This window comes from Acipenser ruthenus, chromosome 51 (assembly GCF_902713425.1).
Source record: "Acipenser ruthenus chromosome 51, fAciRut3.2 maternal haplotype, whole genome shotgun sequence".
Taxonomy (NCBI): Eukaryota; Metazoa; Chordata; class Actinopteri; order Acipenseriformes; family Acipenseridae; genus Acipenser; species Acipenser ruthenus.
In genome coordinates, this window is record NC_081239.1 from 5,055,771 (window position 1) to 5,127,859 (window position 72,089).

The following is a 72,089-nucleotide window of genomic DNA, read 5'->3' on the forward strand; positions in this document are numbered from 1 at the left end:
GGTACTGAAATGAAAGCGTCCCTAGCAGAAGGCGTGTCTGGGTGGATCCGCCGCGTATGATTGGCTCTTTGGTCTCCCTATGGAAGCGAGAAGGCGTGGCTGGGTGGAACCTCCGCGTATGATTGGCTCTTTGGCCTCCCTATGGAAGCGAGGGCGGGTCGAGGAGGTTCTGAAACTGGATCGCAGAGTTCTCCATGTCGGCTCTGTGAGCGCTGTGTTGGATGCGATGCTGACACTGCGCGGAATCCGACATGGAGGCAGATTCGACTGTCTCTGCTGAGAAAGTGACATCATCAGAAAGCAGAGACAGCGCAGCGAGTTAACATCCCCAAACAACATGCTTTGGACAGCACCGATTAACTTGCGTGCTGGTTCAGTACCGTGCTCCGTGCAGCCACGGGATCAGCCCCAGGTAGTGCGCTGCCTTCAGCTCCGTGCAATTGACTCGTACTGATGCAGGTGTTGTCAGAAAAGCATATTGGTAGTGTTCTTATAGCGCAGATTTCCGCAGTGCTGCACAGATACGCCTTCTTACGCCTTGTCAACGCTATATTAAATACACGGTAACCCTTTAAAATAAGCGTCTGTTCATATGTAATGCATGATGAATTGCAGACACGGAATTACATTATTAGAATTAGAAATGTATTCATCATGAATTCACATTGTATCAGCTGATAAATGTATACTGTTACAATAAAGTTAATGTTCAACAATGACATCAAACTGACTCTGTATAGTCTGAGAATCCAGAAACTAACTGCAGGACGTGTAAACATTACAATGAGGTTATAATGGACTGAAAATGAATGCAATCCGCATATGTGATACATTATGATAAATGAAACAATTCAATGTAATTACGTGTCACTATATACATCAAACATATAGAATAAGCCAGTCATTATGAAACTAGAGTATAAACAGGTGATGTTGTTGGTAAGTTTCCCAAAGGTTTGGAGAAGCAACGTGACGTCAAACAGAGAGCAGCCAGGAGCAGCAAGCAAAGCCAGGAGCAGCAACCACAGCGAGGAGCAGCAAGAACAGCAAGGAGCAGCAAGCACAGCCAGGAGCAGCAAGCACAGCCAGAAGCAGCAGGCACAGCCAGGAGCAGCAAGCGCAGCGAGGAGCAGAAAGCGCAGCCAGGAGCAGCAAGCGCAGCCAGGAGCAACAAGCGCAGCCAGGAGCAGCAAGCACAGCCAGGAGCAGCAAGCACAGCCAGGAGCAGCAGGCAAAGCCAGGAGCAGTAAGCACAGTCAGGAGCAGCAAGCACAGCCAGGAGCAACAAGCACAGCCAGCTGTGAAATACAAGAACACGACCAACCTTAAAATACACCCCAACCTTAAAATAACTCTCCTAACCCCTAAATAAATAACCTGTGTGCATTCACCTGCTTTAACGAGCTCTGTGCGCCGTAATCTGAAAAACAAACGCAAACACCTCCTCGCTTGGCTTCCTTCTGAACAAACCAACATATTTAATGAGATCCAGCTGTTCCACACTGAGACACGCCCCCTGTGAGCTCATTAATTCGGTGCGGCTCTGTCGAGCAGGTTACAATGGGCAGAGCAGTCAGTGAACTTTATGAAACCGGGCAGAACGCAGCTCTCGCTATTCCTTATCCAATGCTGCCATCGTGTGGCCATTTAGTAGAACTGTTTGTTCCAATAATTTTTTGTATCTATTTTTTATAGCTTTGGAGTGTTAAGGTTTATGGAATTAGTGGTTTAGCACAGATAAGAATATATCTTGAAATAATATGCAAAAATTATGGCTTAACAGACATTGATAGGTCATATATCTAATAAAGTGTTTACACAGACTCTGGCCTTGGAAAAAACAAGAGACTGTGGGAATTGCTTGCAAAGCACATTCCCAGAGTCAGGTACAGGTCAGAGCCTGGTCAGTGCATCTTTTAAGGGATAAATAATTGTAATGAAAACTATTACCACTTAAACTTAGTGAAACTAATTGACTTGAATATTGTATGAGACAATCTTTTGTCAAATACCCTGTTAAACAATAGTATATGGAATGAAAACTGACTCATTAACAAAATGATGAAACAATATGAGGTTAAAAGAAACACATACCTTTAATTTAGCAAAATATAATCAATTAGAAGATGATGTCACATATTAAGAACATCTCTCATATATAACACATATAAAAATAGTGTTTTGCATGCACATATAACAGTAGTGTTTTTATATTATATTATAAACCAAGATCCTGGGAACCTTGGTTCACTTGACTTTTCAGATAAAGGAGGGGCTCGGAGGAAAACAAGGAGTGAGATCATAAAGTTGGACAAATATGAAGTCTTGAATTCATTTGGTACATGACTCCAATCCCATACGGAAAATAAATATATTTCTAATATATGGAATTATATATTTCTTTAAACCTGAAATGTATTTATAATATATTTTCTTAAACATGACATGTTGCTTAAATATATTTATAATATACTATAAATGTATTTTGTAAATCAACATATTCACATTTATATATTTTATTTTTCTAAATTATATTCAAAATATATTGTAAAATATGTTGTAAATAAATATATTCACATTAATATATTTAAAAGTGTATGCAGTGTTTTCAAACAATATATTTATATATTGCATATAATGGGAGACTGTGATGGTCAGGCAGCACTAAATTTAAAACAAGGCGGCTTCATAAGTTTATCCATGTACAGCAGATAAAAACACAGACACTGTGATTTTAATTCGGTAAATAAGTTTATTCTTGACGGAACAAATACGGCCGTTAATCAATCTTTCTGCAGACACTGAAGTGTTACAGATACCTCATAAAAAATAACTGGGCTAAGCCTAGTATTTAGAAGAAAAAAAAGAGAGGTCAATAACAATATATTTAAACTGTATGCCCACCAATATGAAAAAAGAATGAAATTGTAAAAATGTATTTCCAGTTTATTAGTGTTTTTTTTTTTTTTTTTTTTTTTTTACTTTCATAGCTCTGTTTTCAGTAACAATTCCATAGCTATTAATGCATTTTTAATTGGAAGCAGCAGTTTTTTGTAACGTCTCAGTTTCAGAAGAACAATGTTAGCAGGTCTACAGAGAAGCAGCCCAAACACCTGTTGTAATGCAAACAGCCTTTTAGCATCTGTTGAAAGCTTTTCATTTTTGTACTTGAGTGTTTTATATACACTGAATTTTTACAAAATGTTGATATATTCTGTTATGTTTAAAGATAGTAGTTATTTTTAAGTGAAATTGCGGAATTCCATTCCTTTCTTATTTATTTGCTTCATATCTGTTTGGTGGAACACATGCAAAATATGGTGTGTGTCCAGGCACTTTACATTATGTAATGTATTGTGAATACATTATATAATACATGTTTAGTAAATAGATTGAATAATACATTTCTAAAAAACACATGGACAATATAATTGATATATTGTTACCTGAAATTATATTTTAAATATATTTAAAATATTTTTAAGCAAATACATTGTAAATATATTTTCCATATGATGAAAACGGGCCAATTTTGTAATATGTTAAATATATTTTATATAACGTTACATACATAATACATATATTTTTCCATATATTTTTTCATTCCCAACGACTATGAGTTTTATATGAATAAATATGATTACAAAAATATATTTAATATATATATATATATTTTTTGTATGGGTTAATTCTGAAAAGTTGGTCCGGATCTTTTGAAAACTATTATTTGTAAAAGGGATAGGAGCTGTCTCAACAGATTAATGACTGGATTTAATTGAGGCGTCCCATGTATTCCAATGAGACGAAAAATCTATATAACTCCTAATTACAATGGAGTACCACACTCATCCCAGACAGGGTAAGGTGGTCCATCTTCTGCAGACCTACACAATTGAGCTGATTGAACTCAGTTTCATTTGCCTGGTGAAGACAGTCATATTCCTTTACGATTTATATTAAAGGGTAAGCATTAATCAATTATTATTTTATCTCACATGTATTGCATGTTATTGCTATAAGGGACTCACGCTATGTTTTAGAAATGAGAGTATTTTGTTGAATGTGCTGAAATAGACCATTGGGTACTTTAGATGACGTGTTCTTGGCCTGCTTGTCGGCCTTGAATACATACAGCTCTGGAAAAAATTAAGAGACCACTGCAAAATTATCAGTTTCTCTGGTTTTACTATTTATAGGTATGTGTTTGGGTAAAATGAACATTTTTGTTTTATTCTATAAACTACTGACAACATTTCTCCCAAATTCCAAATAAAATATTGTCATTTAGAGCATTTATTTGCAGAAAATGACAACTGGTCAAAATAACAAAAGATGCAGTGTTGTCAGACCTCGAATAATGCAAAGAAAATAAGTTCATATTCATTTTTAAACAACACAATACTAATGTTTTAACTTAGGAAGAGTTCAGAAATCAATATCTGGTGGAATAACCCTGATTTTCAAGCACAGCTTTCATGCGTCTTGGCATGCTCTCCACCAGTCTTTCACATTGATGTTGGGTGACTTTATGCCACTCCTGGCGCAAAAATTCAAGCAGCTCGGCTTTGTTTGATGGCTTGTGACCATCCATCTTCCTCTTGATCACATTCCAGAGGTTTTCAATGGGGTTCAGGTCTGGAGATTGGGCTGGCCATGACAGGGTCTTGATCTGGTGGTCCTCCATCCACACCTTGATTGACCTGGCTGTGTGGCATGGAGCATTGTCCTGCTGGAAAAACCAATCCTCAGAGTTGGGGAACATTGTCAGAGCAGAAGGAAGCAAGTTAAAACATTAGTATTGTGTTGTTTAAAAATGAATATGAACTTATTTTCTTTGCATTATTCGAGGTCTGACAACACTGCATCTTTTTTGTTATTTTGACCAGTTGTAATTTTCTGCAAATAAATGCTCTAAATGACAATATTTTTATTTGGAATTTGGGAGAAATGTTGTCAGTAGTTTATAGAATAAAACAAAAATGTTCATTTTACCCAAACACGTACCTATAAATAGTAAAACCAGAGAAACTGATAATTTTGCAGTGGTCTCAATTTTTTCCAGAGCTGTATATATATATATATATATATATATATATATATATATATATATATATATATATATATTGTAACAAATCAGGAGAGTACTCCCGTACGTGACTCTCCTTTTCTTCCAACGACTGGCACAGACACAATGAAGGTTCAGGTAAGTAATTCTTTATTTACAATATTTACACCAATTATCACTTTTTCTGGGTTGAGTAAAGCCCTGTACGGGTCAGTAACTAGCTCACTTCTTCGTCCCTCACTAACTGATTCAGAAGTACCGAATCCAGCTGGCCGAGGTCTTTGCAAGTCCTTTCCCTGTGGAATGTTCCGGCTACACAGGTAAGTGTGGACCCGGTGCCCTCTGCTGGAGTCTCGGCCCCACAGTAACAATCACGCAGCCTCCCTCTGCTGGAGTCAGGCTGCAACACAGGTAAGAAGAAGGAACGCCCACTGCCGGAATGTCTCTGTAGCCCAGGTCAGGACAACGCAGACTCCCTCTGCTGGAACTGGCTAAAACACAGACAAGAACAGAGAGATCCTCCTCCCCCTGTTGGAGTATCCTTAAACACAGGTGACTGGAAAGAACAACGTGGACACCCACAGCTGGGTATCGCTGTAAGACTGGTAATAATCCACAAGAATGCAAATGGAAATTGTATCCTGGTTGTGGGGGTGAACCCCTGCAACCAATGTCTCAGTGCTTCACAGAAACACGGGGTGTCCCAGAGTTCAAACACAATATCCTTGTTTGTGTATCCCACCTGTGCAAACTGCAGTTCCTGTCTGTACCATACAAGCCACGTCCCAAAGCTCCAGGCTGTTGCCTCCGTTGTTATTATTAAAGTTCGCTAATTGTGCTGCGTCTTCTTGCGCGCTTCCCTCTGTGTCCCGAGACAAGCAAACACCCATAAACAAACGACAGCTGTGACGGTTCCCAACCGTCATGGAAACTGCGGAATTGTTTTAAATCCGTCACCGGTAAACAGCGTCTCTTGACCGGTATTTCATAAAAACAAATTAAACTTTAACAAAACAAAAGACTACCTCACAAAGAGGATAAACGCCACAGTAAAACAAAAATACCGCTTTACTCAAAACGAAACGTTCACTTTACCTTCCACTAACTCGTAATACAGTTTCAATTCTCAGAGCCCTCTTCAGCAGTACACACGGCGGTGCTTCCCCCGATCACCCCTTTCTGTACCGCTCCACTTCCCTTTATACCCAGAAACCCCGCCTTCCTTATTAAGCTAAGGTTCCTGGGTTGTATAGTTTTTCAAATGGCGTCGCCATTTCTTAAAGGCGACGCCGCTCTTTCTACATATCCTCTTCCCCAGCTCTAACCTATAAGGTTGAGCGACCTAACTAACCCCATGTACTCTCGATAGCCCGTCTGCATTCGCGTTCTGTGACCCCCGTCTGTGTTCAATTTTGAACTTATACGGCTGTAAAGCTAAAAACCAGCGAGTTACCCGAGCATTCTTCTCTTTGTTTTCTTTCATAAACTTTAGGGGTGCGTGATCTGTAACTAGGGTAAACTCCCTGCCTAATAGATAATATTTTAAAGCTTCCACTGCCCACTTCACTGCCAAACATTCCTTCTCCACCACGGCATACTTTCTTTCTCGCGGCCGCAGCTTTCGGCTAAGATATCCTATGGGATGTTCCTCCCCCCCAACGACCTGTGACAACACCGCCCCTAAGCCTACCTCGGATGCGTCCGTTTGTAATACAAAGGGCTGGGAAAAATCGGGTACTTTTAACACTGGACTGTTACACAGTATTTCCTTAATAGCCCTAAAGGCTTTATCTGTCTCGGGGCTCCACTTAACACGAACCGGGGCTGGTTTTTTTATTAAATCAGTAAGGGGTGAAGCAATAGAAGAGAACTCCGGCACAAATCGCCGATAGTAGCCGGCTAAACCTAAGAAGGCTCTAACTTGTTTCTTATCCTTTGGAATAGGCCACTTAGTGATGGCCTCTATTTTACTCATCTGGGGCTTGACTTTACCGCCCCCTACTACAAACCCTAAGTATTGAGCTTCCTGCAAACCCACAAAACATTTCTCTGGGTTTGCAGTCAGCGACGCTTCTCTTAGGGACTGTAACACCGCATTGACTTTCTCTAGATGTGTCTCCCATGACTCTGTGAATATCACTATGTCATCAATGTAAGCCGAGGCATACTGCGCATGAGGTCTTAATATAATATCCATAAGCCGTTGGAAGGTGGCGGGTGCGCCATGCAATCCAAACGGCATTACTTTGTACTGGAACAAACCCAGGGGTGTGGCAAAAGCTGTCTTTTCCCTCGACTTAGGGCTTAGGGGAATTTGCCAATACCCCTTTGTGAGGTCTAAAGTGGTTAAGTATTTCGCCGTACCCAGTCTTTCAATTAGCTCATCCACCCTAGGCATAGGATAAGAATCAAATTTCGATACCTGGTTGAGCTGACGAAAATCATTACAGAAACGCCAAGTTCCGTTGGGTTTGGCGACCATCACAATTGGGCTGTTCCACGGACTCGAGGACTCCTCGATCACGTCCATCCGTCTCATCGCTTCGACCTCTCGGACGACTTCGTCCCGTTGGGCCTCCGGGATCCTATAGGACCTCACCCGGACACACACCCCGGGAGGTGTGTGGACCTCATGTTGGAGAACTGTCGTCCGTCCTGGTACTGGGGAGAACACATCCTTATTAGCCTCTACGCACTGTTGCACTTCCTGGATTTGTTGGGGTGTAAGCAAGGGTCCTATGTTGACTGACCTACCTTCCAGTCTATTCCCGCTGTCTTTCCCCAAAGCCACTAACGCTACCAGCTCCTCCCGTTCTACCCATGGTTTGAGGAGATTGATATGGTACACTTGTTCTTTCTTTCGCTTATCCGGTTGTCTTACTTTATAATTAACTTCTCCTACTGGGGCTATTATCTCATATGGACCCTGCCATTTAGTAAACAATTTACTTTCCGGGGTTGGCACCAACACCATAACCCTATCCCCTGGGCTAAACTTACGGTGCACCGCCCTTCTGTTATACTGTCCTGCTTGGCGTGCCTGCGCTTCCTCCATATGAGCTTTTACTATGGGGGTTATTTTTGCAATTCGTTCACGAACCTGTAAAATATAATCGACCACATTACGTCCTGTGGACCTTTGGGCTTCCCATGTTTCCTTTGCTAAATCCAAGATTCCCCTTGGCTGTCTCCCATACAATAGTTCAAATGGTGAGAACCCAGTCGAGGACTGTGGTACCTCTCTAACCGCAAACATTAAATAAGGTAACAGGAGGTCCCAGTCCCTCCCGTCCTTGGAAGCTACTTTCTTTAGCATTGATTTCAGGGTCTTGTTAAACCTCTCCACAAGCCCATCCGTTTGAGGATGGTATACCGACGTTCTAATGGGGGTAACCTTCAAGGTAGTACAGAAATCCTTCATCAACTGACTCACAAAAGGGGTGCCTTGGTCCGTCAAAACTTCTTTCGGTATACCTACTCGAGAGAACAAGTGTATTAATTCCTTTGTAATTGTTTTAGACGCCGTATTCCGTAGCGGAATGGCTTCAGGATACCTGGTTGCATAGTCTAAAATGACCAAGATGTATTCATGCCCTCGAGCTGACTTATTTAAGGGCCCCACCAAATCCATTGCTATCCTTTCAAACGGCACCTCGATAATAGGTAGAGGTTGCAAGGGTGCTCGTAACCCTGGATTAGGGCTGGCCAGCTGACACTCTGGACATGACCTACAATATCGGTCCACTGCCTTTCTAACACCCAACCAATAGAACCTCCTTAATATCCGTTGCAACGTCTTTTCAGACCCCAGATGCCCCCCAAACAAGTGTGAATGGGCCAAATACAACACCTGAGGTTGAAAAGCAGGTGGAACCAACAACTGCTCTATAGGCTCTTGATTAATTAGGGTGCAGCGATACAGTAGATCATTTTTTTTGATAAAGTGTTCAAGTGGGTTTATTACAACATTCTCTACCCTAGTACCGTTTACGGATACCACCCTCTCCCGAAGATTCACCAGTGTAGGGTCCTGCTCCTGTTCTCTAGCAAAGTCTTCACTGGGAAGTTGAAGACACTCTTCCCAGGGCCCCTCCCTGGAACTTCCCATTACCACTTCCCCTGTTTCTGCTAAAATGTCCGTCTCGCTGCACTGAGTGTATACCCCCTTGCTATTGCGTTTGGTCGATAACCCCATCAGGCTTTGTGTTTTTAAATCTCGTTCTTGTCGCCGTTGTCGGCGGGACTTCCTTTCTTTCACACAATAACTCTCAACAAATAAATCTGGGTCCATAAATGGGAAAATGTCATGGGGGCTCTCAGGAGGCATACTTCCGTCCTCAGTAGTTACCTTCGGCTTATTGAATTTCACCAAGGTATCAAACCCTGGTACGTTTCTGCCAAGGATTACTTGGTGGGGAAGGTGGGGAACTACTCCAACCCTTAAGTCTACAACCTGGGTCCCTATTCCAATGGAGACTACAGCAGTTGGGTAGTGTTTAACATCCCCATGAATACAAGTAACCCCTGTTTTAAAATCATAATCTAGCACGTGGTCTGATAACAAATCAAGCGTGACTAAAGTAATTGCGCTACCTGAATCGGCGAGAGCCTCCGCCTTTTTCCCATTAAGTGTGACCCACACTAGATAAGGGTACGTCCCCACCGGGTGACGTGGAACAATAATATTTCCACAAAAGTGGTTTTCTGCTTCACTATACTTGACCACATTGCACTCCATCTTTTCCTCACTTTTACAATACTTGGCAATGTGGCCCATCTGATTACACTTAAAACACTTGAGATAGCCATACCCTGGTGTCTCGGGCCTCAACCTCCCAATTGTCCCCAGTCCCTTCACGACCTCTGGCCGCTCTTCACCCCTTTCCGGCATCGCCGGTTGCTTACCCGATTTGAATGCCCAAGCTGGTGGTTTCGGGCTCCTTGTTGCGGGGATCTGGGGCTGACGAGAAAGCTCCTCCGCGGCTAACTGCCGCTCCACTAGGTCGACGAATTCATTTATGGTACTGGGGTCTCCTTGTCCGACCCACTTCCTTAGTGGGGCCGGTAAAGACCGTAAATACCGATCCATCACTAGAACCTCTATAACTTTCTCGGCATTATTTACCTCCGGTCTGAGCCACCTAGTGGCCAAATGGATCAGGTCGAACATCTGCGACCGGGGTGGAACCCCGGGTGCATATCCCCAGGCATGATATTTCTGTGCCCGTACAGCGGAGGTCACCCCTTCCCGTGCCAGGATTTCGGCCTTTAAGTGGGGGTAACTCTCAGCTTCCTGTGGGCTCAGATCATGATATGCCTTCTGGGCTTCACCTACTAAAAACGGGGCCAGAATTCCAGCCCATTTCTCAATTGGCCATCCCTCCCGGGTGGCCGTACGTTCAAACGCCAACAAAAACGCTTCCACATCATCCTCCCGCGTCATCTTCTGTAAGACATGGGAGGGTCAAATGGTAGACACAAAAGGTGTTGGCGAAGACTGGTCCAAGCGCCCTTTTATCATGGCTATTTCCTGCCGTGTTACCTCCAGCTGTTGTGCTTGCAGCCGGTTGGTCTCCTGCTGGGCCTGGATAGCCGTCTGTTGTAGTTCTTGCATCTTCGTAGTGTTGTCCTGTTGTACTGCCGTAGCATGCAGTAGTGCTCGCATCAGTGCGTCGGTGTTTTCCATTTTGTTGCTGTTCGTGGGTCCGACTGGAGTATTTTTCCGGTCGTCAGAATCCTACTTCTGACACCAAATGTAACAAATCAGGAGAGTACTCCCGTACGTGACTCTCCTTTTCTTCCAACGACTGGCACAGACACAATGAAGGTTCAGGTAAGTAATTCTTTATTTACAATATTTACACCAATTATCACTTTTTCTGGGTTGAGTAAAGCCCTGTACGGGTCAGTAACTAGCTCACTTCTTCGTCCCTCACTAACTGATTCAGAAGTACCGAATCCAGCTGGCCGAGGTCTTTGCAAGTCCTTTCCCTGTGGAATGTTCCGGCTACACAGGTAAGTGTGGACCCGGTGCCCTCTGCTGGAGTCTCGGCCCCACAGTAACAATCACGCAGCCTCCCTCTGCTGGAGTCAGGCTGCAACACAGGTAAGAAGAAGGAACGCCCACTGCCGGAATGTCTCTGTAGCCCAGGTCAGGACAACGCAGACTCCCTCTGCTGGAACTGGCTAAAACACAGACAAGAACAGAGAGATCCTCCTCCCCCTGTTGGAGTATCCTTAAACACAGGTGACTGGAAAGAACAACGTGGACACCCACAGCTGGGTATCGCTGTAAGACTGGTAATAATCCACAAGAATGCAAATGGAAATTGTATCCTGGTTGTGGGGGTGAACCCCTGCAACCAATGTCTCAGTGCTTCACAGAAACACGGGGTGTCCCAGAGTTCAAACACAATATCCTTGTTTGTGTATCCCACCTGTGCAAACTGCAGTTCCTGTCTGTACCATACAAGCCACGTCCCAAAGCTCCAGGCTGTTGCCTCCGTTGTTATTATTAAAGTTCGCTAATTGTGCTGCGTCTTCTTGCGCGCTTCCCTCTGTGTCCCGAGACAAGCAAACACCCATAAACAAACGACAGCTGTGACGGTTCCCAACCGTCATGGAAACTGCGGAATTGTTTTAAATCCGTCACCGGTAAACAGCGTCTCTTGACCGGTATTTCATAAAAACAAATTAAACTTTAACAAAACAAAAGACTACCTCACAAAGAGGATAAACGCCACAGTAAAACAAAAATACCGCTTTACTCAAAACGAAACGTTCACTTTACCTTCCACTAACTCGTAATACAGTTTCAATTCTCAGAGCCCTCTTCAGCAGTACACACGGCGGTGCTTCCCCCGATCACCCCTTTCTGTACCGCTCCACTTCCCTTTATACCCAGAAACCCCGCCTTCCTTATTAAGCTAAGGTTCCTGGGTTGTATAGTTTTTCAAATGGCGTCGCCATTTCTTAAAGGCGACGCCGCTCTTTCTACAATATATATATATATATATATACACACACACACATGTATACATGTATTAAAGTGTTAACGTTGTTATCTGTTAAGACACTGGTCTGCCCAGTGTGTCTGTCAGCTGGGGATATGAAGTAGCCTGTAGCTACTCAATCCAATATTTAACCGTTAATAAACCGAACGAGTACTAATCATACTCCGATTCGTAAAAAAAACTTTAAATACATGAGTCTGTCAATTTCTTGGGTGCTATATTAGTCATCTGGATATATTGCAGGTCAAGAGTGTAATAAAAATACCCCACAAGGAGTAGTACCATCTCCGTCCTCCTAACGTCTTCCCTGAGATAAGAGTGTATGCTGAGCAAAATAAAGAGTACGTAAAGAAAACGGAACCCTCAGATTTAGTGACAAATTATACATTTTAAATACTCGTGCTCATTACCCACATTATATCCCGTGTACCAACTACAATACACCAACATTTACACACTACATGCAACATATAACACACAAATGCACACAGGTGTGGGGCTGTCACAAAGATGGCCGGAGTGGGTGGCGTCAGACCAGAGCCAGGAAATAAACAAACAGAGACGTGTGGTTTGATGGAGCTGAGCGAATGGTTTCGCTCAGCATTTAATAAACAGAACAGAAAATAAAAGGTTTGAAACAAAAACACAGGACACGGCACTTGCGCCAAAATAAAAAGACAAACAAAACGAACTAAACAGTGCACAGACAGACGAACAAAACACGGTGAGCAGACACGTTTAACTATTATTATTATTTTTCTTATTATTATTACCTCCGTCTCCAATCCCGTTCTCCACTCACTGAACACCTAAACCCCGACTGAGTGCTACGTGTCTCTATATATACTGTTGTGCTGGGATTCAATTACTAATTAATTATTCACTTGAATCCCAGCACGTGAATTCATTCTGTGCAACCCCGTGCTCACATATTACATTTAACCAGCACGTGAAGTGATTTGTGCTCTCCTCGTGCCTAAATACAAATCTACACTTTTTAAATACACGTGAAACACAGACCCGTTTATATCCTGTGTACCAATCTCTATACACCAACATTAACACACGCAACATACAACACATAATATGCACACAGGGACGGGGCACATTGCCACAGGGGCACATTGCCACAATACCACACTAGTTCAACTCTCTAAATCAATTTCTTGTTACAATTCAAAGGTGCTGGTGCCATTTAACATATGTTTAAGTCTTTAAATACTCTTATGGTCGGTTCCCAGGTCTGCTAGATTCCCTGGCTAAATGACCATATTAAAGAAGAGGGGAGAGTAGAGAGGGCAGGGGAAGAGACAGTACAGAGGGGAGAGGGGGAGTAGAGAGGGCAGGGAGGAAGAGAGTGACAGTAGAGGCCATGGTTGTGAGAGGGAGAGGAGAGAGGGGAGAGGAGAGCAGAAGAGAAGGAGAGTGATCTTGAGATGGAGAGAGGTGGAGGAGAAAGAAGGACAGAAACAGGGCAGGAGTAGTATAGGGGTGTAGAGAAATAGAGGAGGGGCTCAGATTAAGAGGGTGGAAGAGAGGGGATTTTTTATCATCAGCCCAGAAGAGTGCAGAGAGAGTGTCAGTGAAAGTGAAGAGGAGATTGTCTGAGCTGTTTGAATAGTTTCCTGGTTCAGACAGCAATGTGTGTTTAATCTGCAGCGCTGACAGGGTCAGGGTCAGGGGACTTCCAGCACAAGGTCTGTTTCACTGTAAGTATAAAAGAGTGGATAGAGTTTCTCATTGGGATTGAACTCCATGTCAGTGAAAGTGTAGATGTGAGATCTGGTCTCCACATTGTAAAAGGAGAGCCGTCCTTCTTCATAATCCAGATACACCCCCATCTTCTGGGGCTTCAGGCTCATGGGGAGAGGGGTCCGGGTGTCAGTGAGAGCACTGAACTCATCTCTATCTCCACTCCCCCACCACACAGCCCAGTAACCCTGCTGGGGGGTTGTGCTGAACTCCCCCTTCCTCGGGGCAGACTCTCTGCTGACTCCTAATCGCCACCATTTATTCCCCTCCACCTGCACCTGCCAGTAGCATCTCCCCGAGGTGAAGCCCTCCCTGCCAAGCACACAGGACCAGTAATCAAATCTCTCTGGTTTATGAGGGAGATCCTGCCATGTCTCTCCCCGTCTCACTCGTTTCCCATCCGCAGACAGGGTGAGCTCGGGCTGTGCTGTATCAGGGTCCAGAGTCACATCAACTGTGTAGCAGAGAGGGAGAGAGGAGTGAGAGTCGGAGCTGTGTTGTATCAGGGTCCAGAGTCACAGAAATAGGAAAGAAGAAGAAGAAGAAGAAGAAGAAGAAGAAGAAGAAGAAGAGAGCTAGAGAGCAACATGATCTGGACAGAATAGCTGCTATTGGGGAATAGGGGAGGAGGAGTTGAGGGGGAGAGGAGGGGTAGAGATTGGGAGGGGGAGGATATGAGAGGGGAAAGAGATGGTGAGGGGGGCTATGAGGGGGGCAGAGGGATAGAGATAGGCAGGGGGTGGCTATGAGAGAGGGATAAAGATGGGGAGTGGGCTATGAAGGGGACAGAGGGATAGAGATGGACAGGGGGAGGCTATGAGAGAGGGATAGAGATGGGGGGTAGGCTATGAGAGAGGGATAGGGATGGCATAAATAAATCTGTGCCAAGTGGCGTTTTCAACTACAGTTCTGTCTTGTGTCTAGTGAATTCCCACACCCTCCCACAGGGAGTATTTACCTGTCGCCTGAGAGAGAGGAAGAGAGAAAGATGGGACAGTGGAGAACGGGAGGCAGAAGAAAGAAGAGTATAGGAGAGAGAGAGAGGGGAGAGGAGAGGAGAACAGAGGGAAGGCAGGGAGGGCCAGACAGGCTCCAGATTCTATAACAAAGTTCATTATAATCAGAGAGTGAGGGAAAAAGAGGGAGGTGCAGGGGAACATGGATGAAAAGGAGAGAGAGAAGGGAGGAAGAGTGAGGGGAAGAGATGGAGAGATATAGAGGTGATAAAGAGAGAAGAGAAGGGGGTGGCACATGTACAGACACACAGGCTTCAGATTTGAATACTCTCTCTCTATATGTGAAGTGCAGCTCAGAGGCACCTCTAGTATAGACCTGTATCTATATGTGAAGTGCAGCTCAGAGACACCTCTAGTACAGACCTGTCTCTATATGTGAAGTGCAGCTCAGAGGCACCTCTAGTATAGACCTGTATCTATATGTGAAGTGCAGCTCAGAGACACCTCTAGTATAGACCTGTCTCTATATGTGAAGTGCAGCTCAGAGGCACCTCTAGTATAGACCTGTATCTATATGTGAAGTGCAGCTCAGAGACACCTCTAGTATAGACCTGTATCTATATGTGAAGTGCAGCTCAGAGACACCTCTAGTATGAACCTGTCTCTATATGTGAAGTGCAGCTCAGAGACACCTCGTGTAGACCTGTCTCTATATGTGAAGTGCAGCTCAGAGACACCTCTAGTATGAACCTGTCTCTATATGTGAAGTGCAGCTCAGAGACACCTCTAGTATAGACCTGTATCTATATGTGAAATGTAGCTCAGAGACACCTCTAGTATAGACCTGTCTCTATGTGAAGTGCAGCTCAGAGGCACCTCTAGCAGCTCAGAGACACCTCTAGTATAGACCTGTCTCTATGTGAAGTGCAGCTCAGAGGCACCTCTAGTATAGACCTGTCTCTATGTGAAGTGCAGCTCAGAGGCACCTCTAGTATAGACCTGTCTCTATGTGAAGTGCAGCTCAGAGGCACCTCTAGTATAGACCTGTCTCTATGTGAAGTGCAGCTCAGAAGCACCTCTAGTATAGACCTGTCTCTATGTGAAGTGCAGCTCAGAGGCACCTCTAGTATAGACCTGTCTCTATGTGAAGTGCAGCTCAGAGGCACCTCTAGTATAGACCTGTCTCTATGTGAAGTGCAGCTCAGAGGCACCTCTAGTATAGACCTGTCTCTATGTGAAGTGCAGCTCAGAGGCACCTCTAGTATAGACCCATCTCCTGGGTTATGCAGCCCCATTGAGGAGAACGACAAATTGCAGTTTAATTTGAACTCTTGTTTCCCTGTAGAAACAGGAGGACTTGATTCTCAAACTATTACTAATGAACTACACTAGGATCTTTAAAGTATTGAATATTTAAATTAATGAAAGATAGAGGGAGTGGATAGGCAGGAGAGATTTAAGTAGAGAGGGGAATGGAGAGAAAGAGTTTGAGAAGAGAGGGAAAAGGAAGAGGAGAGGGAGGGACAGACAGGCTCTAGATTCTGACTAGTTTGTGTTAAATAATTCCTTACCAAGTTTCATCACAATCGGACTCTTACAGTGTAACACACAGGACCTGTAGTGTATACTGTGCATGTCTCCTGGGATATGCATCCTCACTGACAATACAATCAGAGGGGAGGGGCAGGAGGAGAGTGGACCTGTAGTGTATACTGTGCATGTCTCCTGGGATATGCATCCTCACTGACAATACAATCAGAGGGGAGGGGCAGGGGGAGAGTGGACCTGTAGTGTATACTGTGCATGTCTCCTGGGATATGCATCCTCACTGACAATACAATCAGAGGGGAGGGGCAGGGGGAGAGTGGACCTGTAGTGTATACTGTGCATGTCACCTGGGATATGCATCCTCACTGACAATACAATCAGAGGAGAGGGGCAGGGGGAGAGTGGACCTGTAGTGTATACTGTGCATGTCACCTGGGATATGCAACCTCACTGACAATACAATCAGAGGGGAGGGGCAGGGGAGAGTGGACCTGTAGTGTATACTGTGCATGTCACCTGGGATATGCATCCTCACTGACAATACAATCAGAGGGGAGGGGCACGGAGAGAGTGGACCTGTAGTGTATACTGTGCATGTCACCTGGGATATGCATCCTCACTGACAATACAATCAGAGGGGAGGGGCAGGGGGAGAGTGGACCTGTAGTGTATACTGTGCATGTCACCTGGGATATGCATCCTCACTGACAATACAATCAGAGGAGAGGGGCAGGGGGAGAGTGGACCTGTAGTGTATACTGTGCATGTCACCTGGGATATGCATCCCCACTGACAATACAATCAGAGGAGAGGGGCAGGGGGAGAGTGGACCTGTAGTGTATACTGTGCATGTCACCTGGGATATGCATCCTCACTGACAATACAATCAGAGGAGAGGAGCAGGGGGAGAGTGGACCTGTAGTGTATACTGTGCATGTCACCTGGGATATGCATCCTCACTGACAATACAATCAGAGGGGAGGGGCAGGGGGAGAGTGGACCTGTAGTGTATACTGTGCATGTCACCTGGGATATGCATCCTCACTGACAATACAATCAGAGGGGAGGGGCAGGGGGAGAGCGGACCTGTAGTGTATACTGTGCATGTCACCTGGGATATGCATCCTCACTGACAATACAATCAGAGGGGAGGGGCAGGTGGAAGGAGGGGGAAGAGGGCGAGAAGGGGAAAGAGACAGGGAGGGAAGAGAAGAGAGAGATGAAGAGGAGGGGAATGGAGAGAATGAAAGGGAGGAAGAAGGAAGGGGGAGGGAGGAGTGTATCTACATGCAGACAGACAGGCTCCAGATTCTGATACTGATGATTTGTGTTAAAGAATGCTTGTACCAAGTTCCATCACAATCGGATAAGTGGTGTAACATAAAACACGAATATTATTATGCATGTCAGCAGTGATAATAGGAGAGGAGAAAAGAGAAGGAAACTGCAGGGGGAGAGAGAGAAGCAGAGATAGGGCAGGGGAGGAAGAGGGAGAGGAGAGAGGGGCGTATGAACACACACACACACACATATATATATATACACACACATTGATGAGACACATACCTGCTGAGCTGAGGATCCACTTCCATTCTAGAACACAGAAATAAAGAGAGCATTATTTTACAATCACTCCTCCTGTACTTTCTACAGTTCAGAAGATGTGTAGCACACACTAACCGGCAGGGCTGTGCTGGGGTGAGTCAGGCTGTGGATTTCCACACACTCTACATACCTGATTTAAGGACCTCTCGCTTCACATACTCTGTGAAAGAAGAGAGCTGGGTTACATTCTGAACATGGAGGTCTAAAATCATCTATTGAATAACACTGAATAATAGATCACACTGTGTATAAGCAGCTAGTCTAACTGTGACTGACATGAGATATCCTTGAGCAGGTCCAAGAAATGGTCCATATTGTACAGCTATGGGGATGTTTACTATAATGGAAATAAAAAAATCTTATTGTGATATTATTGATAATCCCAAGAAACGCTTGTTTTCCACATTACAGAGGAGGTCAGTCTCTCTTGATTTAAAGGGGAGGTCAGCCTCTCTTGATTTAAAGGGGAGGTCAGTCTCTCTTGATTTAAAGGTGAGGACAGTCTCTCTTGATTTAAAGGGGAGGTCAGTCTCTCCTGATTTGTTAACCCTGTCCATGGACTGGACAGTGGTAACCAAATCAGAGTCCAGCCTGTGCTCTGTTCAGAATCACAGCATGGGGGACATGGCAGCACGCAGCGCAGACGCTCTCCAGTTTGCACATTGCTTCAGAATTGGGGCCCTACAGTGGGGTTACCTGGCTATGAACACACTGCTCTGCTCTGCTCATAACCACTGAGGCGCTGGATACAATGTTATCATGTGTAGCATAAACACACAGGCAAGTGAACTCCACACTAGAGTACAATCAGCATAGCAAAATAACATACCCCACCCCCAGATTCCTCATGCTGACAAAACAAAGACAGATAGGAGGATAGAAAGTTTTCTGGTAATTCTGAAAATAAAGTTATACAAACAATTCTTACCAAGTTCCTTACGAAGGTACTCAGCAGCTAAAAAAATGAATAAGACAGAACAGTGTGTGGTTATTTCAGCTCCAGTACAGATTCAAATGAATCAGACAGAACAGTGTGTGGTTATTTCAGCTCCAGTGCAGATTCAAATGAATCAGACAGAACAGTGTGTGGTTATTTCAGCTCCAGTACAGATTCAAATGAATCAGACAGAACAGTGTGTGGTTATTTCAGCTCCAGCACAGATTCAAATGAATCAGACAGAACAGTGTGTGTTTATTTCAGCTCCAGTACATATTAAAATGAATCAGACAGAACAGTGTGTGGTTATTTCAGCTCCAGTACAGATTATAATGAATCACACAGAACAGTGTGTGGTTATTTCAGCTCCAGTACAGATTCAAATGAATCAGACAGAACAATGTGTGGTTATTTCAGCTCCAGTACAGATTCAAATGAATCAGACAGAACAGTGTGTGGTTATTTCAGCTCCAGTACAGATTCAAATGAATCAGACAGAACAGTGTGTGGTTATTTCAGCTCCAGTGCAGATTCAAATGAATCAGACAGAACAGTGTGTGGTTATTTCAGCTCCAGTACAGATTCAATTGCAGTATAAAAAACACAACTAGTTAAATGAACAGGATGTCCCATGTGAAAATGATTTTAAATGAAGATGAAGTTTATGAAACATAGAAACTAAAACTAAAATTGCTACAATTTTCAACATACATCCATAAAGAAAGATTTATATTGTTAAACCGTGCTGTCAAACAAAGTATATATATATATATATATATATATATATATATATATATATATATATATATATACAGTGCCTTGCATAAGTATTCACCCCCCTTGGACTTTTCCACATTTTGTAGTGTTGCAACCTGGAATTAAAATTGATTTATTTGGGATTTTTACCATTTGATGTACACAACATTCTTAACACTTTGAAGGTGCAAAATATTTTTTATTGTGACACAAAACTTAATTAAACAAAAAAAATGATATTTGTTGGTTGCATAAGTATTCACCCCCCTGAGTCAATACTTGGTAGAAGCACCTTTGGCAACAATTACAGCTGTGAGTCTTTTTGGGTAAGTCTCTACCAGCTTTGCACATTTGGATCCTACAATTTTTGCCCATTCTTCTTGGCAAAAGTACTCAAGCTCTGTCAAGTGGGATGGGGACTGTTGGTGAACAGCAATTTTCAAGTCTTGCCACAGATTCTCAATCGGATTGAGGTCTGGGCTTTGACTGGGCCATTCTACGACATTCAGGTTCTTGTTTTTAAACCACTCCAGTGTAGCTTTGGCTGTGTGTTTAGGGTCATTGTCCTGATGGAAGGTGAACCTCTGCCCCAGTCCCAAGTCTCTTGCAGACTGAAACAGGTTTTCCTCTAGAATTTCCCTTTTCCTCTAGAATTTCCCATCCATCTTGCCCTCAATCCTGACCAGTTTCCCAGTCCCTGCCGATGAAAAGCATCCCCATAACATGATGCTGCCACCACCATGCTTCACCGTGGAGATGGTGTTCTCAGGGTGATGAGCAGTGTTGGCTTTGCGCCACAAATAGCGTTCTGCGCTAAGGCCAAAAAGTTCAATTTTGGTCTCATCAGACCAGAGAACCCTTTTCCACATGTTTGCTGTGTCTCCCACATGCCTTTTGGCAAAATCCAAACAGGATTTAATATGGGTTTTTTTCAGCAATGGCTTTCTTCTCGCCACTCTTCCATAAAGCCCAGCCTCTTGGTTGCTTCTCTGACTAATGCCCTCCTTACCTGGTCAATGAGTTTTGGTGGACGGCCTTCTCTAGGCAGAGTCGTGGTTGTGCCATATTCTTTCCATTTTTTAATAATGGATTTAACGGTGCTCCGGGGGATGTTTAAAGTTTGGGATATTTTTTTATAACCCAACCCTGATTGGTGCTTCTCCAGAACTTTATCCCGGACTTGTTTTGATAGCTCCTTGTTCTTCATGATGCTGTTTGTTTAGATATGCTCTCTAACAAACTCTGGGGCCTTCCAGAAACAGGTGTATTTAATCTGAGATCATGTGACACTTGAATTGCACACAGGTGGACTCCATTCAACTAATTATGTGACTTCTGAAGGCAATTGGTTGCACCAGAGCTTATTTAGGGGTGTCACAAGCAAAGGGGGTGAATACTTATGCAATCAAGACTTTTCAGTTTTTTATTTGTAAATAATTTTGAAAAATATGTAGATTTTTTTCCCCACTTCGACATTATGGACTATTTTGTGTAGATCAGTGACAAAAAATCCTAATTAAATCCATTTTAATTCCAGGTTGTAACACTACAAAATGTGGAAAAGTCCAAGGGGGGTGAATACTTATGCAAGGCACTGTATATATATATTGTAACACAGCAGGGAGGGGGTTAAAGCGTCCCTGTGTAGGCATGTTTGTCTGTTTAATTTAACTGTTTAATTTAACTGTTTTATTGTTTAATTTTCCCCTGCACCTGGGCGGTAATTGGGAATGGGGACCAGGTGCAGAGTATAAAGGATAGACAATCAGATTATTGGGGGCTGCTGAGTAGAAGGAGGCAGAAGTGAGGTGCTCTGCTTCCGAGCAGAGCTGAGAAGAAAGAAGTAAGTGCTGTGTTAAGCCCGTGTAGTTTTTGTGTGTGTGTTGACAGGTAAAAGGCTTAGCCGTCCTGCGAGTTAGTCAGGGAATAACCTTTTTAGTTAGCGCTCCAAAACGGAGTTAAGTTTTGTTTTGTGTTTGTTTTATTTTTGTGTTTATTAAAAATATAGTGCGTCAGCGCGAGAAAATCCATTCCTGTGTGTACTGGGTCGTATTTTTAAAGCTGCACGAACCCGTGTGGCAGCGTTTCATTTACATTTGGTGGCAGAGTGGTGGGCGCCCCTAGAGACCCAAGAATGGATTTTGAAGACTACATTGCGCAGATCAACAGGAATGCCGCTGCTCAGAAGGAGCATTTGGAGAGATGGGAGAGAGAGAGATGGGGTTGGCACCGCTGAAGAGACAGAAGCGGGAGCCAACCGAATTGGAGCTGTTGCTTTTTCTTTAACCAGGAGATTTACGGGGGCTCATTTAAAGTGCATCCTGGAAAACAATAAACGGATAATTGCAATGTATAAAAAATGCAATGTACCACCAACACAATAACAACACGTGCGGCTCAAACTGAATCAGCAGCACAGAGATCAAAGAACAGAATAAATAAGACAGCTATCAGTGTGTGAATGTGGACTGAAGGAGAGGCATTGCCAGGAGGTTCTGAGCAATTCACAAACATGGTCTTTAAAACCAGAGGAAGAGTCATTTTAATACAGAGAGACAATGCACGTGTTGTTAAACTTGCAGAACATATATTTATAATGATTTGTAATGAGCTGGATTTCCGGTCCAGGGATGTCTTTATTTATGGGTGTGGTAGTTTCAGATACTGCTGCAGAAACCTGGAATGGGTTTTCAGCATCTCTTCATTAAGTGCTTTACTTACCCATAGGCTCAAGCTTTCTCTCCATGGCTAGAAGAAAAACAGAACAGTCCACATTATTGTAAATCTGTTTGACATGTTTAAAATGCACAGAGCTATATGAAATGCCTCATGATAATGATAAAGTTCATACCATCCATTCTTCTCCATTGGATCACCAGCAGAGGAATGGCTCCAATACTGAGAGCTAAAGTCAAGAAGAAAGCCACCATCCACCCAGAGACTCCTGGGAAAAAATCCCCTGGAAAACAACACAGCAGCTCAACACACTGGAGCACACCCACTCCTGCCTAAACCCAAGAGAGTCACAATGGAGGACTGCCCATTGGAGTCAGATATTGACTGGCCCACTGATTCATGAGTTTGATTCAGATATTGACTGGTCACTAGTTCATGTGTTTGATTCAGATGTTTACTGCCCCATCATTGTGACTGTAATTACCTCAGCTATGGTCAGTGTCAGTCAGGCTCAATCCACAAACATGTGATACTCACTGGATATGTGGAGTTTGGATTCCCAGTCTGGTTTGGGTGTTTTACTTCTAACCAGACAGGAGAACACGTTGGACTGCTGTTTGATTTTGATGTAGCTGCTGACACTGATGAACCCCTGACTGTCCCTCTGCACTGTTGTGCTGGACAATGATGTCAAGTCATTTCCATCCCTGTCTCTCCAGATCACTTCAGGTTCAGGGCTCCACCCCTCTGATCTGCACACCAGCCGGGTCTGTTCTCCTTGTGTAGAGTCCATAGAGATTGAGGGCTGGGTCCCCAGAGCTGTCAGGGAATAGAGACAGTGAGACACACACAGATAGACACACCAGACAGGTCTCCAGGATATGGAGGTGTTATTTCAGATGAAAACACATTGCAATTCAGCACTGACCTCTGACTATCAGTTCAGTCTTTCCTTGCCCATACCAGACTCCATCAGTGACATAGCAGGAATAGACCCCGCTATCAGTGTGCCGGAGGTTTCTCAGTGTCAGAGAGAGAATTCCACCCAGCAGCCCCAATATAGAGAGAGCAGTGCGGCCCCGATAGTCACTGTCCTGAACATCTGTGCGATCCCTTCGATCTTCATATAAATGAACTGGGATATTGAAGTTCTCTCTGTACCACCTCACGTCCAGGTCCACAGCACTGAGACTGGGGGTGATGTGACAGGGCAGGATGACATCTTCACCAGGAGAGGCAATGAGGGGCTGATCAGAGCCAACAACAGAGCTGCCATCTGAAAAACAAAACACTGGCAATTAGAAACAAACAAGCATTTACTCAAACAGTACCCTAGTAGAAGAAGAAGCACACAGCTATGAGATATGAGCTATAAGCTGTGACCCTGGGAGCTCTACACTAAACATCCAGCTATGAGATATGAGCTATAAGCTGTGACCCTGGGACTTCTACACTAAACATCCAGCTATGAGATATGAGCTATAAGCTGTGACCCTGGGACTTCTACACTAAACATCCAGCTATGAGATACGAGCTATAAGCTGTGACCCTGGGAGCTCTACACTAAACATCCAGCTATGAGATATGAGCTATAAGCTGTGACCCTGGGAGCTCTACACTAAACATCCTGCTATGAGATATGAGCTATAAGCTGTGACCCTGGGACTTCTACACTAAACATCCAGCTATGAGATATGAGCTATAAGCTGTGACCCTGGGACTTCTACACTAAACATCCAGCTATGAGATTTGAGCTATAAGCTGTGACCCTGGGACTTCTACACTAAACATCCAGCTATGAGATATGAGCTATGAGCTGTGACCCTGGGACTTCTACACTAAACATCCAGCTATGAGATATGAGCTATGAGCTGTGACCCTGGGACTTCTACACTAAACATCCAGCTATGAGATATGAGCTATGAGCTGTGACCCTGGGAGCCCTCCACTAAACACTCAGCTATGAGATATGAGCTATAAGCTGTGACCCTGGGACTTCTACACTAAACATCCAGCTATGAGATATGAGCTATGAGCTGTGACCCTGGGAGCCCTCCACTAAACACTCAGCTATGAGATATGAGCTATAAGCTGTGACCCTGGGACTTCTACACTAAACATCCAGCTATGAGATATGAGCTATAAGCTGTGACCCTGGGACTTCTACACTAAACATCCAGCTATGAGATTTGAGCTATAAGCTGTGACCCTGGGACTTCTACACTAAACATCCAGCTATGAGATTTGAGCTATAAGCTGTGACCCTGGGACTTCTACACTAAACATCCAGCTATGAGATATGAGCTATAAGCTGTGACCCTGGGACTTCTACACTAAACATCCAGCTATGAGATATGAGCTATGAGCTGTGACCCTGGGAGCTCTACACTAAACATCCAGCTATGAGATATGAGCTATAAGCTGTGACCCTGGGACTTCTACACTAAACATCCAGCTATGAGATATGAGCTATAAGCTGTGACCCTGGGACTTCTACACTAAACATCCAGCTATGAGATTTGAGCTATAAGCTGTGACCCTGGGACTTCTACACTAAACATCCAGCTATGAGATATGAGCTATAAGCTGTGACCCTGGGACTTCTACACTAAACATCCAGCTATGAGATATGAGCTATGAGCTGTGACCCTGGGAGCTCTACACTAAACATCCAGCTATGAGATATGAGCTATGAGCTGTGACCCTGGGAGCTCTACACTAAACATCCAGCTATGAGATATGAGCTATAAGCTGTGACCCTGGGACTTCTACACTAAACACTCAGCTATGAGATATGAGCTATAAGCTGTGACCCTGGGACTTCTACACTAAACATCCAGCTATGAGATATGAGCTATGAGCTGTGACCCTGGGAGCCCTCCACTAAACACTCAGCTATGAGATATGAGCTATAAGCTGTGACCCTGGGACTTCTACACTAAACATCCAGCTATGAGATATGAGCTATAAGCTGTGACCCTGGGAGCTCTACACTAAACATCCTGCTATGATATATGAGCTATAAGCTGTGACCCTGGGACTTCTACACTAAACATCCAGCTATGAGATATGAGCTATAAGCTGTGACCCTGGGACTTCTACACTAAACATCCAGCTATGAGATATGAGCTATGAGCTGTGACCCTGGGAGCCCTCCACTAAACACTCAGCTATGAGATATGAGCTATAAGCTGTGACCCTGGGACTTCTACACTAAACATCCAGCTATGATATATGAGCTATAAGCTGTGACCCTGGGACTTCTACACTAAACATCCAGCTATGAGATATGAGCTATAAGCTGTGACCCTGGGACTTCTACACTAAACATCCAGCTATGAGATATGAGCTATGAGCTGTGACCCTGGGAGCCCTCCACTAAACACTCAGCTATGAGATATGAGCTATAAGCTGTGACCCTGGGACTTCTACACTAAACATCCAGCTATGAGATATGAGCTATGAGCTGTGACCCTGGGAGCCCTCCACTAAACACTCAGCTATGAGATATGAGCTATAAGCTGTGACCCTGGGACTTCTACACTAAACATCCAGCTATGAGATATGAGCTATAAGCTGTGACCCTGGGAGCTCTACACTAAACATCCTGCTATGATATATGAGCTATAAGCTGTGACCCTGGGACTTCTACACTAAACATCCAGCTATGAGATATGAGCTATAAGCTGTGACCCTGGGACTTCTACACTAAACATCCAGCTATGAGATTTGAGCTATAAGCTGTGACCCTGGGAGCTCTACACTAAACATCCAGGTATGACATATGAGCTATAAGCTGTGACCCTGGGACTTCTACACTAAACATCCAGCTATGAGATATGAGCTATAAGCTGTGACCCTGGGACTTCTACACTAAACATCCAGCTATGAGATATGAGCTATGAGCTGTGACCCTGGGAGCCCTCCACTAAACACTCAGCTATGAGATATGAGCTATAAGCTGTGACCCTGGGACTTCTACACTAAACATCCAGCTATGAGATATGAGCTATAAGCTGTGACCCTGGGACTTCTACACTAAACATCCAGCTATGAGATTTGAGCTATAAGCTGTGACCCTGGGACTTCTACACTAAACATCCAGCTATGAGATATGAGCTATAAGCTGTGACCCTGGGAGCTCTACACTAAACATCCAGGTATGACATATGAGCTATAAGCTGTGACCCTGGGACTTCTACACTAAACATCCAGCTATGAGATATGAGCTATAAGCTGTGAACCTGGGAGCTCTACACTATACATCCAGCTATGAGATATGAGCTATAAGCTGTGACCCTGGGACTTCTACACTAAACATCCAGCTATGAGATATGAGCTATAAGCTGTGACCCTGGGACTTCTACACTAAACATCCAGCTATGAGATATGAGCTATGAGCTGTGACCCTGGGAGCCCTCCACTAAACACTCAGCTATGAGATATGAGCTATAAGCTGTGACCCTGGGAGCCCTCCACTAAACACTCAGCTATGAGATATGAGCTATAAGCTGTGACCCTGGGACTTCTACACTAAACATCCAGCTATGAGATATGAGCTATAAGCTGTGACCCTGGGAGCTCTACACTAAACATCCAGCTATGAGATATGAGCTATAAGCTGTGACCCTGGGACTTCTTCACTAAACATCCAGCTATGAGATATGAGCTATAAGCTGTGACCCTGGGAGCCCTCCACTAAACACTCAGCTATGAGATATGAGCTATAAGCTGTGACCCTGGGACTTCTACACTAAACATCCAGCTATGAGATATGAGCTATAAGCTGTGACCCTGGGAGCTCTACACTAAACATCCAGCTATGAGATATGAGCTATGAGCTGTGACCCTGGGACTTGTACACTAAACATCCAGCTATGAGATATGAGCTATAAGCTGTGACCCTGGGAGCTCTACACTAAACATCCAGCTATGAGATATGAGCTATGAGCTGTGACCCTGGGAGCTCTACACTAAACATCCAGCTATGAGATATGAGCTATAAGCTGTGACCCTGGGACTTCTACACTAAACATCCAGCTATGAGATATGAGCTATAAGCTGTGACCCTGGGAGCTCTACACTAAACATCCAGCTATGAGATATGAGCTATAAGCTGTGATCCTGGGAGCTCTACACTAAACATCCAGCTATGAGATATGAGCTATAAGCTGTGATCCTGGGACTTCTACACTAAACATCCAGCTGCGAACGCTGGTTTATTAAACGCACTGGTCCGGAACTCAACCAAAGAACCAGTGCACTGTTAGTGAGAGGTGTCTGAACAGGCAAATTGAACAACAATTCCCCTTCCCATAAACACAAGGCCAGGACATCTATGAACTTGTGATCTTGAATCTCAGTGGATATTCCTATTAAATTATCTTCATGTTAGAAATAGCAAGTTGTCTCTTCTGCGTAGAAACAGCTGGTAGGAAACTCAAGACAATGAGACCGGTCCTCCCTGGGAATCTCCTCTTCAGAACACAAGCTCTGTTAGTTGTTGCTGCGTGACACAAACAAGCCAGACCCCATGTAGACTCCTCTCATGATTGTACTGTGAAGTACTGCTCACCCACAGCCAGACTCCTGTATTCATATTCATCACAGGGCCAGACCGCTGCTCCACTGAGATAAATGTGTCAGGCTGGCTCTGCAGCTGCCAGATAAGATGGTATAACACACAACGCTCACTGCAGTAATGGAGCAGTGTTAGGACACAGACTATACTGCACACTATCCCTCTTCAATACACAGCAGAGCTGCAGAATCACACTATACTGTACACTACCCCTTCAATACACAGCAGATCTGCAGAATCACACTATACTGCACACTACCCCTTCAATACACAGCAGAACTGCAGAATCACACTATACTGTACACTACCCCTTCAACACACAGCAGAACTGCAGAATCACACTATACTGTACACTACCCCTTCAATACACAGCAGAACTGCAGAATCACACTATACTGTACACTACCCCTTCAATACACAGCAGAACTGCAGAATCACACTATACTGTACACTACCCCTTCAACACACAGCAGAACTGCAGAATCACACTATACTGTACACTACCCCTTCAACACACAGCAGAACTGCAGAATCACACTATACTGTACACTACCCCTTCAATACACAGCAGAACTGCAGAATCACACTATACTGTACACTACCCCTTCAACACACAGCAGAACTGCAGAATCACACTATACTGTACACTACCCCTTCAATACACAGCAGAACTGCAGAATCACACTATACTGTACTCTACCCCTTCAATACACAGCAGAACTGCAGAATCACACTATACTGTACACTACCCCTTCAATACACAGCAGAACTGCAGAATCACACTATACTGTACACTACCCCTTCAATACACAGCAGAACTGCAGAATCACACTATACTGTACACTACCCCTTCAACACACAGCAGAACTGCAGAATCACACTATACTGTACACTACCCCTTCAATACACAGCAGAACTGCAGAATCACACTATACTGTACTCTACCCCTTCAATACACATCAGAACGGCACAATTGCAGTGCTTCCAGGTAATGAGACAGTACTGACACAGGCTGAACACTACCCTGCTTCAAGTAATGAGACAGTACTGACACAGGGTGAACACTGCCCTGCTTCAATGAGACAGTACAGACACAGGGTGAACACTGCCCTGCTTCAATGAGACAGTACTGACACAGGCTGAACACTACCCTGCTTCAATGAGACAGTACTGACACAGGCTGAACACTACCCTGCTTCAATGAGACAGAACAGACACAGGCTGAACACTACCCTGCTTCAATGAGACAGTACTGACACAGACTGAACACTACCCTGCTTCAATGAGACAGTACTGACACAGACTGAACACTACCCTGCTTCAATGAGACAGTACTGACACAGGCTGAACACTACCCTGCTTCAATGAGACAGTACTGACACAGGATGTACACTACACTGCTTCAATGAGACAGTACTGACACAGACTGAACACTTCCCTGCTTCAATGAGACAGTACTGACACAGGCTGTACACTACCCTGCTTCAATGAGACAGTACTGACACAGGCTGTACACTACCCTGCTTCAATGAGACAGTACTGACACAGGCTGAACACTACCCTGCTTCAATGAGACAGTACTGACACAGGCTGTACACTACCCTGCTTCAATGAGACAGTACTGACACAGGCTGTACACTACCCTGCTTCAATGAGACAGTACTGACACAGGATGAACACTACCCTGCTTCAATGAGACAGTACTGACACAGAATGAACACTACCCTGCTTCAATGAGACAGTACTGACACAGTCTGTACACTACCCTGCTTCAATGAGACAGTACAGACACAGGCTGAACATTACCCTGCTTGAAGCAATGAGACAGTATGGAAACTGTTTATTTAATTTTCTGCATGAGAATTAGGCTACACTATTGTTATAAGTGTTGGTTGCACTGTTTGTGATTATATTAATATGTAATTAAGTTAATTAGTGATGTGCAGGTGGGGACAGTAATTATCTGGCCTCCATGTTGGAATAATAGATGCATACATGACCCTCCACTATGTTTAATGAGGATACTGAATTAATGAGCAAAGCTGAATTTACAGCTTCCATCAATGTGTTTGTGGAAATATAATCAATAAAACAGTGCATTACCCCTCAGGCATGTAATGAGACAGTGCATTACCCCCCAGGCATGTAATGAGACAGTGCATTACCCCCCAGGCAACACATTCATAGGTGTCAAGATGGCAAAACACAACTGAATCCTGGACCCTTGCTACTAAAATTGATGAATATGTCAAAACCACTATGAGTTTCAACAAGACTAGAAAGGATTGCAAAAATCCCTGTGAGAGACACATGGTTCCTATAAGAGGAAAGGAACGAGGGGAGGGACTGCTGTGAAACCAGCGATTTATACCAGAGGTGCAAATCAAATTGTGGTGCCATTACACATGTTTACTTATGCACATATATATACTGTGTATATATATATATTGATGATAGATGTATAGATGATGATAGTTTCTCATTGGGTCTGGACTACTCACATCACACACCCCCCTCCCACACACACACACACACACACACTCACACACTCGTCCACATACACAGGAGAGAAGGTTTGTGTCGTGTGGGAGGTTGTGAGGGGGCTTGATTAGGACGGGGTTTGACCATTCAACACCAGTAATCTCTCTGGTGCTAAACTTTCAAAACAGTTCAGCATCAATTTTCAAAACTATGTGCACCCCTGCCAGGGCTTAACCCCACCCAGAACCGTTGCTTACTAAAGATCTTGTTTATTCAAATACATGCAAAAGACTGTAATTAGAAAAGTGTGTCATAAGTACAGCTGTGCACAAAATATTACTGACAACGGAGAGTTAGGAATGTTCTGTGTGTGGTTGGCTTATCTTTCCTGCCAGCATGAAGCTAGTTAGATCACTTCTCCATAGCAACAAATGACACTGCAGCCAGCAAATATTCTAATTGGATGATTACAACTTAACAACATTACATTTCTTTCAAGCATTTGTTTTGCATACACTGTTTTGGTTTTAAACACCAGACTCTCTGTGGTTAACTTTCAAAACAGTTTATCATCAATTTAAAAACGATTTGCACCTGTGTGTATTCATAAGCCAAAAAAATATCTGAACATAACCAACTCCGAGACAACATTGACTACACCTCTGCTCCAATTAGGAGTTTAAATAGATTCCAAAATATGAGAAATTGTCTCCAAACACAGGAGTGTCTCAGATGAAACCACACCCTCGTCCCACACCCAGGTCCTTTCCTCTTAAGGGAACAAGCCTCGAACATCTGTGCCAGAACAATCAGCTCCCCTCTGCACACACAAAACACTGTCCCCCTGTAGAACAATCAGCCCCCCTCTGCACACACAAAACACTGTCCCTCTGTAGAACAATCAGCTCCCCTCTGCACACACAAAACACTGTCCCTCTGTAGAACAATCAGCTCCCCTCTGCACACACAAAACACTGTCCCTCTGTAGAACAATCAGCTCCCCTCTGCACAGACAAAACACTGTCCCTCTGTAGAACAATCAGCTCCCCTCTGCACACACAAAACACTGTCCCTCTGTAGAACAATCAGCTCCCCTCTGCACACACAAAACACTGTCCCTCTGTAGAACAATCAGCTCCCCTCTGCACACACAAAACACTGTCCCTCTGTAGAACAATCAGCTCCCCTCTGCACACACAAAACACTGTCCCTCTGTAGAACAATCAGCTCCCCTCTGCACACACAAAACACTGTCCCTCTGTAGAACAATCAGCTCCCCTCTGCACACACAAAACACTGTCCCTCTGTAGAACAATCAGCTCCCCTCTGCACACACAAAACACTGTCCCTCTGTAGAACAATCAGCTCTCCTCTGCACACACAAAACACTGTCCCTCTGTGTGAACAATCAGCTCTCCTCTGCACACACAAAACACTGTCCCTCTGTGTGAACAATCAGCTCTCCTGCACACACAAAACACTGTCCCTCTGTAGAACAATCAGCTCCCCTCTGCACAAACAAAACACTGTCCCTCTGTAGAACAATCAGCTCCCCTCTGCACACACAAAACACTGTCCCTCTGTAGAACAATCAGCTCCCCTCTGCACACACAAAACACTGTCCCTCTGTGTGAACAATCAGCTCTCCTGCAAACACAAAACACTGTCCCTCTGTAGAACAATCAGCTCCCCTCTGCACACACAAAACACTGTCCCTCTGTAGAACAATCAGCTCACCTCAGCACACACAAAACACTGTCCCTCTGTAGAACAATCTGCTCCCCTTTTTTGCTTAAATTAAACAATTTATAACAGCCCTGCAAGAGCTGAATTGAAAGTGGGAAGAAGTGGAACAGCAGTCAGCCTGGACACCTGCATGCACAATACCTGACAGCCAGCCTGAACACCTGCATGCACAATACCAGACAGCCAGCCTGGACGCCTGCATGCACAATACCAGACAGCCAGCCTGAACACCTGCATGCACAATACCAGACAGCCAGCCTGGACGCCTGCATGCACAATACCAGACAGCCAGCCTGAACACCTGCATGCACAATACCTGACAGCCAGCCTGGACGCCTGCATGCACAATACCAGACAGCCAGCCTGGACACCTGCATGCACAATACCAGACAGCCAGCCTGGACACCTGCATGCACAATACCAGACAGCCAGCCTGAACACCTGCATGCACAATACCAGACAGCCAGCCTGGACGCCTGCATGCACAATACCTGACAGCCAGCCTGGACACCTGCATGCACAATACCTGACAGCCAGCCTGGCCGCCTGCATGCACAATACCTGACAGCCAGCCTGGACACCTGCATGCACAATACCTGACAGCAGCCAGCCTGGACACCTGCATGCACAATACCTGACAGCCAGCCTGGACACCTGCATGCACAATACCTGACAGCCAGCCTGCACAATACCTGACAGCAGCCAGCCTGGACGCCTGCATGCACAATACCGGACAGCCAGCCTGGACACCTGCATGCATAATACCTGACAGCAGCCAGCCTGGACACCTGCATGCACAATACCTGACAGCCAGCCTGGCCGCCTGCATGCACAATACCTGACAGCCAGCCTGGACACCTGCATGCACAATACCTGACAGCAGCCAGCCTGGACACCTGCATGCACAATACCTGACAGCCAGCCTGGACACCTGCATGCACAATACCTGACAGCCAGCCTGCACAATACCTGACAGCAGCCAGCCTGGACGCCTGCATGCACAATACCGGACAGCCAGCCTGGACACCTACGTGCACAATACCTGACAGCAGCCAGCCTGGACGCCTGCATGCACAATACCTGACAGCCAGCCTGGACACCTGCATGCATAATACCTGACAGCAGCCAGCCTGGACACCTGCATGCACAATACCTGACAGCCAGCCTGGACACCTGCATGCACAATACCTGACAGCCAGCCTGGACACCTGCATGCACAATACCTGACAGCCAGCCTGGACACCTGCATGCACAATACCTGACAGCAGCCTCCCCACCGCAGCTCCAAGAGCAAAGCCAGACGCTGGGAAACGACTCCAGGCTTGCATAGATGGGGCACTGCAGGCCTATTTCAAATAGTTGAGAGCTATAAGCTAGAAGGGGGGCTGGTGTTACCCCTGTGAGATCTAGAAGCTCAACATTATACATTGATGCATGCCAGTGCATCTGTCCTATTGAAAGATCTTCATGTTATAAATAGCAGGTTGTCTCTTCATCAGCTTAATTTCTACAGTCCCTCTCACCTCTCTGTGTAGAAACAGCTGGTAGCAAACTCAAGACAATGAGACAGGTCCTCCCCAGGAGTCTCATCTTCATAACACAAGCTCTGTTAATTGTAGCTGTGTGACACAAACAAACCAGACCCCATGTAGACTCCTCATGATTGCACTGTGAAGTACTGCACACCCACAGCCAGACTCCTGTATTCATATTCATCACAGGGTCAGACCGCTGCTCCACTGAGATAAATGTGTCAGACTGGCTCTGGAGCTGCCAGATAAGATGGTATAACACACAACGCCCACTGTAGTAATGGAGCAGTGTTAGGATACAGACTATACTGTACACTATCCCTCTTCAATACACAGCAGAACTGCAGAATCACACTATACTGTACACTACCCCTTCAATACACAGCAGAACTGCAGAATCACACTATACTGTACACTACCCCTTCAATACACAGCAGAACTGCAGAATCACACTATACTGTACACCATCCCTCTGCAATACACAGCAGAACTGCAGAATCACACTATACTGTACACTACCCCTTCAATACACAGCAGAACTGCAGAATCACACTATACTGTACACTATCCCTTCAATACACAGCAGAACTGCAGAATCACACTATACTGTACACTACCCCTTCAATACACAGCAGAACTGCAGAATCACACTATACTGTACACTATCCCTTCAATACACAGCAGAACTGCAGAATCACACTATACTGTACACCATCCCTCTTCAATACACAGCAGAACTGCAGAATCACACTATACTGTACACTACCCCTTCAATACACAGCAGAACTGCAGAATCACACTATACTGTACACTACCCCTTCAATACACAGCAGAACTGCAGAATCACACTATACTGTACACCATCCCTCTTCAATACACAGCAGAACTGCGGAATCACACTATACTGTACACTACCCCTTCAATACACAGCAGAACTGCAGAATCACACTATACTGTACACCATCCCTCTTCAATACACAGCAGAACTGCAGAATCACACTATACTGTACACTACCCCTTCAATACACAGCAGAACTGCAGAATCACACTATACTGCACACTACCCCTTCAATACACAGCAGAACTGCAGAATCACACTATACTGTACACTACCCCTTCAATACACAGCAGAACTGCAGAATCACACTATACTGTACACTACCCCTTCAATAGACAGCAGAACTGCAGAATCACACTATACTGTACACTACCCCTTCAATACACAGCAGAACTGCAGAATCACACTATACTGCACACTACCCCTTCAATACACAGCAGAACTGCAGAATCACACTATACTGTACACTACCCCTTCAATACACAGCAGAACTGCAGAATCACACTATACTGTACTCTATGGAGCGCTCTGTAACATCTGTGTGTTAACCTTCAAATAAATAGACTTGATCTAACTCAACGCACCTCGGATTGAATTGTTTGGGGTTAGGTGAACCTCCAGAATTCGTCCCTACACAGCAATTACAAAAAAAAAAATACATCACAGTATCTAAACCTGTTTAATGATTAACTGTTACAATACCGTAGCTTGCTTCACTCACTTTGTTTTGGCTGCATTGTCGTCGGGTGAAACTGGAGGAAGCGCTGTGTAACTGCACAATATAAGACACACTGATTTGGCAGTAGAGATTTTATTATTTTTTTTTAAATGTGGATTGTGACAGATATTCAGATAAATTGTAACATTGAAGAGATGGGCTTTGTATTAGAGGCTGTGTTGTCCAGTGGTTAAAGAAAAGGGCTTGTAACTAGAAGGTCCCCAGTTCAAATCCCACCTCAGCCACTGACTCATTGTGTGACCCTGAGCAAGTCACTTAACCTCCTTGTGCTCCATCTTTCGGGTGAGATGTAATTGTGACTCTGCAGCTGATGCATAGTTCACACACCCTAGTCTCTGTAAGTCGCCTTGGATAAAGGCGTCTGCTAAATAAACAAATACTAATAATAATAATAATAATAATAATAATTAGAAAACTGGTGACAGAGTCGGAAATCGCGCGTGACGGGCAAGTGTATTAATTTGTTACATTATCTATCTCAATGGGGATTGATTTTATTCTTAATAAAAGGATGGTAAAATGCGATTGACATGTATCTGGGTAACGGATAACCGAGTGCTGACTATGTATGTGGGATATGCATTCCCATCAAGGATCACAGAAGAGAGGGAAAAAGAGAAGAGAGGGAGAGGAGAGGAAAGAGATGAAGGGAAGGATGGGGGAGAGGGGGAATGAGAAAGGAAGTAGAGGGGGAATGAGAGGAGGAGAGCGGTAGAAAGGGAGTCTGCCGTCCAGATGCTTTTAGTGAAATTCATTTGAACCTTTAGGAGATTAACACAGAGGTGACCATGGACACAGGTGTGAGGAGCCGTGACATTCCACACACTCTAGAGAAAAAAATACTCTACAGTATTTCATTTAAAAATTGGACAAAACGCATTACATTGTTTACAGTCCAGGTCGCGGATGTACCAGCTAAATCTATAGAGCACCCCGGCCCCACATTTATTTCCATTTCCACACTGTATTGTAGATTATTGTCTGCTCTGTAATGAAAGCTTCATCCATTAATCCGGGTTCATACACTTTTTCAAACATCAAAATTCCATACTTTCTTCTAGACTTCCATTTGTTTTTCCCAGACTTGTGTTTTAGTTTCTACTAGTTTTTCAATAGTTATCCACATAGGCGGGCAGCCGCAGAGCATTATAGCTTTTTGATTCAGAGCAGAAGTTGCTCCTGGTTTTCTAAAAGTATTTGTTAGAATCTGGAGGTGCATATCTAGCAAGAGACAATGCAGGTATGCAAAAGAGAAGTAAGATACAATCTAAGAAATGACCAATATTTGAGAACTACGTTGCATTATTTACAAAGAGAATATAAAAAGTTGTATACTGCAAGTATACTTATGTCAAAATAGGATATTATTATGTGACCAATAGGATACTAAAACCTGACAATTTTGGCACAAGTATACATGCAGTATATTACTTTTTTGTAAGGGATGAGATTGGATTCTGAGCCAAACTTCTTTACACCCTCTGTTAAATGTTGAACACTCTGGGAGGTGAAAAATAACAGAAATGAAATAACAAATGTGCAAGTGTGGTATATTAAACATACAAGTCAAACACTAAATACAGCACACCCTCGCTAGAACAACCCTGTTTGGGTCCAAAGCCTTTTGTTCACTATAGTAAAAGGACAATCCAAAACAAACAATATAAACTGTTTTGTTTCAATTGCAAAAGTTAATTTAAATCTTGGTTCATTATTTAAAAAAAAAAAAAATCAATGTTGCTTTGCCGTGCCGGTTGCATAGAGCTGTACGAGTGAACATCAGCAGCAGTTTGATTTTAAAATCAGTATTTAATCGTATAATGAAGGCCATATAGCGAGGATGTAAATAGTTCACTCAGCTAACGGTTTGGACCCGAGACAGTTGCTGCACTCGGTACTGTAAGTTACAAGCAAGCACCATACATTTAAAATAAAATTACCGGTACGTTTTATTAATCAAATTAAAGCAATGAAAAAAGCGATGTTAACATGCTACGTTTATACAAACCAAGGGGCTGCAGAAAGAGTTTATTTTTTTTTTTTAATCCGAGTCGGTGATAATAAGGGCCTGTTCACACTGGAGCTTTTTTTCGTACTCAGTACGGTTCGGTTCGTTTGGAGAGCAGTGTGAACATCAAAGTTCAATTGGCAAACAAACCGAACTGAACTGAACTGAGACCACTAGAAGAGATGGTCTCGGACCGTTTGGCAAAAGAACTGAGTTCGGTTCGCTTAAAAAACGTGAATGTGAACACTGGATGGTCTCGGTTCTTTTGCAAACAGGAAATGAACCCGGTAGATTTGGCTGTACAGTAGTGTACAGTTACTGCATACACAAACAGGAGGTAAAAATGTCCAGATGAGTGATATGGACAACGGGGGAAACAACGGCATTGTTAGAAATTTGATCAGAAAAAAATTAAAATAAAAATCAGACTGACAAAACCCAATGTATTTGCTGTAATATCAACATACCTGGGAATTTATTAAAATTACCGTGGCTCCGGTTGGCTGGTGCGATTGCTATAACCTCTTTTAAAAAAGAAAATCTGTTTTCTTTATTTTTGTAGAATTGTTCAAGTTCATGTTGAATGATGTGAACTGCCTCCAATCGCTTTCATGATTCATCATTGACATTGGAAAAAAAAATCACATTTGCAGAAAATACAGCTGCATGTGGATTACTGTATACGATGTTGTGCGAGGGAGTGTGCAAGCACCAACTTTATTATACAATATAGCACAGTATGCAAGTTAAACATTCCGTTTTTGGCTCGTTGTCCAGTTTTTAACAAACGTCTGTTTGTTAAAGTTATGCTTGGTGTGTACGTAAATATGTTTACCAGTGCTGCTGCTGCTGCTGCAAAAAAAAAACTAAAATACAAAGTATTATATTAAAAAAAGGACCAGATTTTTTTTCTAAATTGTTATACGTTCCTGATTTTGGTTTAGTAAACTTAAAGAAAGAAAACAATGCTCTACAGTAGGATGTCCGTCTCAGAGTTTGCCAGATAGTTCCCAGGTATGAATTAAGTGTTCTCTGTTGTCTTGCATAAATGAAATAAAACACAATTTATTTATTTATCGCTGTACACACTCTATGCTAATGTTTTACACGAGGAGCTATATCCCTAAACAATATCTGTTGTCATTATTACAATATCGTAGTATTTTTTTTCAATATACGAGGATTTTATATAAATGAAAAAAAGCAAAATGTTAAACAATATACACAGTAGCTACTGTACTGCTATTGTAATTGAATATTTACATAGTGTGAAGAAGCAATGCCAGAAAATGGAAACATCCGATGGTTATTACTAGTATTTATTTCTTAGCAGACACTCTTATCCAGGGCGACTTACAATTGTTACAAGGTATCACATTATTTTTACATAAAATTATTATAATTTTTTTTTACACATTATTTTTACATACCATTACCCATTTATACAGTTGGGTTTTTACTGGAGCAATCTAGGTAAAGTACCTTGCTCAAGGGTACAACAGCAGTGTCCCCCACTGGGGATTGAACCCACAACCCTCCTGTCAAGAGTCCAGAGCCCTAACCACTTCTCCACACTGCTGCCCTGACTATTTCAATATGAACACAAGTGAACTGAGTCCTGGGAAATCATGGAAGTGAACCACGAAAACAAGCCCCAGTTAATTTCCAAACGAACTCAGTATGTTTGTATACAAGGCAAGTGTGAACAGCTAGCACATTGATACATTGCTTCAAAACAAACAAACCGAACTGAGGATGTTTGAAATGAACCCAGTGTGAATACACCCTAACTATCGTATTCGATTTTTTTTTTTTTCCTGGGTTGGGAAATAACATTAATGATTTAATAAAGGTAACAACAAGATAACACAATGTGAATCTCGGTGAGCAGAGTACAGTAGCTTGTAATTCCAGTCTGTAACTTTGTTTAAAAAATCATAGCCTTGGCTGTCGTAGACTCCATTTTACCCTTCGTTTCACTGGAGCAGACAGAGTCATGTGACATATACCAGTGCACTGACTGGATAGGATTGCTTTTGAGTTGTCAGGGCGTTGTCAGGGGTGTTACACGGGGCAATCCTCACAGAATTTGGTCACAAGCAACATAGCTGCTACTAGTAAACTGTCTAGACAGTTACTGCTAGAGCTGCTGACCCGCTTTAGAGATCAATTATTATTAATAATAAAAGTAATCGCAGAATCATTTTCATTCTCCCGTGATGCTAGTAAAATTCCAGACTTTTTCAAGACTTTCATAACGGAGATGTGGTTTTTCAAGCATTTTCAAGCCCTGGAAATCAGTTTTGCATTTTTCCATACTTTTTCCAGTATTCCAGACTAGCGTACGAACCCTGATTAATAGTCATAGCTCAGCTACATTTTCATTGGGAATTTGTCACCAAGTGCAAGATATTACAAAAGAGCAAGAAAGAGCCAGGGATGAAACCGCTATGACTTTCTGTACCCAAGATCCGTACACATGCCTGCTGCACTGCTATTACTCGGGGCACTTTACAAAAGCAACACAAACACAAGCATGGACAATGCACACTGCAAAGCGACACGTCATGCAATATTTACTCATTCATGTCATAATACAGTCATGCAACACTATCAGTTTTCATACGTTTTTGAATCGTGATGTCTTTACAAGACACATCCTCCAGGCGGTTGCCCAGTAAGGACGCTGCAGTCTCGTCTCTGGGATGCTACATTAGGGGTCTGGATACACATTCCTGTCAATTTATTTATTTTCAAGTTAATGAAGTTCAAATGTTAAATCCTGAAACTCATTTCCACACTGAGTTATTGATTTCTCCTGACTTGTCCATCAGATGAGGTGTGGAATAGTTTCCTTTCTGCATATTCCCACTCCCAGGCACTGACAGCAGAGAAGCCTCTTGTGACGTGTCTGCGTCTCTGCCCACTTTGACAGAGAGCAAGAGAGTGGATTTGCATTTTTACAATTTAAAATGCATGCTCATAAGAGTGATACACAAAACATACATGCTGAATAAATGGACCAGAAAGAGTTAAGAGTGATACACAAATCAGTATTTAAGGTTTCTCTCCTCTGTGAATTCACTGGTGTTTTGGAAGGGCTTGTTTAAGAGACACAGTTTCTCTCCTGTGTGAGTTCGCTGGTGTGAAACAAGGCTGTCTGACCAACTGAAACTCTTCCCACAGTCAGAGCAGTGATACGGTTTCTCTCCTGTGTGAGTTCGCTGGTGTCCTTTTAGGCTTCCTAACTGACTGTAACTCTTCCCACAGTCAGAGCAGTGATACGGTTTCTCTCCTGTGTGAGTTCGCTGGTGTGAAACAAGGCTGCCTAACTGTCTGAAACTCTTCCCACAGTCAGAGCAGCGATACGGTTTCTCTCCTGTGTGAGTTCGCTGGTGTGAAACAAGGCTGCCTGACCGACTGAAATTCTTCCCACAGTCAGAACAGTGATACGGTTTCTCTCCTGTGTGAGTTCGCTGGTGTAAAACAAGGCTGTTTGACCGACTGAAACTCTTCCCACAGTCAGAGCAGTGATATGGTTTCTCTCCTGTGTGAGTTCGTTCGTGTAAAACAAGGCTGTTTGACCGACTGAAACTCTTCCCACAGTCAGAGCAGTGATACGGTTTCTCTCCTGTGTGAGTTCGCTGGTGAAAAACAAGGCTATTTGACTGACTGAAATTCTTCCCACAGTCAAAGCAGTGATATGGTTTCTCTCCTGTGTGAATTCGCTGGTGTGCAACAAGGATGTTTGACTGACTGAAACTCTTCCCACAGTCAGTGCAGCAATACGGTTTCTCGCCTGTGTGTGTTCGCTGGGTGAAACCTTTCCCACAGTCAGGATATTCTCCACCGTCTGCCCTCGCTTTAGCTGCTGGACTGGAACCTGGAAAACATGAACAGGAAAGAAAGTAAGAGGGGCTGCTTGTAGGCTTAAGGTTGGTTCATAATTCAGACTCCGACATAATTTGTGGTCGGAGTCGAGGGTCTCTGACCCTGTGTGACAGGTCACACAGACTCTTGCGACATGCGTCTTTTTTGGAAAGTCGTACAGCCTTTTCTCATGCGTCTGTGACCTGAAATCGCATGGGGTCTGCGCTGGATGTATCGCATTCATCTGCAGTGATGTATGAACCAACTCTCAGGGCATGTGCAGGGCCGGATTAACACATAGACAAACTAGATATACAGATAAAACTTGACTTCACTGACGTTCAAATCGAGGCATGCATCTCAAAATCAAATTGTCCTGAAGGGTGTTATGCAGATTTCTGTAACCCATAGGATTGTGTATCCCCTGTGCAGAGGCAGTTTCTCAAAGATCGCTGGATGTGCACGTGCGATATTTCTGTGCCCGAGCCCCACTGTGTTGTCAAGCACTGCCATGGAGTTCAACAACGGTGGAGGAGTGGATTAAAGCATATGAATTTCAGCTGTGGGGGCTTGCACTGGGTTACACCAGCTTAAAGTTAAAAACTTAGAGTAAGTAGCGGGGTTCCAAAAATATAGCGTTCCACATCCCCATGTGTTGCTACAACTGTATTTTTGTTTACGACTGTAAGTCACCTTGGATAAGGGCGTCTGCTAAGAGAAGAAGAAGAAGAAGAATGATAATAATAATACTGTTTAAATAACGTACCAGTCATTTATTTTCAATGCTAACATCATGACAACTTTTTACACATAACTTTAAAGTATGTTTCAAAGGTCTTTTCAAAATGCCCACCCTAGTGCACTGATAGCGTCAGGATTATTGCCAACATTATCAGGTAACACAGCAATAGTGACCCATGACGTGGTACGGAACAGAAAAAACAGAGCACTTAAGGTTTTTTGTTAGGGGTGGGAATTTCGAATAATAAGATATTCGAATATACCAAAAATGAAAGTTTCGACTCCTCAACCTCTAATTACTCATAACAGTGACAGGTCTTTAGAAAGTATTAGCAGCAACCACACATAGGGACGCTGTGGCAAAGTGGGTAAGTGAGTGCAGGTGAAGGTAATGCAGCAGTGCAGAAGAAAACAGACAGACAATTCTATCCAGGTGCAAGAAAACAGACAGACAATTATATCCAGGTGCAAGAAAACAGACACAATTATATCCAGGTGCAAGGGTGTGTATTGGTTTCACAATGTCCAGAGGCTGACGGCAATCAGCTGTAAATAATACTGTTGTAAAGCGATACAGTGATGTGTATCACTTCAATTAGAATCCCTGGGTTTGACCCGTAACAAAAAGTCCCGTTCTTTTAACACCCACACGTAACACAAAACACAGACACATTTCTTTAGTGAGTGATTTTAGTGCTTGTGGTGTGTAATACAATTTGTTGTGGTGAGGGAAGTGCTGGTGTCTGGGTTTGATGCTGGCCTGCGGCTACAGCTCCGGATCGTGTTAGTAGTCTTAGAAACAGACAAACTGTTTACTAGACAAACGAACAAATACAACACTCACTTTTTTTGTTAGGGGTGGGAATTTCGAATAATAAGATATTTGCAGGCGATCTGATTCAAACATTCAAAATCCTAAAAGGTATAGACAATGTTGACCCAGGGGACTTTTTTGACCTGAAAAAAGAAACAAGGACTAGGTGTCACAAATGGAGATTAGATCAAGGGACATTCAGAACAGAAAATAGGAGGCACTTTTTTACACAGAGAATTGTGAGGGTCTGGAACCAACTCCCCAGTAATGTTGTTGAAGCTGACACCCTGAGATCATTCAAGAAGCTGCTTGATGAGATTCAGGGATCAATAAGCTACTAACAACCAAACAAGCAAGATAGGCTGAATGGCCTCCTCTCATTTGTAAACTTTCTTATGTTCTTATGCACAGGGACTATAGAAAGTCTACACCCCCTTGAACTTTTTTCACATTTTGTTGTGTCAGTGCCTCAGAGTTTCATGAATTTAAATGAGGATTTTTTCCACTTATCTACACACCATACTCCACACTGTTAAGATGATATACTACAAATACAAAACTGGAAGATCATAATTGGATAAGTCACCAACCCTGAGTTAATACTTAGTGGAAGCACCTTTGGCAGCAATTACAGCTGTGAGTCTGTTGGGATAGGTCTCTACCAACTTTGCACACCTATATTAGGCAATATTTGACCATTCTTCTTTACAAAACTGTTAAAGCTCTGTCAAGTTCCTTGGGGAGCGTTGATGGAAATTTTCGATTGGATTTAGGTCGGGGCTCTGCCACTCGATGACATTTACCTTTTTGTTCCTTAGCCACTCCAGTGTAGCTTTGGCTGTGTGCTTTGGGTCGTTGTCATGCTGAAAGGTGAACTTCAGTCTCAGTTTCAGGTTTCTTGCAGAGGGCAGCAGGTTTTCCTCAAGGACTTCACTGTACTTTGCTCCATTCATTTTCCCTTCTATCCTGACAAGTGCCCCAGTCCCTGCCGATGGGAAACATCCCCATAACATGATGCTGCCACCACCATGCTTCACAGTAGGGATGGTGTTCTTTGGGTGATGTGCTGTGTTGGGTTTGTGCCAAACATAACGCTTTGAATTTAGACCAAAAAGTTCCATTTTAGTTTTGTCAGACCACAAAACTTTTTGCCACATGGCTACAGAATCTCCTGCGTGTTTTTTTTGATTTGTGGAGTGCTTGGGATATTGTGGTCACATGCACACTTTGACCAGTCTTGGCCATAAAAGCCTGTAGCTATTGCAAAGTTGTCATTGGCCTCTTGGTAGCCTCTCTGATCAGTCTCCTTGCTCAGTCATCCAGTTTGGAGGGACGGCCTGATCTAGGCAGGGTCTTGGTGGTGCCATACAACTTCCACTTCTTAATAATCGTCTTGACTGTGCTCCAAGGGATATTCAAGGCCTTTGATATTTTTTTATACCCATCCCCTGATCTGTGCCTTTCAACAACTTTGTCCCGGAGTTCTTTTGAAAGCGCCTTGGTGCTCATGGTCTTTGCTTTGAAATGCACTACCCAGCAGAGGGAACCTACAGAAACTGCTGAATTTACCCTGAAATCACTACAATTTAACACAGGTGGAGGCCACTTAACTTGGTGTGTGATTTTGAAGGCTATTGGTTACACCTGAGCTAATTTAGGATTGCTATTACAAGCAGGTTGGACACTTATCCAAACAAGCTTTTTCAGTTTTTATTTTTAATTAATTTTCTACAAATTTCTAGAATATTTTTTTCACTTGGAAGTTGTGGGGTAGGACGGCACTGTAATATATATATATATATATATATATATATATATATACACACAGTAGCAGCAAAGGTTTAGCATTGCCCGGATAGTTTGCAGTGTAAATCTGAATGAAAGGTCACTTCTAAAGCCGTATCCACACCAGACAGAGCGACGCGAGTGAAGTCACCGAATGTCAATGTTGGAAAGGATCCAGAAGACTGGAAATAAACACATGACCCAGCCCACGCATTCCTATTGGACAAACTAGAGATGGGCTGTCTTTACAAAACAGGGCTTGTTTTGATAAAAGGTTATCCTGACCTCTGGCAACTCCATTGTAAAATAATATATATACACGTTACTACAATCTCAATTGTGTTTCTTTACAAATTCCTTTTGTGATCCTTTTTGTTAATTAACTTTTTAAAAGTATTTTAAAGTGCAGCATTATTATTATTATTATTATTATTATTAGTATTAGTATTAGGATTATTATGTTGTTGTTAAGCACTACATAATGACCATCTTGATTATTATTATATTATTATTATTATTATTATTATCATTATTATTATTATTATCCGTGTTATTATGTGCCGTTCTGCAAATCTATTTTTTGCTACACTTCTTCATAAACGCTGTTGAAGACTGTGACACATCAGATCATGTGTTTGAGTCATCTCTGATTTCATTTACTTATGAATGATTATATTTTCTATGCATTCAGACATTCTATCAGTAAACTAAAAACACGTATCCCCGAATTAGACATGAAGTGCTGTGTTCAGATAAAAGTGTTAACATCCTCACCCCATGGATGGGATGTGTTTTGAGGCATATGTTTGATGTCTGTCAAGGGTGTTAACCTTACTTCAGATTGGTCAGCTTCAAAGCGTTCTCAAAGCGACGTCGCTCGCATCACTCGCTGCTGGTGTGGATACTCCCATTTGACTGCAATGACTTCTAAATTATTTGCTTGTGTTGCTCGTGTTCCGTGTGGATATGGCTTAATAAACAAAAAGCCTTTTTTCAGTCGAGACGCCTTACATCCCCACTGCACACAGTAAAAGATGCACTGCTTGCTTGTTTCAGTCGAGACGCCTCACATCCCCACTGCACACAGTAAAAGATGCACTGCTTGCTTGTTGTTTCAGTCGAGACGTCTCACATCCCCACTGCGCACAGTAAAAGATGCACTGCTTGCTTGTTGCAGTCGAGACGCCTCACATCCCCACTGCGCACAGTAAAAGATGCACTGCTTGCTTGTTGTTTCAGTCGAGACGCCTCACATCCCCACTGCACACAGTAAAAGATGCACTGCTTGCTTGTTTCAGTCGAGACGCCTTACATCCCCACTGCGCACAGTAAAAGATGCACTGCTTGCTTGTTGCAGTCGAGACGCCTCACATCCCCACTGCACACAGTAAAAGATGCACTGCTTGCTTGTTGCAGTCGAGACGCCTCACATCCCCACTGCACACAGTAAAAGATGCACTGCTTGCTTGTTGCAGTCGAGACGCCTCACATCCCCACTGCACACAGTAAAAGATGCACTGCTTGCTTGTTGCAGTCAAGACGCCTCACATCTCCACTGCACACAGTAAAAGATGCACTGCTTGCTTGTTTCAGTCGAGACGCCTCACATCTCCACTGCACACAGTAAAAGATGCACTGCTTCCTTGTTTCAGTCGAGACACCTCACATCCCCACTGCACACAGTAAAAGATGCACTGCTTGCTTGCTTGTTTCAGTCGAGACGTCTCACATCCCCACTGCACACAGTAAAAGATGCACTGCTTGCTTGTTTCAGTCGAGAAGCCTCACATCTCCACTGCACACAGTAAAAGATGCACTGCTTGCTTGTTTCAGTCGAGACGCCTCACATCTCCACTGCACACAGTAAAAGATGCACTGCTTGCTTGTTTTTTGCCACATTCTGTGTTTTCTTCCAAAGTAGCAGATGGGTGCTGGCATTTTAGATGATTGAGAATGTACTTGTTGATTTACAATATGAAATGCTTGTGCTGCAGAGATTACATTGGATGGTGGTCTCGTTTAACTTTTTTCAAAATACTCACTGCTCATGTACTCCCTCAGCCAATAGCAGAGCTAGGTAAGGAAGAGCCCCGCCTCCTGTCAGTTATCAGTGAGGTGACAATTGTAGTGGCTGATCACTTTTAACTTGCTCCTCTGTCAAAATACCATGCCAAGCTTTTTCGGGTGTAGTTAGCTCATTTTTCCATTTGTTTTAGAAATTAACGAGTACTCAAAACTTGATCACAGTATTCGATTTGTAATTTTATTTAGAATACTTGATTTATTCAGACACCCCTGTTTTATGGATCTCTCTTCCTGCAGTGATTCAGAGTACAGATCTCAAACCTCAGTGCACTAGAGCAGCCATTTCTAAAAGAGCTTTGCAACAGATTAAAGTCATGTGTTAAAAGTTGTCAGGATGTGAACAATGAAAAGAAAAAAGACAGGTATGTTATTTAAACAGTTGTAGCAACACGTGGGGACATGGAACGCTATATTTTTCAGAACCCCGCTACATACTCTTTATAGCCTTTACTTTATGTGTAAAAGCAAAGTCAGTAAAGACTGACGCTGGTGAAACTGAGCCCTGGGATCAAAATCTGCCCTCAGAGTTCTCCTGTAATGTTTCAGGTCTATTTCCTCTAAAACACCCTACAATTATATATTTTTCAATAGCATTACTTTTAGGGGTGTTAATCATTCAAAGTTTAAACGGTTAAAAGTTAGCAAAGTGTCAAATGTTTTTAATTTTGCTTAACTGTTTAAACTTTGTCAAATGTGCAGTTCAAATATTAAGAACAGGAGGGTGTCTGCAAATAACGGCTACTCAGAGTTTTCTTTTGTTGTCTATTTCCTACCTTTGTCACGTGACATCATTGTCACTGGATATTCACCTCGCAATTTCCAGCATGCTTTTGCTTTCATGACTATCAATGTTATCTTCGGGAGATCTAAATAACCGAAGCGCTGTCTGGGCACATTGTGATATAAAGGGAGACTGTGCTCTGCAGAGCTTAGTTACAGCAGCAGTACAGGAACAATGTTAAAATATATGAAAATATAACTACTGGTGCTGGATCTAGTGAGGAGGAGGTGGAGCCCAGGCAAACAACAATGCAAGTGCATGGCTGGTAGTGCAGGAAACGTGATAAAACTCGGGCTGAAAACACAATACCATGGTTGATTACTGAGACGATCGCAACTGATTCAACAAGTTCATGTGTTTTGTTGATCCAGATTTGTAGTCTTGCTGGTTTGCATTAAATCCTTGAGTGCTTCGTGTGCTGCTTCGTGTGCTGGTACGGCAGATCAGTGCGTTGCTAGGATACACACTTCAAGCCTTTACATTCGTCTTGGAGAAGACCAATCACAAGCAGGACTACTGGATGCACGGCTTCTTGATTTAAAAATTAAGAAAAACACTTTTTTTTTATCTATTAAATCTACTAATTACCTTTTGTTTCAAAGCATGTTGTGTTTGGATTATATGGCAATACTATAGAAAAATAAGCTGAATTTAGTACAATTGTTACATTAGTCACGGTTTGTGAGATTAATTCAAATGCTTTGCTTTTGGATATAAAAATGTGAGCAGTATTGAAAAACCATAGTTCAGAAATTACTTCTGTTAAATACAGTATTTTAAATGATTATTACAATGTTAATCTGATGCAGACGCACGCATATTCTTTTCAGTTGTTAAATGTAAGTCCTTTGTATTTTTTGTTTTTTATATAATTGAAGTGTTCTCATTTGAATGCAACTCGTGCCTTTTTGTTTAACTATTATACACACACTGTTTTAGTTATTAGAGCATCTGTTAAAAAAAAAATATATAATGTTTGTTTATTTTGAAAAATAAAACCTCAATGCATGGATAATCATTGATAAATGTCTATACGATACTCAAATATGAAATGAGGGTGCCGACTGCACCTCGACTTAACAGGATCAACTGCATTTTTAAGGAGAGTTGAAAAGCTGAGGTAAAGCACTGAACAATCAGAAGACCTTTTTACAGACATATAGGCTATGCGATCATTTATAGAAAGCTATTTATTTAAAAAGATATAGCACTCTCAATGTTTTTACTTGAACGTTTAAACTAACTATTTGTAGAAGTCTAAAAGTCTAAAATAAATGAAACGGAATCAAGCACCCCTAATAACGCTACACATGTACAATAATATCCCTCTATTTAGACACTGAACATTTCTAATGTTATATACAGTACTTTAGCTCTTCTCCCCTTTGGTATAATCGGGTAGGAGTGCCCGTGTGAAAGGGGCTTATATCTGTATCTTAAGATCACCAGTAGTGAGTCCTATCCTGAACTGGTGTGAGTGGTACAGGAAAAACAAATAGCTAGTAATGTAACCCACATGCTCCCTCCCTCCCTCTCTGCCACACTATCACGCAATCTAGAATGACAATGTCACAGCTACTGGGAGTCACTCACCTGCTAGACTGCATTCTGAATGTGACTGCCCGTCTTCCTTTCCACCTCCTTGCATGCTGTTGGGAGAGCCTTCCTCTCCAGCGCCTTGCTCTCTCACACAGATTCTCTCCAGCTCAGGGATGTTTGGTTTGAAGTCCTCGGATTCTTCCTTCCCTGGTTCCATGTGGTCAAACTCTACTTCAGGGGGCTCCTGTTTAATATGGTTAATTTCCAGCACCTCTTCTTGTTTCGCAGGAAGGGGTTCTTCTGTCTGAGAGATCTCCAATTCACTGTGCTCAGCTTTAATCTCAGAGACCTGTGGCTGACTGCTGTCACATTGCATCTCACAGAGCTCCTGTTTAATGGGAAGGGAAGCCAGCCCAGAGAACTCCGCTCTAAAGGGGACAAGTTCAGGTTCAAAGAACTCCTCTTTAATCTGGACAGATTCCATCTCCACACTGTCCATGGCAGCACACAGGATTCTGCTTAGTAGCAGCTGAAAAAGAAATGCATTCATTTAAATATAGTGCTACTAAGGCCATTCACGGGACTGACAAAACCTGGCTTTAATAGCAGGGCTGGCTTTACTATTGAAGGGACACAGAATTTCTTGTAATACGTTTATAATCCCAGAGGATTGTACCTGTCTAATCTCAAGAATGATGGATGAAAGTTACTATAGTTCTCTTTTCATTTAATAAGTATGTTTGGTGTTTTATAAAACATTCTCTTAAAAGACCAATCAGCAAGGAGTCATTTTGTCCTCAAACCTTGGTTGTTAGGAGCTTATTGTTCCTTTTAGGAGGCTGTGTGGTCCAGTGGTTAAATAAACAGGCTTGTAACCAGGAGGTCCCCGGTTCAAATCCCAGCTCAGCCACTGACTCATTGTGTGACCCTGAGCAAGTCACTTCACCCCCTTGTGCTCCGTCTTTCAGGTGAGACGTTGTTGTAAGTGACTCTGCAGCTGATGCATAGCTCACACACCGCTTTGTGATGGTGGTCCACTATGAAAGGCGCTATATAAAACTAAAGATTGTTACTATTATTATTATTATTAGAATCTGTTTCTTGAAGGATCCCAGGGTGTCACTTCAACAACATTACTGGGGAGTTGGTTCCAGACTCTCACAATTCTCTGTGTAAAAAAGTGCCTCCTATTTTCTCTTCCAAATAGTCCTTTATCTAATCTCCACACACATACATAATGTAATGAGATGTAAGAGAGTAATAATTAAAAATAAATAAATCCCTAGAGAATTGTGTTTATTTATTACCTTAAAATAAGTACTACATATATAAACAGTGTGTTGCTGTGGCAATTGGTGATCAAAGAAATAATAAAGTAAAATAAAATCAATAAATAATAAGATCATCGCCTTACAGTGATGGCTTTGAAGTCATAATGCATGGCAAGTGTTATTAGGGAATGTTGTGTCGCGTTTTCAAGCGCGTCACTGAGCTGCGCTGCGAGGTTTGGAGACGCGCTTCTCCACAAGCTGCGTGTGACGTCAGAAAGACAGCAGCCACGAGCAGCCGGCGCGCGCTCCGGGTAACAGAACGAAACCCGTATTGACCCGCGAGACGCTTTCAGAACAATGAGAATCTGTCTGGAAACCCGCGAAGCTGTCAGCCCTGAAACACACAGACTGTGAATGAGAGGATGAGAAGAAAAACAAACACGCTGACACAGACACGCCGCTTCACAAATACAACACACACACACACACAAAAACAACGCGCTCCTACCACACTACAACCCGGACCTTTCAAAATAATACAATATAACAGCGCTCTGTAGTTTATAAACACATTGTAGAGCTCCATGCAGACTCTCTCACCTCCTCTCTGCTCTCCCTCAGTGTCTGAACGGATAAAACAACGCGCTCCTACCACACTACAACCCGGACCTTTCAAAATAATACAATATAACAGCGCTCTGTAGTTTATAAACACATTGTAGAGCTCCATGCAGACTCTCTCACCTCCTCTCTGCTCTCCCTCAGTGTCTGAACGGATAAAACAACGCGCTCCTACCACACTACAACCCGGACCTTTCAAAATAATACAATATAACAGCGCTCTGTAGTTTATAAACACATTGTAGAGCTCCATGCAGACTCTCTCACCTCCTCTCTGCTCTCCCTCAGTGTCTGAACGGATAAAACAACGCGCTCCTACCACACTACAACCCGGACCTTTCAAAATAATACAATATAACAGCGCTCTGTAGTTTATAAACACATTGTAGAGCTCCATGCAGACTCTCTCACCTCCTCTCTGCTCTCCCTCAGTGTCTGAACGGATAAAACAACGCGCTCCTACCACACTACAACCCGGACCTTTCAAAATAATACAATATAACAGCGCTCTGTAGTTTATAAACACATTGCAGAGCTCCATGCAGACTCTCTCACCTCCTCTCTGCTCTCCCTCAGTGTCTGAACGGATAAAACAACGCGCTCCTACCACACTACAACCCGGACCTTTCAAAATAATACAATATAACAGCGCTCTGTAGTTTATAAACACATTGCAGAGCTCCATGCAGACTCTCTCACCTCCTCTCTGCTCTCCCTCAGTGTCTGAACGGATAAAACAACGCGCTCCTACCACACTACAACCCGGACCTTTCAAAATAATACAATATAACAGCGCTCTGTAGTTTATAAACACATTGTAGAGCTCCATGCAGACTCTCTCACCTCCTCTCTGCTCTCCCTCAGTGTCTGAACGGATAAAACAACGCGCTCCTACCACACTACAACCCGGACCTTTCAAAATAATACAATATAACAGCGCTCTGTAGTTTATAAACACATTGTAGAGCTCCATGCAGACTCTCTCACCTCCTCTCTGCTCTCCCTCAGTGTCTGAACGGATAAAACAACGCGCTCCTACCACACTACAACCCGGACCTTTCAAAATAATACAATATAACAGCGCTCTGTAGTTTATAAACACATTGTAGAGCTCCATGCAGACTCTCTCACCTCCTCTCTGCTCTCCCTCAGTGTCTGAACGGATAAAACAACGCGCTCCTACCACACTACAACCCGGACCTTTCAAAATAATACAATATAACAGCGCTCTGTAGTTTATAAACACATTGTAGAGCTCCATGCAGACTCTCTCACCTCCTCTCTGCTCTCCCTCAGTGTCTGAACGGATAAAACAACGCGCTCCTACCACACTACAACCCGGACCTTTCAAAATAATACAATATAACAGCGCTCTGTAGTTTATAAACACATTGTAGAGCTCCATGCAGACTCTCTCACCTCCTCTCTGCTCTCCCTCAGTGTCTGAACGGATAAAACAACGCGCTCCTACCACACTACAACCCGGACCTTTCAAAATAATACAATATAACAGCGCTCTGTAGTTTATAAACACATTGTAGAGCTCCATGCAGACTCTCTCACCTCCTCTCTGCTCTCCCTCAGTGTCTGAACGGATAAAACAACGCGCTCCTACCACACTACAACCCGGACCTTTCAAAATAATACAATATAACAGCGCTCTGTAGTTTATAAACACATTGTAGAGCTCCATGCAGACTCTCTCACCTCCTCTCTGCTCTCCCTCAGTGTCTGAACGGATAAAACAACGCGCTCCTACCACACTACAACCCGGACCTTTCAAAATAATACAATATAACAGCGCTCTGTAGTTTATAAACACATTGTAGAGCTCCATGCAGACTCTCTCACCTCCTCTCTGCTCTCCCTCAGTGTCTGAACGGATAAAACAACGCGCTCCTACCACACTACAACCCGGACCTTTCAAAATAATACAATATAACAGCGCTCTGTAGTTTATAAACACATTGTAGAGCTCCATGCAGACTCTCTCACCTCCTCTCTGCTCTCCCTCAGTGTCTGAACGGATAAAACAACGCGCTCCTACCACACTACAACCCGGACCTTTCAAAATAATACAATATAACAGGGCTCTGTAGTTTATAAACACATTGTAGAGCTCCATGCAGACTCTCTCACCTCCTCTCTGCTCTCCCTCAGTGTCTGAACGGATAAAACCACGCGCTCCTACCACACTACAACCCGGACCTTTCAAAATAATACAATATAACAGCGCTCTGTAGTTTATAAACACATTGTAGAGCTCCATGCAGACTCTCTCACCTCCTCTCTGCTCTCCCTCAGTGTCTGAACGGATAAGACAACGCGCTCCTACCACACTACAACCCGGACCTTTCAAAATAATACAATATAACAGCGCTCTGTAGTTTATAAACACATTGTAGAGCTCCATGCAGACTCTCTCACCTCCTCTCTGCTCTCCCTCAGTGTCTGAACGGATAAAACAACGCGCTCCTACCACACTACAACCCGGACCTTTCAAAATAATACAATATAACAGCGCTCTGTAGTTTATAAACACATTGTAGAGCTCCATGCAGACTCTCTCACCTCCTCTCTGCTCTCCCTCAGTGTCTGAACGGATAAAACAACGCGCTCCTACCACACTACAACCCGGACCTTTCAAAATAATACAATATAACAGCGCTCTGTAGTTTATAAACACATTGTAGAGCTCCATGCAGACTCTCTCACCTCCTCTCTGCTCTCCCTCAGTGTCTGAACGGATAAAACAACGCGCTCCTACCACACTACAACCCGGACCTTTCAAAATAATACAATATAACAGCGCTCTGTAGTTTATAAACACATTGTAGAGCTCCATGCAGACTCTCTCACCTCCTCTCTGCTCTCCCTCAGTGTCTGAACGGATAAAACAACGCGCTCCTACCACACTACAACCCGGACCTTTCAAAATAATACAATATAACAGCGCTCTGTAGTTTATAAACACATTGTAGAGCTCCATGCAGACTCTCTCACCTCCTCTCTGCTCTCCCTCAGTGTCTGAACGGATAAAACAACGCGCTCCTACCACACTACAACCCGGACCTTTCAAAATAATACAATATAACAGCGCTCTGTAGTTTATAAACACATTGTAGAGCTGCATGCAGACTCTCTCACCTCCTCTCTGCTCTCCCTCAGTGTCTGAACGGATAAAACAACGCGCTCCTACCACACTACAACCCGGACCTTTCAAAATAATACAATATAACAGCGCTCTGTAGTTTATAAACACATTGTAGAGCTCCATGCAGACTCTCTCACCTCCTCTCTGCTCTCCCTCAGTGTCTGAACGGATAAAACAACGCGCTCCTACCACACTACAACCCGGACCTTTCAAAATAATACAATATAACAGCGCTCTGTAGTTTATAAACACATTGTAGAGCTCCATGCAGACTCTCTCACCTCCTCTCTGCTCTCCCTCAGTGTCTGAACGGATAAAACAACGCGCTCCTACCACACTACAACCCGGACCTTTCAAAATAATACAATATAACAGCGCTCTGTAGTTTATAAACACATTGTAGAGCTCCATGCAGACTCTCTCACCTCCTCTCTGCTCTCCCTCAGTGTCTGAACGGATAAAACAACGCGCTCCTACCACACTACAACCCGGACCTTTCAAAATAATACAATATAACAGCGCTCTGTAGTTTATAAACACATTGTAGAGCTCCATGCAGACTCTCTCACCTCCTCTCTGCTCTCCCTCAGTGTCTGAACGGATAAAACAACGCGCTCCTACCACACTACAACCCGGACCTTTCAAAATAATACAATATAACAGCGCTCTGTAGTTTATAAACACATTGTAGAGCTCCATGCAGACTCTCTCACCTCCTCTCTGCTCTCCCTCAGTGTCTGAACGGATAAAACAACGCGCTCCTACCACACTACAACCCGGACCTTTCAAAATAATACAATATAACAGCGCTCTGTAGTTTATAAACACATTGTAGAGCTCCATGCAGACTCTCTCACCTCCTCTCTGCTCTCCCTCAGTGTCTGAACGGATAAAACAACGCGCTCCTACCACACTACAACCCGGACCTTTCAAAATAATACAATATAACAGCGCTCTGTAGTTTATAAACACATTGTAGAGCTCCATGCAGACTCTCTCACCTCCTCTCTGCTCTCCCTCAGTGTCTGAACGGGTCCGTCTCCCACAGGACGAGGAATATACCAATCACAAAATACAAACCGATCAGCGCGGTTTAACAATTCATCTAATATGAACCGCAAAGGAAATCGTGATACCGCGGATCTTTTAATAAAAAATAAATATGACTTTCAATTTTAACATCATAATCGAGCTGTTTGTAGCTCTATATTTTTCCAAGTGAATACAATTTGAATTCAGGTAACCCCCTCCCCATGCCAGAGTTGGTATAGTCCTTTCTCTATCAGGCTGCAGCAGCGTCGATGCAGAGAGTTTTTCGCAGATATATAATCTGTGTTTTGTACAGATATTGTTGTTTCCCGACCTCTTCTTCAGAACAAGATGTTTAAACACTGACGGTATATCCCTGATAATGTTTTTAGACATATATTAGGTTAATTTAAGTTCAGCGCCATTGTCACAAACAGATCCACAATGGCGCAGGCATGCTCGCAGTTTCATAGCTTTCTCTTCGCTAGTCTTGCAGGTTCAGGGCGTGTGAACTTGTTTTTGGTAAATACAGCACAGGGTCGCAGAAAGGTCATTCTTTACGAGTAAACTTCCAGGCAGTAACCTCTGCTATTTCTACCCCATGCTTTTATTTAGTTTCTCTTAAACTGTATTACTGTCTCCTATTCTTTATACAGGACAGTATTCCTCCCTGCTGTCCAGCGGCACAGATTTAGACTCTTCCTCAGACTGCGCTGCGAACTAAACCAGGCAACAGAGCCGCGTCCACAGCAGCAGAAGAGTCATCAGCAATGAGACACGCCAAGGAGTGCGCTGCTCTGTGAGACTCGAGGGGACGCGTTATCAAAGCGCTTCCTCCAGGCTTTAATTAACTGCTATTGATTTTAAAAAGGACAAGACATCATGTTAATGTTACAACATGAAAAAATAAACACACTGAGAGTGCTGAAGAGGGCTTGAAATACAGTGTATCACTCAGCTGTTTGGTTCTAGTTTTGTAAAATGAACAGGTGGTTTACCTCTTTAAAATAAATAGGAGTTAATTAAAGACTGGCGTAAAAGCTTTGAAAAGATGTCCTGAGGCGTCTTATTGTGATTAAAAAGCGTCCCATTCCACAAGAAAACCCTGAGAGGCGTTAGAAAACTAAAGCTCTTTGAATGAAATGCTTTTTATTATATGAGTAACTACCCAGTGGAGTGACAGAGCAGGTTAATAAACTAAATGTATTGAATGAATAAAGAAATCAGATCATATATGTCAGAGAGTGAGAGGTTTAGTATTAAACAGTCCAGTTACAGTATTGTTCAAATGTTTTAGTAGTTTAACTGCTTATGACTGCGAGGATTGGAAATAAAGGTAAATATTCTCATACAATACTCTGCATTTATATTACTGCTCCCAACAGTACTTTCTGTAAAGCTGTATTTGGGTCTGTAGTTGTTGTCCCTGGTCTGTACCAAGTGTATTCATTCAGGAGAAGCAACACAAGTGAAGGTGAATAAGCAGCCTACAGAATGTGTGCATTGCAGAAAGCGTTTATTATTAAAACATGACGAGACATCTCTCAGGTTTTATTAATAACACCAATATTCTATTTGAGTGGCGTTAGGTTGTAACCCTTCAAAAGTTACAAACGTCAAATTTGCAATGCTTCAATGTATCCAGTAGGTGGCACCAAAACACTGTTCAGCTTTTACATTGTACAGTTTAGACTGCATTGGTTGATAATGTACATTCCTCCTTTAAATTTAAAATACATTATAATCATACAGCAGTTTTATTTTGCCCAGCAAAAGTAAGGTGTGTGTAAATACAGCGTTTACTGTAGATTTATCTCTAGATAGATCTGTATTATAGATACAAAGTGGAGCTCACAGTGCTGTTCACTGCAGATGAGTGAGTGTATACAGGGTTTACTGTAGATTGATCTCTAGATAGATCTGTATTATAGATACAAAGTGGAGCTCACAGTGCTGTTCACTGCAGATGAGTGAGTGTATACAGGGTTTACTGTAGATTGATCTCTAGATAGATCTGTATTATAGATACAAAGTGGAGCTCACAGTGCTGTTCACTGCAGATGAGTGTGTGTATACAGAGTTTACTGTAGATTGATCTCTACATAGATCTGTATTATAGATACAAAGTGGAGCTCACAGTGCTGTTCACTGCAGATGAGTGTGTGTATACAGGGTTTACTGTAGATTGATCTCTAGATAGATCTGTATTATAGATACAAAGTGGAGCTCACAGTGCTGTTCACTGCAGATGAGTGTGTGTATACAGGGTTTACTGTAGATTGATCTCTAGATAGATCTGTATTATAGATACAAAGTGGAGCTCACAGTGCTGTACACTGCAGATGAGTGTGTGTATACAGGGTTTACTGTAGATACAGATCTCTAGATAGATCTGTATTATAGATACAAAGTGGAGCTCACAGTGCTGTTCACTGCAGAGGTCATCTCAAAAACAGAACACACTTCTCCTTTTCTGCGGTCAGTCAGCTCTGTGTTCATTTCTGAGAAGGAAATATGTGTCTGTGGTTAGTGAGAGGAAGTGAAGGCAGGCAGGGTTTAAATTGAGCCTGAATACTGGAATGCATCCCTGCACCCCCTGTTAAACTGACAAGAGGGGATTCTGAAAAGGGGAGATTGAGCTGAGCAGTTTGATACCAAACATGTCCTCAATCAACTTTAGATGAGGGGTTCTGCTCTGCTCCTTAGAAAAGTTAACTGGAAAAGAAAACCATGGTAAGAACATGGCAAAATAAAGACAATTCTAGATAAGTTTGATATTGTATGATGATAAACTGATTATATACACAGATTCATGTAGAAAGGAAAAGAAGTAGACAAATATGTTGACTTATTTTCTTTTAATTAATTAATTAATTAATTAATTATTATTATTATTATTATTATTATTATTATTGTGACTAACTTTTTGGGGTTGCAGCACCCCCTAGCGGTCACACACAGGATGTTGTATTTATTCAGTTAGAATTAAACAAAGATCTGTTATAAAGCTGTGGTATAATGAAAAACAATTCATGTGAAAATCTGAGGGTAACATTGAAGCAGGGTTTCACTCTAACTATTCTCCTGTTGAATGCAAACCTACAAGTGTGGTGTTCTGTGTGTCTCTGCTCTGGGGGCTCTTGCCACCCCTCCTCAAAGGCTCAGCCACTGTAGAGCCTCACCCCTCTGAGGGAGACTCCCTGCTGGGACAGAGGGGGACCCCCTGGACAAACAGTCACTTCAATCCAGCCTGAAGCTGCCCCTGCCTCGTGCATCATTGCAGGCAGCCTCCAAAAGAGATGTCACAGACTGGCTGGGCAGTGAGACATGGTTCCAGTGGCATTACCACTGCTCATGCTATCCCAGCTCTCTGGATTTAAAACCTCCAGTGATGCCAAACCAGCAGCTTCATGAGCACCACAATAAAACGTGGTGAGGGTGTTCTTTAGTGTATTGAGAGTACCAGAATCTGAGAATATAAAGAGATGTCAGTCTGTCACATTCACATTGTGCACATTCACTGGATGTAGGTTATACTGGTGCATTTTCATCATACTGATAAGACTTTTGATTTTACACAGTATGCTACTAACATAGCATTTCAATGATTTCTTTATAGTGCATCTCCATGCATCCACAGAGCAGGTGCAGTGTGAGTGTTTATGTTACAGTGTGTCACTGTGAGGGTTTGTCTAGTTCATGTAGATGTGTGTCTCTAGTAGATGTGTGTTACTAATCTAGTATTGCAATGATTTCTTTATAGTGCATCTCCATGTATCCACAGAGCAGGTGCAGTGTGAGTGTTTATGTTACAGTGTGTCACTGTGAGGGTTTGTCTAGTTCATGTAGATGTGTGTTTCTAGTAGATGTGTGTTACTAATCTAGTATTGCAATGATTTCTTTATAGTGCATCTCCATGCATCCACAGAGCAGGTGCAGTGTGAGTGTTTATGTTACAGTGTGTCACTGTGAGGGTTTGTCTAGTTCATGTAGATGTGTGTTACTAATCTAGTATTGCAATGATTTCTTTATAGTGCATCTCCATGCATCCACAGAGCAGGTGCAGTGTGAGTGTTTATGTTACAGTGTGTCACTGTGAGGGTTTGTCTAGTTGAAGGGCCCTGTTCACAAAGCTTTAACTTGATCTTGTAACTCATGAGATGAAGTTCTGCATGTGAGACACTTTTCTGCAGTGCTGTTAAAGAACCACACTGAAGTATTGAATTCATCATCTAAAGCTGTGCGAGTTCAAGCTTTCAGAATCCTCTGAGTTGCAGCATCTCTTGTCCAGGGATGTCCTGCCCCGTTCACAGGGATTGACGACCTTAACATTAATATCTCCTCTAAATAATAATCTAAAGTGTCAGTTTAATGTGTTGCCATCACTTCCTGTGCACCCTGCTGTGTGCTCATCCTCCAGCACTTCCTCTCACTCAACCGCAGCCCCTGAAGCCCTTCACTGGACTGAATGCTGTGCAGCAGCTCAGTGGCCTCTGCTGCTCTGCAGACAGGAAGGGGCTCGCTCTCATGTTCTCATTTTAAAATGACAGCTCCCTAACTGCTAGGAAACATACTGTCTACCCACCCCCTCTCTCCTGCTTCATGAATTCAATGATTAAAACGTTGAATTGTTTAAACAAGCATTGCACTGATCAATGAGGATGATCTCATATCTCTGTGAATTGGTTCAGCCTCACTGATAAACTGCTTAGTCTGGAGAGTAAAGAAAAGTAACAGATGTATAGTTTGACATTTTAGAAATCTATACAAATATGTTGACTATAGAATTCTATAGACTAGAAATGTGTAAAAAAATATCTTGACTGTATATGTTACATATTGCCGCTAAATAATGTTAATGATAATGATATGCTGATACATTGTAACTACCTTCATGTGACTAGCCTACAGTACAGAAGAGAGCATTACATAAATACATATATATGGTCAAGGCTGGTCAGCGGTGAGAATAGCAAACACAGACAGAGCACCAGTTTTAAGTGAGTTTGCACACTTTATTTACAATAAAACAAAGATAGGCCACTGGCCCTTTAAGAAAACAAACAAAAGCCTTGCTTCACCAAAGAGCAATAACTACACATTTTAGTAGGTCTGACTATAACTCTACACAACAAACACACAATTCCTTGTGATTATATAGCAATGCAGTGGCCAGGGGTTCAATCAATCAATCAATCATTCAATCACCACCTGGCCACATGCCACACTTATATAACTAATAAAACAATTATTCACTCAAACCATTTAACAATTACACAACTAAACCTTGTGTGTGTGTGTGGGGGGGGTGCACACACGTGTGTGTGTGTGTGGGCAGGTTTATAGCGCTTGCTGGGTCAAAAACGTCTCCACAAGGATGGAAAGTCTGACAAATCCTACCTTGAGGACACAGGCCAAGTCCTTGTAGTGTTTAAACAGATATTAACAGATATTGTTTTTTAAAACGGACTAAAAGTGCCCAGATATTTTGTTTGTTGTGTGTGCATGTTTGTTTGTGTGTGTGTGTGTGTGTGTGTGCGTGTGTGTGTGTGCGTTTGTGTGTGTGCGTGTGTGTGTGTGTTTGTTTATGTGCGTGTGTGTGTGAGTGTGTGCGTTTGTATGTGTGTGTGTGTGTGTGTGTGTGTGTCTGTGTGTGTGTGTGTGTGTCAGTGTGTGTGTGTGTGTTTATGTGTGTGTGTGTGTCAGTGTGTGTGTGTATGTGTGTGTGTGTGTCAGTGTGTGTGTGTGTCTGTGTGCGTGTGTGTGCGTGTGTGCGTGTGTTTGTTTATGTGTGTATGTGTGTCAGTGTGTGTCAGTGTGTGTGTGTGTGTGTGTCAGTGTGTGTGTGTGTTTGTTTATGTGTGTGTGTGTCAGTGTGTGTGTGTGTGTTTGTTTATGTGTGTCAGTGTGTGTGTGTGTGTTTGTTTGTTTATGTGTGTGTGTGTCAGTGTGCATGTGTGTGTGTCAGTGTGTGTGTGTGTGTGCTTGTTTATGTGTGTGTGTGTTTGTTTGTTTATGTGTGTGTGTCAGTGTGTCAGTGTGTGTGCGTGTGTGTGTCAGTGTGTGTGCGTGTGTGTGTGCGTGTGCGTGTGCGTGTGCGTGTGCGTGTGTTTGTATTGGTGCATTTCACAATCAGTTTTGTTTTCCAGCAACCATAATGAGGAAGTTATTAGATACTAAGTGTAAAAATAAATATTCCCTGAAATGAGATCACGTGGCTAATGTTCTATCAGATGACAGAATCAGACACATTAGAAACAGATTTGTGATCATTTAATAAACAGGCGTAGTGGGAGGAACCTGTATGTTTACAGCTTCAAAACAGGGAAGTTTCTACATTGAGCTCAGCTTTCTGAAAGTGTCTCGAGACAGAATGCAGGCTTGTGAACTCGCTGCACTGATATGTAAGTATTATTGCTGGTGCTTTATTAAACATGCTGCTGATTATCCATCTGGTTTGGGGACAGTTAGAGTGAAAGATTCCAGGTTTGTAAGACTTGATCGTAATTCAAAATATATATTTTGAGGAGGTGTCTTGTTGAAATGTCATGATAAAAGCAGAGTGTGCAAGCCAGGTAAATGAAATAGAGTATTGTGAAACATACTGTATGCATGGTGAAGCAGGGAAGAGTTTCATGGTAAAAGCAGAGTGTGCAAGCCAGGTAAATGAAATAGAGTATTGTGAAACATACTGTATGCATGGTGAAGCAGGGAAGAGTTTCATGGTAAAAGCAGAGTGTGCAAGCCAGGTAAATGAAATAGAGTATTGTGAAACACACTGTACGCATGGTAAAGCAGGGAAGAGTTTCATGGTAAAAGCAGAGTGTGCAAGCCAGGTAAATGACAGAGTATTGTGAAACACACTGTACGCATGGTAAAGCAGGGAAGAGTTTCATGGTAAAAGCAGAGTGTGCAAGCCAGGTAAATGACAGAGTATTGTGAAACACACTGTACGCATGGTAAAGCAGGGAAGAGTTTCATGGTAAAAGCAGAGTGTGCAAGCCAGGTAAATGACAGAGTATTGTGAAACACACTGTACGCATGGTAAAGCAGGGAAGAGTTTCATGGTAAAAGCAGAGTGTGCAAGCCAGGTAAATGACAGAGTATTGTGAAACACACTGTACGCATGGTAAAGCAGGGAAGAGTTTCATGGTAAAAGCAGAGTGTGCAAGCCAGGTAAATGACAGAGTATTGTGAAACACACTGTACGCATGGTAAAGCAGGGAAGAGTTTCATGGTAAAAGCAGAGTGTGCAAGCCAGGTAAATGACAGAGTATTGTGAAACACACTGTACGCATGGTAAAGCAGGGAAGAGTTTCATGGTAAAAGCAGAGTGTGCAAGCCAGGTAAATGACAGAGTATTGTGAAACACACTGTACGCATGGTAAAGCAGGGAAGAGTTTCATGGTAAAAGCAGAGTGTGCAAGCCAGGTAAATGACATAGAGTATTGTGAAACACACTGTATGCATGGTGAAGCAGGGAAGCACATGGTAAAGGACAGGGAAGTGAGGAGCACTGTGTGTGTGCTTCATGGTAAAAGTGTAGTAAAGTGTAGAAAACCAAGTCAATGGTAAATGAAATGTAAGTGTGGTATTGCATGGTCCATGGTAAAAGTATAGCCTAACACGGTGAAGGACAGGGAAGCATGCTAAAGAATAAAACACATGTGTGTGCAAGGATTCTAAGATTGCTAAATTGATTGTGACATACGATCAATTATAGGAACCCGAAAACCTTGTATTTCATTCAATATATACTGTGAAAGATCCTTGCTCTTTCCGGTTCTTTTTCAGCACGATTGACTGACTCACACACACACAGGAATTTTAATTTTCACTGCGTGTTTGTGCCCTTTATTTGAAATACCAGAAACAAAAACCCAACTCCGTTTTGGAGCGCTAACTAAACTTTTTACTTTTGATTCTTAACTAAACTGGGACGGCTAAGCCGTTTACCGATTCAAACAATTCTTCAAACACAAAGGTTTCCACACTACCTTTACAAAAGCACACAGGTTTCTTTAATATGACAGCCTCTCTCTTCTCACATACTGGAGACTACCCTCAATAAACATTTCACCTTGTTTAAATACCTGCCTGCTAATATAAAAAACATGACGGAATTACAAAATCAATTTCAACTTTCACATAATCATAGATTGGTTTTTAAATTCTCTTACAAAATTAGAAGTTGTAGAACACTCAGTTTCTTCTGTTGTCTGTCCAATGCTTTGTATCACCCTCCACCTCTGAGTGGGCTCCAGTAATGGCGCCTGTATTGAATCATGGGATGGATTGTCCTGTCCTTCTTGTTACTATGCTTGTAAAGCCTGGGGGAATGCTCACGTGATCTTGTACAGGCAGTACAGCATGCATTCAAACAAAGAGAAAGTCTGCAATGGTTTAATAAAAGGTAGGTTTGTCAGTGCTGTAAACCATGCTTATCAGTATCTGAACAATGCAGCGAGTGCATTTGTGTTTGTAATTGAATGTGTGTAATCTGTAAATATACAGGCGTGTCTGGACTCGCTTTTGTGTTCCAGCTTTATTCCCTGTGAAATACTGTAAATGCACCGGCCAGTCTACACAGTTTGCTGGACTTGATATTTTGTGAGCGATTTACTGTGAAACATTTCTACTTAAGCATGTATATAAAATTGCTATTTAAAAAGAAAGCCAGTTGTTTCACATTTCTACCATTTCATTCATGAAATAAGAAAAAAAAACGCAGTTTGTAAGGCTTTTTTAATTACCTTTAATTAATTACTTTTAATTACCTTCATAATTAAAGCACAAGAACAACATTTCTGCGATTTTTCCTGCTTTGGTTGAAATTGAGCTGAATCTTAATTATTTTAATATTAACTCACAAATAGTGTTTCGGTGGGAACACTAAAAACAGCCCCGAGGAAGCTTCCCCCCCCCCCAATTGTAAAAAGCTTCCACCGCCAGTGGTTTCAGAGGCCCTTTGAACTGATCAGAACTGCATCTACAGCAGCTCCCTGACACTTCCTGTTGAAAGTGTTAAAGCAAACTAATGCTTCACTTATTCAGGGCAAGCATTTCTTTCTTTTTTTTACTGGTTTGTTGTCAGCATTCACAACATGATAACTCCCCTCCAAGTCTGTGTCAGTGTCCGTGCTTGTCATTTCAATTGAAATGTTACAATCTCTGATACTGCTAGAAAACATTCCTACTGTGTTTATTGATTTAATTTGGTTATAATAGTTTTTATGAAAATATAGCTTATGTTTTGTACCCAGCCTTCTCCCTGTTACACTTATCACACCCATTATTGAACTGAATTCACAACTCAAGTCTGCTTTCTTCTCTTCATATGAACACTGGCATCAGTATGAATATTGAATGTATCAAAAAAGCTCTGACTGGTTTTGAACACGATTCAATATCACCACCAGTTGCTACTCAAGAATACTTTAACTGCAGCTACAGATCTGTCAGTTTCCTAAACCCCATGCATGTGTCCAAGTTAATGAAGGATTATTATCATGTGGCATTGTCTTGCTTTGTTTTTACTCTTCCCTCACCTTTACAATCATTCACAGGGTTCTTATTGAAATGACTCAAATCTTGTGTTTGTATTATTTGGTAAGTCTGTGTTAAGGTGCTTTGACTATGAGTTCAGGAGCTGCCTGTCATATACATATTTAATATAGGCTAGATTAGAGTGTCTTTATATTAATATATACACCAGCACCAAGTAGTGCACAGCAGTGTGTTACTAACAAAACAAGAGAAGGAAACCTGATCAAAAGTGTCCGATCACTAGATGGCGCTGTCTCTTACTTCTCCCTGTGTTAGCACATGTTACATGTATGTATGGCAGGCACCTATAACTGATGAGCACGGTATAACAATGGTAAAAGCATTGGAAACAGCAACATGACTGTGGTGCTTTTATAAGGGTCTAGTCCCTGACTGTCTCTTTTGTGTTTTTCAGTGCTGACTGTAGTGAGCTGCTCCAGACAGTATGAAGGTAAGAGAACAGTTTACAATGTGAACACAGTTTAAAAACAGGATTTACAATTCATGGTTGAAAAGCATGAAGCTGGTTTGAGAAATGACACTTTTCATGTTAGGTGTGTGTGTTGAAAATAGACTGTGGCAATGCAGTCACAAAGTGAAGAGACTGGTAAAGATTCTCATCCTGCTTCCTGATCATCTGTAAAAAACACACACACTTTTTAAATAAGCTTTCCCTTTCTTCTGTCCAATATAACAATTTAATAAAACAAAGAATAACTCGATCAAACACTAGCCATTACAGTGCCATACTGTCCTTCACCGAGAGGCTATGTGTGGTATTGCTGGAAAGCTTTTCAATAAGAATATTACATTGGCTGACTGCTAATCAAGGTTTTAAAATCCAGATTCTTACATTATTATATCATGATTATCAGTGGTTCCCCTTTTCTTCTTGTGTTCTTCTTAGTTCTGAACCCAGGACCAGAGGACACAGTTCTTTACAGTGGTGAGGGTATGGAATGGGTTACCGAGTCTTGTTGGTGATGCTGAATCTTTGGGATCCTTTAAGACCTGACTTTATAAAAGTTACTACACTGTAAAAACAAGTTGAGTTTACTGAACAAAACTGAGGAAACTCAGTGAATAATGTTGTGAACTCAATAACACTAAGTTAGTACATCTTAACCAAAGCAATGTAATTCAATTTCTGCAACTTGAATAATGTGAGCTTCAGTAAATTCTTACGTGAATACATTAACTTTGTAACGGCGTCAAGCTCTAGGGTGCCAGATAGTAATAAATGTCCTATCAAATTATTTAACTTAACCACATTACCAGGACCAGAAAGCCCATTATCCTATTCAAGTCCTATATCAACCAGAGTAAAAGGGGATTATTAATTAATTGAATAACCAAACAAATTGCTTATGAGGTAAAATAAAATATATATATATATATATATTTAGATGGCTCCAGCTTTAAGTCCATTTACCCATAATAATGAAACCAAATTACAAAAGCAAAATAAAAAACCCAAGTTTTACAGAATAAAGAAACAAAACATATACAGAACAAAATATTAATTAACCAAACATAAAAAAATGACAGTTAATTGCTATGGTAGTAACAAACAGTACAAGACAATGAAAAGCTTTTCATCCCTATTGGAAACCTGCTTTAAATACGGTCCTTCCAAGAGACAAACTAACTTTACCATTGTGTTACCAAAGACACCTCTTTAGTAATCAACGCCAGTGGTTGCGGGAATATACCCTCACGAGCCAATTTACACTGTTAAACTGCAAGCCGGGTTTCAATAGTCTCAGCAAACACACACACAACGCAATATACATACCCAACAATTAATCAACAAAGCAAAAGTTAATTAACAATTTACTAAAATAAAATACAGAAACAAAAAACACCAGTATACTATAAAGCAATATTTAAAATTATTTACTGGTCAAAACAAAATAAATAGAAGAAAAATAATAAAGTACGGAAAATAACACACGAGTCTGTAACACACAAGGATTGGCGGTAATTCTATAGCAGTTCTGATAGACAGAGTAATGTTCATTTAATATGCTGCAAGTCAGTTATATTCGAATTATTTTCTCTTCCTTACAGCGACTGAATTGGATATTGAACCAGTCACAAAAATGTCAATTTCCCTTTAGCAATCAAAACAACGATGCGGGAATCCTTTCAATGACCTAAAACCAAACTCCCCAATTTCAAAGCTGTACGACCTGTTCCGCTGGAACAAACAGGTTAGTTAACCTTGTTTGTTCATCTGGCCTCCGGCACGTAGTTTGTTCCAAATACTTGGCAAGTAGTTTAGTTAACGTTCTCCTCATGCAGCCGCTGATAATATAGAAAACTTTTTCCTTTTCAAATTGTTTCGTTCGAACACACCATCACAGTCAAAGCCCTCAGCTCCAAACTTCCTGATGACATCACACAATGCCTTCCATCCCAGACTGCATAGCAAACAGGAACCGCCAACCTCCATACAGCACCCGTAGTGACCTCCAGCAAGCCTCCTCAACAAGCTAATTGTTCAGCTTTTATACGCAAGTGGCTCTCTGTTAAACGTACAGTATCGATATGTCATGTTTGCCACATTCTCCCCCCTTTAAAAAAACACAAGTCATTGTGTTTAAATCCTCTTTGGTAAAACCAGCAAACTCCGACTCTTCATCCACATCATCATCCTTAAAGATTTCAAGCACCTTTTGACGAAGTTGGAAATCATGCTCTTCGGCTGTAGGATAAAAGGGTTTAACATCACAAACATGGATAGTCTTGACATCTTGTCCGGTGTCTTCTAAACAAACTAGATAACTCACTGGACCCCGTTTCTCAACAATGCGATAAGGGCCTTTCCAGCGAGGTGCTAGTTTGGAAGTAAACTTCTTGGAAGCATCAGAAAGAACATGATTACGCACCCACACTCTATCTTGGGACTTGTAACTAACAGTTCTCCGATGCTTATCATAATTCCTCTTCTGTCGCGCTTTAGCTTTGGCAACATTGCTTTGCACATGCTCCTTCAAATCATGAACCAGTTGTAAGGTGTCATAAGCAGGCATGTCAGGTGATATACCTGCTCCAGACAAGGCTTGATCGATAGGTCCCTTCAGTGATCTGCCTAAGTTGAGCTCTGCAGGAGAATAACCAGTAGTCTCCTGCTTAGATGAATTAATAGCATATCTGAACTCTGCTAAATAGCAATCCCATTTAGCATGTCGTTCCTGCACATAGGATGCCATCATAGACTTCAATATTCTGTTAATACGCTCAGAAAAATTCGTCTGCGGATGATATGCAGTTGTCTGTTTCTTTACTACATTCCACTGCTTACAAAGAGCAGTCAACACTTCTGAGACAAACTGCGGACCCCGATCAGATAAAAGATAAGCAGGCGTACCCCAACGTGTAAATATGTCTTTTCTCAGACAGTTAGCAATGGTTACAGCTTTTGCCTGTCTTAATGGAAAAAGTTCAACCCAGCGGGTGTAATAGTCTACCACCACTAGCAATTGTGTATTGTTGTTGGAACTGTTAGGCAGGGGACCCATAAGGTCAACTCCAACCATTTCCCATGGTCGAGTGACTGTAATAGACTGTAATTTACCCACAGGGCGAGTATTTTCAGGTTTTACAGACTGACAAACTTGACAGTTGCGCACATAAGTAACAACATCTTTCCATATCCCTGGCCAATATGCTGTTTGCAGGATACGGTGCAGAGTTTTATACCGACCCATGTGCCCACTCATAGGATTACTATGATAGGCATGCAACACATCAGCTCGTAAACTCTTTGGTATATAGAGTTGGTACTTTGTAGTATTGTACATTTTACTCACTCTATAAATCTTGTCCTCTAAAACAACATAGGCCTTTTCATTTTGTTCAGAGATGGTATCATCTTCAATCTTTTCCAGAAGAGTTTGATAAATTCTCTGTACTTCCGGATCTTCTCTTTGCGCACTCCAAACATCATCATCTGTATAAGGAAATGGAGTATAACTTTGCCTAGCTGCTAGTTGTTCCACTTGTACTCCTAATAGAACTTTCTCAGTTGTCCCTAATGGAGCACGTGACAAAGCATCTGGGGCTTCATTCAGCTTACCCTTCCGAAACTCAACAGTAAACTCAAATTCTTGAAGGCGTAAAGCCCATCGAATGAGTCTAGAGTTAGGCTTTGTAGTATTAAAAACCCACAAAATAGCCGAGTGATCCGTAACCACTTTAAACGGTTTACCTTCTAAATATTGTCTCCATTTCTCTAAAGACCACACAACTGCTAAGCATTCCTGCTCAGTGGTAGTATAATTCTTCTCCGGAGGAGTCAATGCTCGACTGGCATACGCTAACACCTCTTCTTGAGTAGGAGATAAGCGCTGCACCAATATAGCTCCCAAGCCAAAACCACTGGCGTCAGTATAGACCACTAAAGGCAACTCATTGTTCGGGTGACCAAGCACTGGTGGTGACATTAAATGTCCTTTCAGTTGTTCAAATGCTGACTGACATTCAGGAGACCACCTCCACTTCACACCTTTCTTCTTAAGAGTGTTCAAAGGCTCAGCAATGACAGAGAATCCAGGAACAAAGCGATGATACCAGCCTGCCATTCCTAAGAACCTTTGCAAGTCCCTTAAATTAGCTGGTACTGGATAATGCTGAATTGCTTCAGTCTTTGCAGGATCTGCATACACACCTGCTGTAGAAACAATATGACCCAAAAATTTAATCTCAGTTTTGCAAAATTGACACTTCTTTAAATTAATAGTAAGGCCAGCCTCTTGAAGTTTATCAAAGACTGACCGGATATCCTTTAAATGCTGTTCTTTGTTTGCTGAGTAAATGATCACATCATCTAGATATACTAAGCAAACCTTATCACGCAAATCTCCTAACACCAACTCCATTAAGCGTTGAAAAGATGCTGGAGCATTTTTAAGGCCAAAAGGCATGACCTTAAATTGATACAAGCCATAGTTTGTTACAAATGCTGTCAATGGTTTGCAAGTCTCAGCCATTTGGACTTGCCAATAACCACTATTCAAGTCAATTGTAGAAAACACTTGTGAACCAGACAACGAAGTTAACATATCATTAATTGTAGGCATAGGATAAGCATCAGTTATTGTTTGGGCATTTAATTTACGATAATCTACACAAAATCTTTGGGAGCCATCTTTCTTAGGGACAAGTACTACAGGGGAACTCCATGGAGAATATGAAGGTTCAATTATTCCCTTATCTAGCATATCATCCAAATGTTCTTTCACCATTTGTTGCCTTCCTGCAGACATTGGATATGACCGTTGTTTGATTGCAGGACCTTCTCTAACATGGATCTTATGAGATAACACTGCAGTCTTTCCAAGTTTTGGGGTACAAACACCCAAATACACTTCCATCACATCAGCCATTTCTTTTTCACACTCAAATACAGTATCCATTCGAGACAAAGCCTCCTTCACATACAGTTTACGCTTTTCTTCCACAGACATTTCTGATTTTAACTCTACTGCAACTACTGGATTAATCTTGGTATACACAAAAGTATTAGTGGTAGATTCACATGTATGCCAAGTATTTAAATGTGCAAAACCTGGTTGAAAAGGGAATTTCTCTTTCTGCATAACATAGTAAAGATTTTTTACATCTATCAACATTCCAGTTGACGTAATAAAATCTAAACCCAAAATTAGAGCAAAAGCCAACCCATTCCCAGACACCACTGCTACAGGCATTGCAACTGTTACTCCATGAAAATTAACTTCTAAATGAGCAGAACCTAATGGACAACTTGGGTCACCATTAGCTAAAAACAAAGTACCTCCTTTCCAAGGTTGCAACTTCTCATTGGACACACACATTTTTTTCCACAAATCCTCATGCAATAAAGTACACGAAGCACCAGTATCTAACAATCCCTTACCTTCCCACTGTAATGCCAACAGAAACTATTAATTGTTGCAAGACATTGGGTGGGATTTTCTTTCCTTCGTTTTGTTTTCTAGTCTGTCCTTTAGGATTAATGACATCCGTCACCTCTTCTCCTTTTGCAGTTGTTACTACACCAACTTTAGGTTTGTAGCCTTCTTTTTTAAACAATGGGCATTGTTTTGGTAAATGTTCCTGTTTACACCTCCAACAAAGTACACTAGCCTTGCTCGCCACTGGGGTAACTTGCTGCCCTTTATATACCCTTTCTTTATTACCACCATAGGTCTGGCGCCCTTCAAACTCTGATTGAGCAGCCAGATCCTTCTCAATTTGTCTTCCTAACTGCACAAGCTCCTCTACTGTATTAACTCTACCTCTCAAATGACTAACATATTTAGGATTCATATTCTTTAACATGAGTTTCACAACCTCCGTCTCTTGAATTGAAGATTTCCACCTTCTACACAAAGCACGAAAACTATATGCATAATTCTGTACCGATTCTGTTGATCCCTGCACTCGAGTTTTCACTCGCTCCTCCAATTCATCTTCATAATCATCTGAAAGAAATGCAGACATAAACTTCTCCTTGAAATCTGCCCAACTAATAACTTGCTCTCTAGCAATCTCCCACCAATCACGGGCTATGCCATGTAAAACATTACTCACTGTGGCCAGTATTTCATAATCAGACATAGGACGCAGGGCAAGAAAATCACTACATTTGGCTAAATATTTCACAGGATCACTTTCATCATGCACTCTTCCAAAAGACGGAAAATTAATTTTAACAGGCAACTTAGCTGCTGTTACACCAGTTTCTCCTCTCACTTGTGCACTACTTTCCAATGACAAACCAACACCCCCTTTCTTATGGTTTGCTTCCAACACCCTCACATGTTTTGTTAAAATCTCAGAACACTCTTCCAATTGCTTCACTTCCTGTACTGTCCGACAAACCAACAAATCCCGTTCATCTGCCACACGATTCTCAAGCTTATTCTGCGTTTGCAAATTTAAAATCAGTTCCTTCACACCTTCTATATTAGCCCTACATTCTTCCCTTAAATGCTTAATTACACCATTGAAACTTTTAGTGACAGCATCAGACAACTCATTTACTGATGTTTCAATAACACATGGTATATATTGCTTTAAACCCTCAATGCTTTCAATAATAAACCCTTGCTCCTGTTTAAGATCAACCAATTCTTTTTCCATAGCTAGTTGTTTTCTTGAGTTTTCCTGCACAATGGTTTGCAATTCATTTACCATCTGTCTACTTATTTCCACTGATTGCGCCAACACCCGTATATCTAGATCTCCTGATCGTAAACCCAACGGTGTAGGCAATGGCCTTAAAGGAGGATATTCTTGAGGCGAACAAACACCCTCAGTTTCAAAATCTAGCAAGGACATATCAGCTGTAGGCATTAACTGATCATCACTCAATTCAAAAACATTAGCCATTTTTTTCCCTCTAAAACAATCACCCAATTATGAACTCCAATTAATTATATCCCAATTAGTCCAGTACTAATTAGCTCTGTCCCATCTGGGGTGCCACTTACGTAACTGCGTCAAGCTCTAGGGTGCCAGATAGTAATAAATGTCCTATCAAATTATTTAACTTAACCACATTACCAGGACCAGAAAGCCCATTATCCTATTCAAGTCCTATATCAACCAGAGTAAAAGGGGATTATTAAT

General features: G+C 42.4%; 3 protein-coding genes across 3 annotated transcripts in view; all 3 read right to left on the reverse strand.

Moving 5' to 3' along the window:
- LOC131722744 (zinc finger protein 70-like) overlaps positions 1-31 on the reverse strand; it is a 7,732-nt gene extending 7,701 nt beyond the window's left edge. Inside the window, exon 1 of the mRNA XM_059015792.1 lies at positions 1-31. This exon is cut by the window's left edge and continues 438 nt beyond it. The gene's annotated coding sequence lies outside the window, so the exon portion shown is untranslated.
- A 9,243-nt stretch (positions 32-9,274) lies between these two features.
- LOC131722718 (uncharacterized) lies at positions 9,275-10,527 on the reverse strand. The gene is made up of 2 exons (XM_059015720.1): positions 9,414-10,527; positions 9,275-9,316 (listed from the first exon to the last, which is right to left on the reverse strand). The coding sequence occupies exons 1-2, from the start codon at positions 10,506-10,508 to the stop codon at positions 9,275-9,277; spliced, it is 1,137 nt and encodes a 378-aa protein (XP_058871703.1). The 5' UTR covers positions 10,509-10,527.
- Positions 10,528-13,091: 2,564 nt separating this feature from the next.
- On the reverse strand, positions 13,092-49,756 carry LOC117407806 (butyrophilin subfamily 1 member A1-like). Its single transcript, XM_059015763.1, has 10 exons — positions 49,652-49,756; positions 48,903-49,377; positions 23,237-23,584; positions 22,846-23,127; positions 22,484-22,591; positions 22,354-22,380; positions 18,868-18,894; positions 18,070-18,099; positions 17,901-17,927; positions 13,092-14,284 (listed from the first exon to the last, which is right to left on the reverse strand). The coding sequence occupies exons 2-10, from the start codon at positions 49,345-49,347 to the stop codon at positions 13,755-13,757; spliced, it is 1,824 nt and encodes a 607-aa protein (XP_058871746.1). The 5' UTR covers positions 49,348-49,377; positions 49,652-49,756; the 3' UTR covers positions 13,092-13,754.
- Positions 49,757-72,089: the final 22,333 nt, after the last annotated feature.

Coding starts and splice junctions, on each gene's coding strand:
- LOC117407806 (XM_059015763.1), bottom strand. CDS start 49,347: ATGGACAGTGTGGAGATGGAATCTGTCCAGATTAAAGAGGAGTTCTTT. Junction 22,592..22,845: donor ATCCAAACTCCACATATCCA/GTGAGTATCACA, acceptor GTTGTTTTCCAG/GGGATTTTTTCCCAGGAGTC. Junction 22,381..22,483: donor CCAATGGAGAAGAATGGATG/GTATGAACTTTA, acceptor TTTTTCTTCTAG/CCATGGAGAGAAAGCTTGAG.
- LOC131722718 (XM_059015720.1), bottom strand. CDS start 10,508: ATGACGCGGGAGGATGATGTGGAAGCGTTTTTGTTGGCGTTTGAACGT. Junction 9,317..9,413: donor TGAAATTCAATAAGCCGAAG/GTAACTACTGAG, acceptor ATTGTGTGAAAG/AAAGGAAGTCCCGCCGACAA.